The 70,544-nt window shown below is 42.9% G+C and overlaps 2 protein-coding genes and 1 non-coding gene across 5 annotated transcripts; 1 reads left to right on the forward strand and 2 right to left on the reverse strand.

Annotated features, from left to right (window-relative positions):
- Positions 1–333: 333 nt before the first annotated feature.
- Positions 334–28,002, reverse strand: MIA3 (MIA SH3 domain ER export factor 3). Its single transcript, XM_014877428.2, has 28 exons — positions 27,797–28,002; positions 27,020–27,153; positions 21,687–21,773; positions 17,169–20,103; positions 15,945–16,247; positions 14,286–14,347; positions 13,051–13,182; positions 11,788–11,809; positions 9,687–9,775; positions 9,458–9,535; positions 9,238–9,348; positions 8,360–8,431; positions 8,049–8,153; positions 7,154–7,276; positions 6,935–7,052; positions 6,199–6,254; positions 6,028–6,118; positions 5,780–5,918; positions 4,104–4,205; positions 3,943–4,003; positions 3,789–3,824; positions 3,630–3,697; positions 3,276–3,373; positions 3,030–3,161; positions 2,751–2,819; positions 2,549–2,625; positions 1,532–1,697; positions 334–1,174 (listed from the first exon to the last, which is right to left on the reverse strand). The coding sequence occupies exons 1-28, from the start codon at positions 27,972–27,974 to the stop codon at positions 918–920; spliced, it is 5,901 nt and encodes a 1,966-aa protein (XP_014732914.2). The 5' UTR covers positions 27,975–28,002; the 3' UTR covers positions 334–917.
- A 3,376-nt stretch (positions 28,003–31,378) lies between these two features.
- Positions 31,379–42,408, forward strand: TAF1A (TATA-box binding protein associated factor, RNA polymerase I subunit A). Of its 3 annotated transcripts, none has more exons than XM_014877487.2 (10): positions 31,379–31,663; positions 33,099–33,268; positions 34,108–34,221; positions 35,242–35,440; positions 36,139–36,269; positions 37,116–37,274; positions 38,366–38,432; positions 39,556–39,676; positions 40,754–40,914; positions 42,080–42,408. In XM_014877487.2, exons 1-10 carry the CDS (start codon positions 31,534–31,536, stop codon positions 42,220–42,222), a joined length of 1,395 nt encoding a protein of 464 aa, XP_014732973.2. In that variant the 5' UTR covers positions 31,379–31,533; the 3' UTR covers positions 42,223–42,408. The 3 variants fall into 3 exon arrangements, with proteins under 3 accessions (XP_014732973.2, XP_088017274.1, XP_088017275.1); XM_088161148.1 differs by lacking the exon at positions 31,379–31,663 and adding an exon at positions 31,665–32,101; XM_088161149.1 differs by lacking the exon at positions 31,379–31,663 and adding an exon at positions 31,683–32,439.
- A 17,737-nt stretch (positions 42,409–60,145) lies between these two features.
- TRNAT-UGU (transfer RNA threonine (anticodon UGU)) lies at positions 60,146–60,218 on the reverse strand. The gene has a single exon. It is a non-coding gene; the product is annotated as a tRNA-Thr (tRNA).
- Between the last annotated feature and the right edge of the window lie 10,326 nt (positions 60,219–70,544).

Genomic DNA, 70,544 nt, shown 5'->3' on the forward strand with positions numbered 1-70,544 from the left:
AACTTCACTTGATGCTGCGAGGTGCTCTTGAAAGCAAAAAGCAATTAGGGAAGTTCTGAGTTTTTCTAGTGGAGAGGCGCTGTGGAAACACAGGTCAACCCCACAATTTCATCAGGGTTTCCAGCTCTGGAAGCTGTATTCCCCATGGTCCTCATTACATGAAGCAAATCTATTGTGTCAGAGTAGATCAGTATGAGGGTAACATGATCATTACCCTGCAACAGCATTAATTTGGCCTTGATTCAATTCTTGTTCTCAGAACTGTAGCATTCTCTGTCACATTACTGAACCAAAGTCCTTTCTGAACAAAACATGGCACTGAAACAAAAAGTCTTTGGGGTTTAGCAAAAGGAATTTTGCTTTTTATTATAACTTTCCTTTGAATACAGTGTCATTTGTGCTTCTGATCTTTGACCAGACATCTTTTAAAAAAACCCCAGAATCTCAAGAGTCCTCATGTAAACCCCTGGCCTACAGTAACTGCAGCTCAAAGATGTGATGGAGAAGGCAGGTTGGATAGCATTTTACTTAAAAAATTATTTCCACAGGAAATGATTTGATTTACATTTTTAAAGAAATTAGTTCATTTGCCAACTGGTTACAAAGGCTACATTGAATTAAAACTCTCCACACAGGTACTTCCTTCCTATTGCACTTTTAGAGTAGGTTCAAGTCCATCACAGAAAGGTTCTTGCAGCCCAAGTGGATGGATGAGTCTGTGATCATAAATGCACATAAGATGTCTGTAGCAACTGGATAAAAATTAATCCTGCAAAAGCTGAGATATACTGAAATGAGACCAATGTCTTCAAACCAAGAGCCGTTTCCTAGAGTTGTGCACATGGGAGCCGGGTCCATGGAGCTGCAGGCAGGGATCCTGTGCTGGGGCTGTGCGTAGTCCTTGGGGCCGGCTGCCCTCAGTCCCTGGGTGCCGGCGGAGGCAAGTCTCTGTTGGGAGGAGGAGCATAGTCCCTGGGAGCCTGCGGGGGTGGCAGGGGTAGCCGAGGACCTGGAGGGCCAGGAGGGCCGAGGGGGTGGAAGGGAGGATGCCCACGTGCGTAGCCTCTGGGATCGGGGGGAGGCAGGAGTGGGCCAGGAGGCAAATCTCTCATTCCTAAACGTGGACTAGGTAAGAAATCTCTTCCAGCTGGAGGAGGCAAGGGAGGACCACAACCTAGAAGGAAAGGAAATAGTGGAGTTAAATGAAATCCTGCGTTAACCTAAACAGAGAAGCTCCCGATTAGTTCCTCAGTTTGTCATTTTCTAGAGCAGCTCTGGAGTGGATCACTGTCACATGCAGGACTTCAAAGCCCATGAATTATTCTAAGGACTTTGGCCGCTGGTTTCCATTTTAAACAAGGAAAAATACCTTGGCATTAAGGAGGCTTGAAAAAACCCACCCAGTCCAAGCTTATTGAGCCAGCTAAAGCCCACGTGCCACAAGGAAGCCATGTGCAAAGGAAAAGCAGATCTGGATTCTGCAGTCAGACTCCAAGAAGTGAAGTGTCAGCACAGGGCACTGCAGCCGTACCTTGGGGCCCAGGGAGAGGCCGAGGCCCGAAGTTCCCCCGCAGAGGAGGTGCTGCTGGTCCTGGTGGTCCATAGCGAATGGGTGGTGGCAGCGGGGGCCCCAGCACTGGGGAGTTCATCAGAGGCGTCCCAGGGAAAGGAGAGGGGCCTTTGGCACCAGCATTACCCTGGGCAAGATGAGATTACATTTCAGTGAGTTACTGCAGCAGACAAGCACTAACACTGCTCAACAACCTGACCGCTCACCCAGAGGCAAACAGGTAAAAGGAGGGGAGAGGGGAAGAAAGAAAAATAACCCCAACATGCTCCAAGCCCCATTAGCCAGGCAGAAAACATGAAAACAAGGACAGCTACTGCACCATCATCATCCTTTCTCCCAGAACACTGCTGGCACTACCCAGGAATGAGTGGTTAGTGAAACAAGTTCCTTTAGATGAAGCTGTACTAAATAAAAGTTCAAGCCTTGTTGAGGCATCCTTGGTGGACATTCCTTTGGTGAAGGACCTGGAACTTTGAATTACACATGGAATTGTGCTTAAACACCACAAGTAAGTCAGCTGCTTAGGATTATAGTTGCAGTCACTCCAAAGTGTTTGCCCACAGTCCTTAACAAGAAACATCTTATTTCCACAATCCCACAAAAACCAGAGAGCAACTGCTCATCATTAGAGAAGCCCCTTGAGACAGAGGGACGAGCCCTTGGTTAGTTCCACAGTGCAGTTGTTATTCAGCAGTTCAGAACACCAAGCCTGTTACTCCTCTCCATCAAAGCAGCATCACCATGTCCAGCCTTGGAATACTCACTGCAGCTTCCATGGAGGAAGGTGAATCTGTAGTTACACTGGGGGCTTCAGACTCTTTGGGAGAGGGTTGCTTTTGGGGTTTTTTTTGGGCAGCAAATAGGGATAGCAACAGGATACAAACAAGACAGAATACGATACAGTTAAAGAAGCAGGAGGAAGTACAGTGAATCATGTATTAGAAAGGTTTCCTGAAGGTTGGGGCATTCTCAACTCACCACTCCATCCATTGCTGTGGAAGGGGAGGAGGTTCTTGGCTCACTGCTGATCAGGGATGCCACAGCAGGCCCAATATCTAAAAAGAGAGCCATGAATAAGTGTCCTACCATGCTTAGGGCAGGGAAGGTGGGCTTGAAATTGCCTTTTTGAAACGAAGGAATAACGACTAAGTTGCATTTGGTTGCAGACCACACAACTTACCAGGAACAGACATCCTTCCAGGTAGCTCTGGAGGCCTTCGTGGGGCAGGGGGGCCATCCACCATTGTACCTTAAGGGAAACAAGAACCCCAGAACAAGAACCCTAAATAACATAAGCCTGAGCTATTTTTATTAATAAGACCCTACCACCAACCACTCATTAGTGTATTAATAAAGCAGGTATCAATATCAACATTCCTAGGACCAGTATCTGACCTTAGTGGTTCTGGGTGTGTAGCCTAAGAGGGAACTGTCAAAAAAGGGGAGTTCCACTGCTTACCAAATTCACCCCTCATGCCTTCCCTTCGAGGAGCAGAGAGGGGCCGGGCAGGGACATCAATCATCTGCGTGGGGGATGGATTTCCTCCACTCACAGGTGATGGGCCAGAAGAGCCATCTCTGCTTAAGGGCCCTGTGCCAAAGAATTAAAACCACTTGGTTTACTTTTCTACAATTCAGCACAGCCCTGAATGTATGATGTACTGACTCCAAGACCAAAGGTTTTGGGAAAACCAGCAGAATTTACCTCGTCGTGGTGGGATCTGGCGGTCAGGTCTGCCAGGAGTTGGCTTTACAATGACTGGTCTTTGAAGCATGATGATTTTTTGGTTTACTTCTATTAATCTGATTTTGAAAAATAGAGGTCTCTCATCATTATTCAAAAATACAAGTGAGTTGTATCTATTATAATGTCACAAGGCAAACTGCATTGTAAAATGTTACAGCTTTTAGTAAGAAATGTTATTTTAACCATCAAAAAAGTTGAACAGTAGTTAAAATTAGTAATTAAAAAATGCACTGCACATTCTGAGCTTCTTCTTCCCCAGGCAACTCCCAGCACGTTCAAAGAGCAATAAGAGAGGGTCTGTTCTGTACTTACTTCTGTCTCAGGTTGGCTGCTTCTCTTTTCTCTTCAGCCAGAGCTCTCTCGGCTGAGCGGGCAATGAGCTGGTGGGGAAAATTTCATCAACTGCATTAATGGCAACAATGTGACATCAAATGCAAACTGTTGACATCAGGAAAGGATGAACATTCTTACCCAGTTGTCATGTGCCTTTTTCTCATGAGCAGCAATCTGAGAAGGAAAGAAGCCATTTAGTTCTTATTCAACTACCAGTATTTCCAATAACTCACCACAGAGCACTGGAATGATGCAATAAAAGATGACAATAACCAGCAACCAAGAAATTTACCTGGTTTTTGTAAGATCTCTCTGTTTTTTGCAATTCTTCTTCCATATCTTGGATCCTTTGCCTGTATAAAAAGAAAAAGAGGGGAAGGAGAGATGTTTGAATAAATTTTCCTCAGTAGCTGAAATAAAAGGAAAATAATAATCTTCAGAAATTCAAGTTACTTGTAAACTTTCACTTCATTGATGGCCAGCACGGCTTTTTCATCTGCAGCACACAATTTCTGCTCCTTCTCCTGACGCTCATACTCTTCCTGGGTTAGTTTTCTGCATAGGGAAAAAAACAGCACCATATAGTCCAGCATTCTACATCTATTACAACTCACAATCAAGGTATTCCCCTGCCAACCACAGCAATATCAAAATCTACAATAATGTGTGTGATCACAGAGAGAAAAAAGATTTTTTTAGAAAGAGAGACAGAAATCCTATCTCTTGAAACCAAGAGACAAACCCTTTGGGTATAAAACCTTAAAATTATGGAGTTGACTGGCAAGTTCTGTCAGCTTCTGAAGATCTGTCAGAATCTATCAGCTGCACACAGTTCATCCCTTCAGATCCTGTCGTTTTCCTAGCAATGCCACAGACTGAAATCCAGATTTACAAAGGTACAAACAAGGAAATCCACTGGACTGATGCCAACCACAGGAAATGAAGAAATTAATGTGTTGTGAAAAGAGGCAAATTTAGGGCCCAGGTGACAAACTCCTTCAATAGTCATTAACCACGTGGGAAGCTTTTTCCAAGTATTCTCCATACCAATTCACTGTACAAGCAATTTCCACAGTCTTTTTCATTATTTTTTGGATATTTTTCTGGAAGTATTTAAGAGGTCTATAGTGTGTTCCAACTTACAAGAGCTATCCCACAGAACTGGAACCTTTTAAGTAATAGCAAGTAAACTACTGCTAATAACCAGTTCAACAGAATCCATTTCCTTGGCTAAAACTCAAAGCAGTTTTCCAGAAAAAAAAACCTGCAAGAAGTTCTTCATTCTAATCAAGAGATACTAACAGCCAGTGTAATCTCCTGTATGATTTGGAAGCAACAGAAATTCTTCATAGAGGTCAAGATGAAGTTTTCCCTGAAGGGCGGGCTACCCTCTACCTCTCCAAGTTTATTACACATGGATCCATGGAAGTTACAAGGTCAGGCAGTTTCACTACAGCCTCATTTCCAACCCTGTGCTTCCCACACACTTTCAACACACTTAAAACTTAGGAACTTTAACTGCTACTCCCTCACAATTTCAGCTTTCCTACAGAATTTAGCTGAAAATGTCCCTAGAATCCTAGTCTCAAATTTTCCCCACAAAACTGAGATGATATTAAAGATATTTCAGGAAGTAAGTAAAGGAATCAGGAATGAACACATACAGAGCAGATCTTCACCACTGACAATTCATTCCTCTCAGCTGCCGTCACCAACCCAGCCTTCATTTAGTCCTTTGAGAATGCAAGAAGCTCACAAGGCTGAAGTACTAAAGTTTCCACATTACAAACACATCACTGAACAGAAGCCCGAGTAACACAAACAAGTCTTAACAGCCCCTGTGCTCTCCTTGACAATTCTGGATGATGTAGCAGAGCAATCAGAGAATTTGCAGACCAACCCCTCTCTAGAAGTTTAAAAGTTGAAGGCAATATGGTGTGTGCACATTGACAGTCTTTTTAGAATCTCTAGAATAGGGGCAAAAATAAAGAAAGGACACCAGCTTCAGCTGTATTGAAAGAGTAGAGTATCACTCATTCCAACCACAACTTCCAAATTCTTTGATCCTTCTGAGTGAAAAGCATTTGACAGTGCCCATGATACAGCAGACAGAGTAAGGAAACGCTTACTTCTGGAGTGCCATCTCCTTCTGCTGGTACAGCTCACCAAGTATCTCCACTTTCTGCTGAAGAGTTTTGCATTCATTTTCCAGTTGAGTTTTGGCTGACTGCAGTGAAGAGGAATCGTGTTCCAATGTTTTTATCTTCTCTGTTGGAGAAGCAGTTGCAGTAAGAACCATTATGGTCACTTACACGCTCTGTTTCTTTTTAATCCACCAATAGCACTTCATCCTAAGCAGTTATTTTGCTAAGCCTACCTTCCAGCTCGTGTCTTGCTGTTACTTCATCATTCAGTTTGGATTGCAGGAGATTTCTGTCTTCTTCAACTATGGATAACATTGTTTTGACCTGAAAAGAGGAGCAGAGAGTTTATGATCATAGGCATAGCAGTAATAGGATTGCATTTATTAGATACTTGTGCAACATACCCTGGAGACATCCATCATCTGCTTAATCTGAGTCTTCATCTTCTCACTCTCAACATCTAAAAGAGAAAAATATCTTTGTTTTCCCTGGTTTTTAATCATGAACAAGTCTGCAGACAACTGTTAAAAGTAACACTCCCTACACTTTAATCCCTACATCCTTACATGGTCAAAAACAAAACAAAACAAAACAAAAAAATAAAATAAAAAAAAAATCAAGAAGTGGGAATTTCCAGCCCACATATACTTTAAGTAGAAAAAAGGGGAAAAAAGGGAATTAAAAGGGATTTCAAAACCAGAGATGCAGCAAATACATGTGCAACATCACAAATGACAAACTGCCTGAATAGCTTTGAAAACATCTATTTTGGGCTTTCAAATTTAAAAAATGTGATTACCTAAATTAATTCTTTATCTGGAGGCAAGCAGAAAGCTCATTAAAAATTAATATAAAAAATAAATGTACCAGAACAACAAAACCGAGACTCTCAGCTTTTGGAGTGCTCTTAATTACCAACCTTTATACACAGTCTTTATAACCATGTCACTACACTCGTGGTTTACCTATAAGGTAATCTAAAGGCAATTATTGACCTTGTAGCCAGTTCCTCCCTTGAGTAAGGGATATTTTGTGTTTGAGGATTCAAGCTGGCAGCTCTGTATGCATGGATTCCCCTTGTTTCCTCTCGAACATGCCACGAGCACAGCATCATTTGATCCTCAGGTGGGATCACTGTACCTGGCAACTCTCCATTGGCCAGATCATCTCCTGGGCTCCACTCATGCCCTCTGTCATCCTTCTTGGCCTCTGAATCCATGTCCAGCTGCTTCAGTTGCATAATGCAATTGGTTAAAACCTAGTAAAGAAATCAAAGGTTCAATTGCCCTGCATTTTGTGAAGTATGAGAGTATTTTATGATGCATAATATTGAAAGCAAGCTGGTTATAGAGAACCTACTTCAATTTCATTTTCTTTGTAGGCAAGTGTCTCTTCTATGTCCTTCTGAGACTTCTGATAGAGTTGAATCTGCTCACAGAGCTCAGAATGCCTCTCACTCCAACCTTCAGCTTCTTTTAGCAGCTGTATGAAGCACCAAGGTAAGATGATTACTTGCTGTGTTTTTAGTGCATGTTGCATGCAACTAAAGTCTATTTTACTGCCAGCTCTGCTGATAACGGATCACCATGGGTCACAGATAAAGGGTAAACTTCAGATATCAGGCTCATTGCTGTTCCCCTGGCAGAACTGGATGCTGGGAATCTTTCTGGAACTTATTATTAGGTGGCTTTACAAAAGGACATTTTCTCAGCTAACATCCCAACTGCTCACACACCTCAATATTAGGAATTAATTGCAGTCCAGAGGTAATCAAAACACATTCCTTAAAAAGCCACATACTTCACATATGAAGAAAGAAAAGAGATATTTACCATTATTTGGAAAATAACTGTCCCAATATTAAAGTGCTAAAACTCCTCCCCCTTATCTTTGCCACTTGGGATCAGGGCTAAAGGAAGTAATGGTGAAGAATTGCCAGAAAATATTTCAGAAAGCAATCTCTCTATCATGCCTTGACCACCACCTCAGCACAGACTTTCTGTGACTTTGCTGACAAAAACTGCATTAGAGAACTGGCAAAGCTTTCATACCAGAGATGTGGCTCAGCTGCACAAACAGCCTGTGCAAGCAGGCACAAAGCATTTAAATTTTATCATTGTAATAGAAAATGTGGAATTCTGCCATATTAACAAAACAGAGACATGCTGAAGCTACACTCAAAAAAAACCTCTCAGGAATAAAGGCCAGATTTTTTGTCTGAAAGACAAGGTTGCCTGGCCTGAGCATAACTTACCTGCTCCTTGCTCTTTTTCAATCTAGCATTCTCTTCCTGCACATGATGAAGCTCAGATTTCACCCTTTCTTCACTCAGTTTAGCTTCATTAAGAGCTATCTGCACCTACACACGAAACAAAAAGGAACAGGAAGACAAAGTCAAACTACAGTGGAGCAACAGCTACAGAAAACCCAGTTAAATGGAAAATAAAAAGGCATATATGCACAAACAACCTGCAACCTGCCAAGCCAGCATTTTCTATTCCATAGATAAGAATTTTCCTAGTACAAAACCGAGTGACTGTTGAGGGGGTGTAAATAATGCTTTACCTCTGAAAGCTCTGCAGAATGCATAGTGATAGCTTCCTGAAGCTTCTCCAAGGACTTCTGGGTTTCGGAGAGCTAAAAAAAAGATGAGCAGTGACTTAGTGTTATCTTGGCACAAACCTCAGCCTGAGTAATTATTTAACCTCTGTCTTCTGGAAGCATAAAAACAAAGTCAAAACACAACAAACTTCCATTTCAAGCATCCATTTGCTGGCAGCAACATAGCACTACCTTATCAACAAGGTAAGGAACAGAAACATTCAGCACATTCAAATCAACTTCTACCCCTGACTCTGCCTGTCTGTGGCCAGGAAGTTTCCTATACACCTGTGCAGTCCACAATGAGAGGAACTGCTATCATTAGCAGCAACCTTTGACCAAAACAAGGCCAAAGAGCTTCTTGATAACAGAAAAATCAGGTTTTAAAAACAAGAAAGAGAAAACAAATAGCTCTGGACAACAAGAAAGAGAGGCAGCTCAGAGAACTTCACACCTACTGTAGAATGAAATGCTGCTCTGAGTACAGTAAAATGTCTCTTCCCAACCTGAAACTTTCAGCTTATATTGCCAAGGAACTTCCTGGCTCTAGCAAGGAAATATTAGAGTAGCCCATGACTTGAATGTATCTGTTTGTGTGCGAAAGCACATAACCACACAAGTCCATCAAGATCTTAAAAAAACCCCAAACCCTACAAAACTCCCCCAAGACCTCAAACAAAATAAATCAACAGACTAATCTTTTGATCTTGGGATAAACCTAACATTTCATTTAATCTTTCTTTTTGAGGTGGCTCACCCCTATCAAACCCATCCGTTCATGACCAGCTTTTAGGGCACATCAAGCTAAGGACAATGTAAGGCACAAGTGTAATTGTTCTAACCTTGTTCTGTTTCTTCTCATTCTTTTTTCTCTCTGTTTCAAGCATGGTGTGCAGATTTTTCACTTTGTTATCTAGCTGTTGATTTGCTTCTTCCAATTCTTTGACAGTGTCCTTCAAAAAAAAAAAAAAACAAACAAAAAAAGGTGTAAAAGACCAACTTAAAGCAAACTACTTTTATTTGTATTGCTGCTTTCAGTAGAGTCAGTTAACTTTCTCTTACCTTAAGCCCTGCAGTTTCATCTGAGAGAATGTCTTTTTGTTCTTGGGCCTCTTTCACAGATTCCTTTGCTTCCTTTATCTATGCACAGAAACAACCACACAGAACTGAGGAAATTATCAACATAATATTCAGTACGAATAGAAAATAAAAATATATTAGATGTTGCATTGACTGTATCATTAAAGCAATAACAGAAAGTTAGGAAACAAAGGGCAACTTAGAACAATACCTTTTGATCATATTCTGACAACTTTTCTAAGATTTCTGTTTTTTCTTGCAGAAGATTTTTAATCTTTTCAGCAAGTTGTTTTTCAGTCACTAGGAAGAAAAAGAAAGCTTGCAGTAACTGTATTTCATATACTGGGCAAAAAAATCAGCTATCATTACTACCACTTCAAAGAACATTTTCAGGTAATAACTAAAGCATAAACCAGGAGAGTGTTAATTCCTTGGCAATCAGCCCTTTCTGCATCTCCAGCTTTCACTTGAAGTTAGGACTGAACACAAGACAGAAAAGCTGACACAAAGCACAAAGCTCTTGCACCCACTTCCCAGAAGTTTCTCTGAGAACCCAGAGCAGAGCGAGGTGCTGGTTACAGCTGAGGTGTGCTCAGGGGAAGAGGTGACAGTGAGGATCTCAGAGCAGTCTCAGACACCCAGGGAGATGCCACACCTTTCCTAACAACCACCTTTCTGCCCTATTGAAGCTCAATGTTTCATCAGCAAAGGTAAGAGGACGAAAGCTATGAAAGATCTACAGGGTACAGAACAGACAGTCAGCTGGGAGACAGCACCAGTAGCTCTTAAGGAGCTGCTCTGCTTACACCTTAAAAGGGCTCAAGTGACTCAAAAGTGACCAAGCAGCAGCCTTCAGGTATGCATTTGCTTCTCACCCTAAACAAGCCACCAGCCAACCCTTAGGATTCAATGAAAATCATTAACGCACTTCAATTATTTTACTGCAAATTATTTAAAAACCACCTAATTGTTGTTCTTTTTCAAGTCCAAAGCCACCTTGCTCTGGATCTGACTGCCCCAAGTGCCATTTATCTCACAGCAAATCCTGCAGCACAACAAGGAGTACTGGTTGTTCCAACTGCATCCCACAGAGTGCAATGGCAACTGCTACTCCTGCTTTCCCTCCCACACGAGGGCTCCCGGGACAGTGCATCCCAGGCCTTTCCCACTCTGGGCAGAGGAGAGACAGCAAGTGGCTGCCAAGGTTCAAGACAGCTCTCAGCAGTTTAAGGGAAGCAGCAATCCCTGCATTAGCTTGGCCTCCCAATTTTACTACTGTCATGAAGAGAGAACAATAAATTTTTATCCGTGGGACGCCAAATGTAAGCTAGGTTTTAAAGCATTTTTGTCACTGTTAATATTTCTCTGTTTTGGATAAAGACTTTAATAACAGTGTGGCCTGTATCACGCTTGAAGAAAATCTATTTGTTCTGCTCTTTAGTAGTTTCTATGCAGCATCAAAGAGAAGAGTATTTGAGTGGTGGAATTAAATCCATGATCCCCGGCTTTTAGGGGGGGTCTGCTAAGTAATTTCTACACCACCAATACCAATATTATTCCTGCACTACAGAAATCACCTCAGAAACCAAAGATGGGCTTTTTCAGCTCAGTAATTCTGCATTAATTGTGTAGAAGGAAACTGCAGTATAACCACAATGAAAACAGAGAGGAATGACTGGTAAGTAAAAATGTGAGGGAGGAAGAGACAAAGTTCCTATTAAGACAATTCTTCCATATTTGCATTTTTTACTCAATTATGAATTCCAGCAATCACCCTACTTCAATTTTTTTTCCCATTCAGTACACTTTTAATTTTATAAACCTGAAGCCAGAGAAAAACTCTTGCAAAAAGTGATGTGCTAGCCACAGTAACACCTGCATATTTAGATCTAGATTGAGAGTGTTTCTTTGCAGCCAGTTTCAGGCTCCCCTCAGTCCAAAAAACAAAAGGAACCAGCTCCTGCTTTTTGAGAGAAACAGCAAGCAAAAGCAGAACCACTGCTGGTCAAAAAACCAAAATAAACTCTGCCCCATGAACCAGTGATTCACATTTAGGTTGAATGAAGTGGAGCTTTTCCTTGCCCTTTATTTTACAGGTGCAAGCTGCATTGTTTCTCCCGATCAAAGCATTATCAAAAGTAAATTTAACCCTCAGATATAACTAAGTATTATCTATTGGCCAAGCTTACACTGGGCATTCTCCTTGAAAAAGAGTGAAGATGAATACTTGGTCCTCTGAAACAACTTTTAACAACTTCAAAATTTTTACATGCCTACGCATCAACTACACTGAAAAGTAAAGGGAAACTCACCTTGATATATTCTACTCTTTACCTACAGAAGAGAACAAACAAACAAAAAGATTAGCCATAAAAAGTGGTAAGTGAAAAATGTTATTAATATTCCCTATTGAAAAAAGTGATCACTTCCATGCAGGTTGAAGCAGCATATGGAAAACACATCTATCACTGCCAATGAGTGTTGAGTAACACCACAAACAAGCTTAAGCTGTTTTCTAATAAAAGCTCCCAGGCTAAAGCCGTGTCCAAGAGCCTTAGTAAACCTCTGTTTACTCACTCACTAAAGGGATACCAATAACTGCCCACAGCCAATTTGCACAGAAAACGAAGACATTTTGTATCAAACCACAGCCACAAACTTGAAAAAACAAAAAAAACCCTTGCAATCACCAAAAAACCCCTTTCATCCCAGTTCTGCGCCCTCTAAAGCGGTATGTTTATGTGACAGGTGCTTGTTTCGAAATTAACACCATAAAAGACTTTCAGAAGCTTTTTTATGCTGTTCTATTAACAACTGTTTTTTGCATTTGAAACTGACCCAGCGTATTCAATATCAAAACTAAGCAAGGGAAAAAAAAAAGATCAGTATTGTTACAGAAAACACATAGTTTTAGTTTATTTTTGTCAGGAAACATGAAGTATTCTACAAATTTCCGGAGCATATCCTGACTAAATTGGACAGCTGTAAGATAAATTTGCTTATTTGATTCTCATCTCTCAGCTCCCAAGGAAAAGCACTGCTATAGTTGAGAGCTGTGATAGACTTTTTGTTGGACAGAATATTATCCATGTAGGAATGGAGACAAATGGAAGAGGCCCTCCAATGAGAATGAATATCATGTTTTTTGAATATCATGTTTTTGGGTTTCTAAATGCAGTACCTGCAAGCAGCTGGACAACATGAAGTGGGGATGATTAACTGTTTATCTTGGATATAACCAGCAACAGGCTCGAGCACATGGAAGGCTTCTCATTTCAAAGATATGCTGACCCTTTCCTCAGCCTTCTTTATTTACATCATACTCCTCTATTTTGCTTTTGAAATTATCTCTTACTAAGCAAGCTTCAATTACCAGCTTATAGAAAATGCTTCTTAGCACTTACTTAGCTGTCCAGTCCAGCATTTAGCTCCCATTAATGCTCTAAACAGAAAAAGTAAAAACACTAAAGACTACGTATTGCTTTGACCCCAGTACTGCTGAAACAGTTTAACCATACAAAGGACCACTCAGTCAGTGAAACATCAGCAGGCTTGCAAGCAGGAAGTATACTCACTGAAAGGCAGGTTCTCCAGAAAAATACAGCAAGTGTGACAATTCCCACTAAGGCAGTTATAATAACAGGCTCCCATGGAAGTCCATGGAAATCAGGCCCAGGACGCATTTCCTCAGGCAGCGTGGCGACCAACTGCAAACCGACAGCAGTGACAGCTATGAGTGTGTTTTCATTAAACAGCGGGGTAAAACAAGCAGCCTGACAGGTGCCTTTATTCCTCCCATAAACCCAGAGAACCATCTAGAGGTTTGTTGCAGTTTTTTCTGCAAACTGAAAACCGAAAATGAAGAAACCACAGAGCAGCCTGGTGCTCACATTTCCATGCAAAACTCCCGAGTATCAGGAGGACACCTGACAGTGGCAGTCTGCTGGCAAAGAAGAGCCACACCAAAATGAGTACACACTGATGAGCACAATTTGCGTTACACAGCACTGGTAGTTATCTGTCCTGTTTCCAAATAAAAACTATAAGGATGGAAAAGTATAGAAAAAGACTCTCAGTTTTACATTTGGATGTCTATACCAATCCAGTGCAAGTGGCTCAGCTCTTCTCCCAGCTGTTGCCCGTGTCAGAGGGTCATATGCCACGAGTCTCCTCCTCCACCTGGAGGTCAGAGAGCACCTGGGGAAGGTGCGAACGCCTGGTACGGGCTAAGGGGCTGATAGTGACATGGCGCTCAGGGAACAAACTGTGCGAGCCAAACGGCACAGCCGTTGCCTTCTCCCTTCCTTTCCTCCTACTTACCCTCTCTCTCCCTGCCTTCTCCACAGCCGGCAGAGCGGGGAGCAGGAAGGCGGGCGCGCACCTGCCCCTGCAGAGCCCGGCCGGGGGGCGAGCTCTCCCCGCCATCCGGGGAGGCCGGCAGCGATCCCTGCCGCCGGCGGCCGCCTCCGCTCCCGCGGGATTGCCCCACATTGCGGGCCGGGGGCGCGGAACGCCGGGTGATCCCCTCAGGGACCCGCCTCGCTCGGGGGAGGTGTGTCACCGCCCGGGCCGGGCCGCCGCAGCCCCTCCGCCGCTCCGCCCGCCGCCGTTACGCTGCCCTCACCTGCGACAGCTTCCGCCGCGCCGAGGGCTCCTCCACCGGCCACCCGCTGCCGCTCGCGGGATCCATGGCGGCCCGGCAGCGCCAGGCACACGTCAGCCCTCCCTCCTTCCCTGCCTCCCTCCCTCCCTCCTTCCCTCAGGGCCCGCCCGCCGCGCGCGTCACACGGCGCGCGCCGCCGCCACTCACCCGCCGCAGCAGCTCCCGCGCCTCGCCCGCGGCCCCCCGCCAGGGGGCGCCAGCACCGGCACCTGCGGGGCGAGAGGGGAGCGGCGTGAGGGCACGGAGCGGCCCGGGAGCCGCCTCGGGCACCGCCGCCGCACGGCCCCCGCAGCTCCGCGCACTGGGAAAGAACAGACAGCCCTCGGCAAGTGCGCTGATACTCCACGGGCGGCGTTAGCAGGGGTGCCGCAGGAAGGGACACGGCTGTGCGGCGGCACGGTGCCGGGCCTGCCTCAGACAGAGCACACCCAGCTCCTCCATCAGCGCGCTCTCTTCAATTCCTAACCGCGAATCCCTCCGATTAGCTCCCAGCACTGCTCACAGAACCACAGAATATTCTAAGTTAGATGGGACCCACAAGGGCTGTCAAGTGCAACTCCTGGCCCTGCGCAGGACATCCCCAAGAATGACACCACGTCAAACACTCTGAACTCTTTCAGTACTCTGTAAGTATGGCAAAAGCTTTAAACCATCTCCAGCTCTACCCTGCCCTCTCCTCTTGCTGCTTCTGCTGCCACACGTCCAGGCCAGCAGATTCCACAGCCACCTGCCCAGCCTGTTGTTACACAGCTGCGACCAGCCATTCCACCATGTTACTTCCCAACACTTCTACCAGCCCTCCTGAGAATTCCTGGCAAGCAGCATTTAACTGCCTTTAAGGAAGGAATGGAAGATAGTCTGAAATACAGCTGAACATCTGACTGCTTAACCAGTAAGTTATCCACTAGCCATTTGAAATTCCTTAGTTTTCTTGGCATTCAACTTAAGAGTTTCCGTCAGATCTTAGAAGCTGCTCAAAAGCAAGGAGCGTCTCTCTTTGCCCTGGAGATAGTACCAGCACCTCAGCAGTGTACAAAAGCTAACAAAGATGTGCCTGAATTTTTCCTAAATGCTCAGTGGAGACAGAATTATTAAGCATAATCAGAAGCGAAAGCAGAACAGTAAAGCTGAGAGTAGCACTGAGAACACAGTCAAAGGTTGTTTCATGCCAAAACAGAGCTGGGAAAGATGACAGTAACAGGATCCCTCCTTGGCATAATGATGAGATGGCACTCTAGCTCCAGAGGGCTAAGACCTCAGCCAGAGGGAGCCAAACATTTCTCCTATTCCAACACACAGAGAAGTTACTGAGCTGCCTGAGGGGGGAAGCTACACACCACCTTTCCTGGAAAGTAATATGGCCCAGAGACATGGGCTAAAAAGAGAAAGAAGAGAGGGCACACAATTCTAGAGGCAGTCCTGTCTATAAAAGGTGACCTTCAGGCTCTCAATCCCTGCAAAGAGGCAGAAACCTGGGCTGATGGTATGCTTCCAGGTTTTTCTGCTTTCTCCACTACACCCTGAGACACAATCCACAAGCCCAAGCCCAGAGCTCTATCTCTGACACTCACAAGAGAACTTTCCTTTTTCCTTCATTGCAAAACCATAGTAGAAACTCTGCTGTGCTAAGTTAGCAACACAGTACTGCCACTAGAGGGACTGTCACCGATCAGGGAAAGCCATGAGGATTACAGCACCATAAAATGAAAGTGTCAGTGAAAACTCCTGCTATTTACCTAAAAATACATTAAACCATGCATGTCTTCAAGAGCAAAAGAACAAAATGAGCCGATTCCAAATGGTTACCTTCAGCAATGTGTTCACTGGCACTCTCTCCTGATTCAACTGACTCAGAGGAAGTATCTTCCAGGAGTGATCCTCTTTCACTATCATACCCTTCTTCAGCTTCCCAGCTGTCTGAGAAGTTGGCTTCCTCATGCTCAGGTGGAACATTGACAGCCCTGTCCTCCTCCTCCTCCTCCTCTTCCTCCTCAATAGGCTGCTCGGGCCTTTTATCTTCAATGAGCTGCTGGAATTCCTGATTGCCCTCGTCAATGGTATTCGGGTTTCTGGTGAGAGCACTGTCATATTCAGCCTCTTTTGCAGCATCTGTGACAGACAAGGAGGTATGAATTAAGCACTGAGCTAATGTGTATTTCTTACTCACAGCTACCTTCAGTGAAATGCTGCATGTAACAAAGCTTTCTTGACACCTTTTAAATATTTCCATACCTTTTAAATATTTTTGCCTTCAGGATATTCTCAATCAACTTTCAGTAACATCTAATCAAATGTCTGTATGAAATTCATGCAAGATATCAACCACTGACCTTTCCGTGAAACACTTCAAGGTGAAATATTTGCATCATTTGTGACCTTATCAGAAATCACATTACTGTAAGAGGAGCCTGGCTAAAAGTGTATCTTAACATTTTTGCACACTAATTAGAAAACCCAGCAAGTTTGCCGAAGACTCTACATCTGGTTCTTGCCCAATCAAAAGATCTGTTTGTTCACTATTTCTACTTATATGCTCTTTTATGAATGTGGGCAAAAATATGATTATAAAGATACCTGAGATTTTAGGTGCCTGGATTTGGTAGCTGGACTTTGCATTAATCACCAGATCTCTCATAATCAAGTGATAATTAGTTCAGAAAAAAATACTGCTCTAAATCCTACAGAAAATTCAGCGTATATGTGAATCCCTGTTTATTAGGAGGTACAGACAAGTCCTGAGTGGCTCCTTATGACCATATCCATGCATGGATCTCCCTTATCTTACAGAGAACTTGGTCCATAACAACATGCACGCTGAACTCAGTATCTTCCCTTAGGATTTGTCCCTGAGCCACTCTCATCACAATGCTAAAGACATGCATTAAAAATAAGCAAAATGCCAGGTTATTGCATAAGGCCTCTTTCAGTTCTACTCCCTCACTCTCTTCTTAAAGCTTCTCTATGTTGGTGTTGCTTGGGACAGGGTTTTACTTCCATTTCACTTATTTATTAATTGGTTTAACATCCTACCTTGAAAGTGCAGCTGGTCGTCTTCCTGTTCTGGAGGAGAAGCAAGTGGGACACTCTCACCAGCAGATGAATATTTACTCCTTAATGAATATATTAGTTCTTGAATATCATCCATCAATGCACTCTCCTCATCATACAAATCCATCTCCTTCACCACCTCCTCCTTATTTTCTGCCACCCTGGAATCCAGAACTTTTCCTACAACATCCATAATTCTCGATTCTGAAATCTCCAGTATCTCGTCCAGAGCTTTCTCCGTATCTTCGTTATTCTGGCTCGCCTTCTGAGCGAGCTCCATCTCCACTGTCATGTCATGGAACATGGCTTCAATCCTAACCACGTGCTGGAGCCCAAGGTACTTCTGTAGGCGTGTCACGCGCTTTTCATCAAGGAAATCTCTTATGATTGAGAGCTGCTTCACAGACTCACTGAACTCTGCTACCGTGTCACTGTCAGAGCTGTCAGCAGGGCTGGGGACATGTGCAGACTGCTGGTGGTCATTTCTCGTTTGCTCTAAATTTTGCACCTCCTTTGAGTCTTTCTGTGAAATATCCTCTGGGAGATGATCTTTCCTTTGGTCAAAGTCATTGCTGTCTTCTGTGTGAGGAGACTGGGAATTATGTTCTTCCACAGCTGACTGCTCCTCAGGTTCAGAAGACTCCTCATTGGCCTCTGTGGCATGTTGCATCTCCTCCAATTTAGCATCTTTTCTCACTGATACGTCAACTTCTTTGTTCCCAGTCTCGCTTGCATTTTGCATGCTGATTGTTTTCTCCTCCTTAGAGAACGAGTTTGTTTCCTCTCCTGTATTGTAAGTAGAATTTGGGATTCCTGAAACCACTTCACTTGGTCCTTCTAATTCAGGATTTGTATTTTCACCACCTAGTGTATTACCCTGGACATTTGCAGCCCTTGCTTGTGACAGCTTTGCACTTGCTGCATTCTCATCTTCCAGTAGCTCATCGTCTGCTTGTTTTAGGTCAGGGTCATCTTCAGCTTCTGGCTCCTCAGATTGCAATTCTGCTCTTTGTGTTGTTTCTTTAGCCAAATCTTTGCCAAGATTTCTGTCTGATCCTGCATCCTCAGAATGAGCAGTTCCTTGCTGAGTAAGATTATCTGTATTAGTGTTCTGTGTGGTGCTTCTTGATTTTTCTTCAGGGAAACTTTTCTCAGTGCTGTCTTTAAAAGCTGGCATCTTGCCAGGATTTCTTGAAAGTTTTTCATTCACATCTGCCTCTGTATACTCAGTCTCATTTTCCCATGGCCTAGGTTGCTCAACAGCTCCACTATAGCTTGAGTCTTCTTCCCCTGCAGAGGTTTCTTTCATGTTTCCCTTTTTTATTTCCAGTTCTTTGTTAGAAAAGGCAGGATTTTTATTTTCATTATAAATTTTAACTTCTTGTTTTAAATCTTCATGTCTGAGAAATTCTTTCTCCACAGCGGGCATTCCATGCTCCACTTTCTGTCTTAAGAGGTCAGAATCTCCTAGGTCACCTTGAGATGCACTTTCTACCTCTTCCACTGGTTTGGCTGGAACATCAACTGGAGGCTTGTTCTCAGCTTCTCCCTTCTCCATTGTTTTCTCCCACGATCTTTTATGCTTTAAATCACTTTCCAAGGACTCCTCTGAGGTATTGTCCTCCAACTCTTTCTCACTTTTTTCTATTGGAGCAAGTGGAACTCTTTCAGGACTTTTGTTGATATCATCATCAGATGGTTCTGAAGCATCTTCCTTGTTTTTAAGAAATGCTTTGGACTCCAGAGCATTGCCTGGACTAGGCAAAGTGTGAGGATCAGGCACAGCTGTACCTTTCAGTGTCGCAGAATGTGACTCTGTTCCATCAGTGAGCTGCTCTTCCAACTGTTCTGTTTTGTTGGCTTTTTCTTCTGAACCTAGGTCACCTGTACCCACAGGTTCCTTTCCTAGGGGTTCTTTGGAGAGATCCTCAGGCTGAGTTGCTGCTGGTGCTTCTCTTTTACTAATTAGCACCACCTCATCCTGTTTCTCTTTTGTTTGTTTAGATTCAGACCCATCTACATTTACACTGTCACCCAACTTCTTGCTCTTACTGAAGGCATCCTTAAGAATTAACACATCTGAATTGTGTTCCTCCCTATTGGCTCTTTGGTTATTTAGCTTTGTAGCACCCTTTGCATCTTCATCAGGGTCATGATTTTGGGACTCAGTGTCATAGTTTCCATCATCTTCTAAATCCACAGGGGATGTAATTTCGTCCTCTGCCGTAAAAGACAGCAAAGGGATTTTTGCAGACTGATCTGCATACTCTGGCTCCTCCTCTTCATTGTGAGGATTAATGCCCAAATCTTCATTTAAATCATCTTCCAGTGATGTGACAAGGTGAGTCACTTCATCATCTGATACAACAGCATCAGCAGTTGAGCCAAATTTTGTTTTTAAGTTCACAGAGAGCTCTCTGTTTAAAAGTGTATAGGCATTGACTTCTTCATTCTCTTGGTCAAGTTGGCTGGTTTCACCCTGAGGAATACTAGTGTTTTTGGTATTTTCACTCTCTAGCCCTTTTAATTTCCCATGTAGCATTCCTTTCAAGTGCTCATGTGCAATTTGATCTCCCTGAGAGTTTTCTTTGTGACTACTGACACTGGAGTCTCCCCCAGTATTTTCAGTTCCTTCTGTAAGAGAATTGTCAACTTTGTCTGTCAAGACAAGGTTTTCCTTTTCTTCTTCAGCACTTAGCTCAAGATTGTCTGTCTCCAAAGCACCAAGGGACTTTCCTCTATCAGTCTGTTCAGCTTCCTTATCCTTCTCAATTCCTTCAGCTGGTTTTGTCCCTGGACCACTCGATTCAGTTTCCCCTTCATTTGCTATTGTCTCTTGCAATGACTTCAGAAGTTCATCCACATTATAATTATCAAAGTCATCCCTTCCTCCATCAAAGCAAACAAAGTCTGTTTCCTGAAATGAAAAACAATATGCAGTCAAAAAAAACCACTTTCTTTCAAACAGTGATGAGACCAAAAACATTTGCCTACTTAAAGAGAGATGCAGCAACAAAGTAAATTAAGTTAATCACACAGAATTAACCCCTTGAGTCCTTAACCAAAACTCTCTTTGAAATCAGTGGAGGTTTTGCTCAAGGACTCATAAAAAATCTAAATAAAAAGGTTTTGCAGGAACAAAGTGTAAGGCAGCAATGGAGCTGGCAGTATTACACTGCACTCATCACCATATGTCCTGAATGAAGAACAAGGCTTTCTGTGCTTTTTGCCAGAGAACAGAAGAAAGCAAACGTTGCTGAGCTTGTGTATCACAACCTCTGTTAACTGGCATCCCCTTAAAAGGACCAAGTCCTCCAAGCAGGAGCTCCCTGTCATGCAATTTCTGAAAATTAAATAGAAGCAGTGCAAGACACTGAACACAATTTCACAGAACCATAGAATGGCCTTGGGTTGAAAGGAGTTTAAAGGTCATCTCGTTCCAGCCCTCTGCCATAAGCAGGGACAACTTCCACAAGACCAGGTTGCTCAAGGCCCCATCCAACCTGACTATGAACAATTCCAGGGATGGGGCATCCACAGCTTCTTTGAGCAACTTCTTTCCGTGCCTCCAAAGAATTTCTTCCGAATATCTAATCTAAACCTGCTCTCTTTCAGTTTGAAGTCATACCCCCTTGTCCTGTCACTACATGCTCTTGTAAAAAGTCCCTCTCCATCTTTCTTGTAGGCTCCCTTCAGGTACTGGAAGGCTGCAATTAGGTCTCTCTGGAGTCTTTTCCAGGCTAAACAATCCCACATCTCTCAGTCTTTCCTCGTAGGAAAGGTGCTCCATCCTTCGAATGACCTTGGTGGCCTCCTCTGGACTCATTCCAAGAGACTGACGTCCTCCCTGTGCTGTGACCCCAGAGCTGGATGCAGCAATGCAGGTGGGGTCTCAGCAGAGCAGAGGGACAGAATCCCCTCCCTTGCCCTGCTGGCCACACTGCTCTGGATGCAGCCCAGGATTGGCTGGGCTTTCTGTGCTGCCAGCATGCCTAAAGCTACAGCCTCGAAAAGGCTTTACTGACACTGCTCTGGAGCTGCTGCTATTAGTGCATGAAAGCCAGTTATGTGTGAAAGGGCTGCAGGACTAATTCTAGAATCAAAGGGCTGAGTGTACCCACTTTTGTTTGTTTCTGACAGTACTTTAAAATTGGAAAGCTTGGGAAAAGAAGCCATTTTGATTACACACCAGAAGGCCTAGGCACAAGCCACCTAACAGGACTTACAGAGCCTCAATCCAAACACATTTCTTCAGAAGAAAACCACAATGTTTGAGAAAAGAAAGGTCAATGCCCACATTTTGGGCTGATGCTTTCACACCCATCCACTTACATGTGCACCTCTGCATGTATGTAGCTGTTTACTAACAAAGAATTACTAAAAATCACTAGTATTCCCAATTTCTTCCTTCCTTGGGAATTCTTCTGAATGCCAAGGTAAGAAACAGTAAAACCCGAGCTGAAATAAAACAAACCGAAAACCAGAACAAGTAAGACTTACATCTGTTGGTAATTCTAGCTCCTCATTGGAATAGTTATGATTTATTTCAAGTAAATCCTTTGGAAAATATCCAAAATCACTTCCAACCTGCCAAAAAACAAACATAAACAAACAAAAAGCAGTAAAGAAGGTTTAGAAACAACATGACTATGTCAAAAATTGCAGATGCCAGTAGAAAATACGTTGAACTGACTCTCAAGTATTCTCAATGAAGTTTTAATACAGAAGAAAAAAAGAGCAGTGATGCCTTGCTTATGCAAGAGTTTTCACTGAGGTTTTATACTTACATTTCACAACAGCCTTGTGAAGTTGGTTTTACTGTTCATGTTTTAAGGCTTGACTTATAAAAAATTATTAGGAGAGTAGGAAATAAAGCCCAGGCCTTCAGGCTCATGTGCTTTAACTGCTATTGTGCAGGCACCAGAGGCACCATACACACCTTAAGGATTTTCTCAAGCAGCAAGCAGAAGAAGATCTTTGACTAGTAAGATTTACATCCACACACAATATTATAGCCCAAAATATGCTCACTTTTTAACTTATGAAAAAAAAATTCTTAAAGCAGATTGTAGGGAAATGCAAATTGTACTTGATGTACTAATCATTTTAAAACCGATGTGGAAAATATACTCCCCTCTGCAAATGCATTGTTGCTCTTCATTGCCTGACACAAGCAAAAATCAGTCATAGAATGGTGATTTTCACTGTGCTAAGGCAAGGCAAACAGTGGAAGACAAGAATCTCTTATTACTCACCAGATAAGATCTACACAGAGTAATGCTCTCACTTGAGAGTTCTGACAACAGCTGTCAAGAAGCCAATATTAATAGCATGCAATCACTACACTGATTAGATAATTCAGGTAATTAGAGTCTGGTGGAAACACCTAGAAAGGTACACAATTTCTAGACAACCAAAATATCTGGGAGAAACAAATAAAGTTGGTCATTTCCTCAATCATTTGTTACAGGAAAAAGATGACAATTGCCAGTTATCTTGAAGAGTTCTTGAGAACACTCAGCTAAAGTTCAAATTAAAAAAGACACTGGGTATGGGATATTAGGGATACACAGATATATTGTTACACTAATAGCACTGAAACAGGTTAACCTTGCCTGAAGCTTTCTGGATTTACAATAGCATAAAAAAACCAAAGAAGAAATTAGTATCTAGCAAATAATATGTAGGAATAATTTGTAGAGGTGTTTGTTTTGATATGCAAGCAAAGTAAGAACTGATACATTATAGTACTTCCTTTTTGAACAGCTTCTAATTCAGATCTTACCTTCCATAGTTGATATCTCTGAAGTTAGTTATACATGTATTAAGAAACTCCAAACTGTTCCCTCTCCGCCTTTTGTAAACACATATGCTCTCTTACTGAAAACAGATCATGTATGCATGTTTATTATTGGGAATTACCAACGGGAATGGGAAATTCATTTAGACAAGTCAAATCAAAAGCTTGTCTTTGCATGGTACACTAGAGTTGAAATATAAATTGGTTTATTTCTCTCTCTAAACTTGTACTCCAGTTTTTTATGATCTTTCTGAAAACAAAAGTTGGAGCTTCAAAGTCTCCTTACAGACTAATCCCCATAACAACTATTATAATCAGGCATCACAATTTGAAACTCCCTTATTGCAATCCAAGCTGCTGACCATACAAGTCCTCTGCAGTGACCCAGTTTGCCACTTCTGTGGTTTATAAGCCATATGGGATCCGCCTGCTCAAAATTTCATCTGCTTCTCTCCTTACAAGTCCTCTCTTGTAAGGGGAAAAAAACGCCTCATTGTGCAAATAAAGGAAACATTCATTCTCTACAGACACGACAGAGGAAAGGCACTATCAATGCCAATATCCACTCTCTTCCCAGCTAAAAAGTTGTGCATGGACAAAACACGTGGCTGTACGTGCAGCATCTGGCCCCCCTGGTGTCCAAGTGCAACAGGCAGCTGCTGCAGATTCACTGACCACGAAGACACACTCTCACACCATCTATCAGAAAACAGACAGCTGGGGAAGATGATGTTCAAATCTTTTTTATCTGAAAGTCCACATCCCTAAAGCACAGACATCATAGGTAACTAAAACTTCAGAACACAGGGCAAAGAGGAGCTGGTTTGCACCTGCTGAGTTTTCCCAGTGTTAAGAAAACACAGTATTGCCCTGACCCTCTGGGTCCTCCAGAAATGCTGTCTTCCTGTTTTACTTAATTTTATCCACCTTTCCTTCTTTTTTACTAACCTATGTACAAGGCTGGAAAACAAACAAACAAAAACAAAACAAAAAACAACAACAAAAGCCACAATCTGCAATCAAGTCCATTTCTAGTAATATGAGGCCAGAAATTGTTTTCTCAACCTTGAATCAAAAGTATTAAGTCCATCCCTTTGCCATAAGATAAAATAACAATCTTAACGTGTCTTTGACAAAAAGTTTTGTGAAAAAGCAGCAGGTTTTTTACTTGGAATGACCTGAAGTACTTTTGGAGTTCAGGACCCTGTAAAGTGAGGGCAGAGTGCAGGAAAAATGCACAGGAGTCTACAACAACTTGATGGTGTAAGCAACACAAGATTGATGCTGAAGAGGAGACTGATTTACACCAGGACACTGTGCACAGGACAATGAGAGCACCTGGTATGCTCTATCTTTTTGGCTTTGGGGGAAAAAAAGCATTTTCCTGCAACTGATGTAGTAATTAAATTCGTAACATAAAATGACTATTAAATAATGGTCATAGAGTATTTTCCAAACATTTGGCTTTGCTTTGCTATTGAGGTTTAGAGAGCTCTGCTAGAAACTACAGACCATATAATATACAGAATATATATTACAGCTGGGTTCCAGAATTTTTTCACATGCAAAATACCCAGTGAACACAGTGTATGCTCTATAAGCAATTTAGTATTCAAGACTAGCATCACAAAATAAAGGAGCTATTTTGTCAAAATACAATATGTTTGCTGGCACAAGGAAAAAAAAAAAATCAACAATGGCTTGAAAAGGGTGGAGTGAATTAGAAAAGCAAAGGCAAATAAAGCCCAGTCCCAGCTGCTAGAGATTTTTCAGCCTTGGTGAAAGGCTGCTTTTCTTATCAGATCATCTCCCTTCAGGTCAGAAATACTATTGTATTTCTCATGGCTCCTTCAAATTGATTTTGGAATTAGAATCTGCATTTACAACTTGTTTGAAATAAGCTCCAGGCTTCATTAGTTGAAGCTTCTCATACATATATCCCCCTGACCTCTGCTCACACCTGACAATCAGAACTACAGTTAGTCCTTGATTTCATAGCTCCTATTCTGCCCTAATAAACCCTTTCCAAAAAAAAAAACAAACTTTGGGGAATGGAAAAAGGCAGTAGGGCACACAAAACCCACATGAAGTCACACAATGAGATCCCAAAAGGGCCATTGGAGAAGGTAACATGCCTTCCATTGGAATTCTTTTGATGGCAGACCTCACTGGGTATCCTGGTTTTAATTAGCAAGCAGCAGCTTTCCCCTGGCTCCAAGACTTCACACAGCAGGCACGGCTGGCCTGCATAAATCAAGCTGCCCAGCCAAACCTGGCATGGGAAATCTGGATGCCCAGCCAAATCTGACACAGGAAGTCACGCTGCAGGAGAGAGACCCCAGAGCTATCTGTGAGTCAGGGACAGGGACAGGGGCAGCCATGCCAGTGCCCTACTCAAAATGCAAAGGCAGGCACCTCTGGCCCTGCTGCAAGCAGCTCCCGTGCTGGTTGTTGCAGTGTTATGATTAATGCAGCAGCAGTCAATCAAAGAGGGATGAAAGAAATAAAGGTTATAGCCACCAACCAAAAGGAATCAGTCTGGCAGCACTGCCCTAAAAAGGAGGACTGAAAATCATGTAATACAGCTGAAAACTGACAACAAATAAAATGGAGCTGTGCAATTCTTTCCGACCTGCCAACTGCAGCTTTTACTTTTTAAACTCAAAGCAAACATCCTTTTAACTTAGAGACACGCCTAACTGTTGCATGAGCTGCCTATCAGTGAATAATTAAACTGAATATTAACTCAGCAATTACCTTAACCTGCTGTCTGATCTTGCAGCCTACATTATACCTTGTTAGAAGACACAAAATTGGCCCCACGCTGCTACTCCGCATCTCGAGAACTGGCAGCCCTGGAAACCTGTACCACCAGCTAATTACCCAGATTATTTATGGTACAGTACATGTCAGAAGGGAATTACCAGCGTGATAGAATTATTAACTCTTCTTGAGCCACATGCTGCAGTTTTTCTATTTCTATTTTTCTATTCTCTAGTTATCTTCTGTATCATTCTAATTGGATTCAGCTCCTATTAAGAGCTTGGCTGTCCACGCCCAGCCTGAAGTGGTTACAGAAAGTGATACATCCTGATTTTCACTAAACCACTGGTACCACAGTCAACACCCAGGTGCGGTTTCAAGCACCCTAGACCACTGTCAAAATTGTTTATCCTTTTTAGAAGACCAGAGTAAGAAAGGAGATTGAAGTAAACAATTGGACACTAAAAAGGATGTAGGGGAAACATGGGAAGGAAGCAACAGGAACTAGGTCTAAGCAACCTCTGGATTGCGAACATTTTCAAGGGAAGCCCACAAAAACTGCTCTTCCTCTGTGGTATCTCAGTTCTGTCTCTGACAGGCAAATAAGGTGCTTATGAAAGTTGAGAGGGGCTTTCTACAAAGTAACTGCAAGTATGGGAATGTTCCTTCCCCACTAACACAAGCCTCTCATATCGTCCAAAGATGCTAACTTAGACAAGGCCACTACTCTGCAACCTGCTAAAGCACAGCTGAGAGAGGCAGGCCTTTTAGAAATCAAATTTAACTTTAATAATTTCTAGTTTTACCACTTATTTTTCCTCCAACCCTGCATGCAGCTTAGATATAAAGGGGAAGAAGGCAAATGAATATTAGGACGAGAAACACAATTAAAACATGCACATGCAGCGATCTTTAGCAGGATTACAGAGTGCAGGATGAGACCACGTCATGGGAAAACACAGGCAAAGGCTTAAGCCTCCCTAAGTGGGAAGGGAGCTTCTAGGTAGGCCTATAGCTACCACCACTGCAATAAGAGGTTTTCAACACAAAGGCAGTTTTCTAACAGTTTTTAAACGTATTAGTGTTGCCTATTTTTCACAGCATTCAGGTTTGATCAAACCTTATCCCATTTCCCATAGCCTCATGACAAAGCAGCATTCACTGTGTTATTTAGCTGTGTTCAAAACTCCAAGCATTCTCTTACAAGACAAAAGGAATGAAAATAGATGACCAAGAAGAGCAAACAGAAGAAATGCTTTACAGTACTTACACTTCCAGCCCAAAGCTCAGTTGATTCTCCTATTAGTTTATAATACACATATACCGCTTCTCCCTTCTTAAAATTCACAAAGCGACAATCCGGACCTTTAAAATCCCGCATGGCCTTCCCTCGGCACATCAACACTGTCCAAAGAAAGCAAAGAGAAGAGTATGACTTCAATGATAATTTACATGAAAAGTGTCTTTGCTAACTGGCAGTAAACAAGACCTCCTAGCATGCACCGCTTTGCTATTTTCCAGATTGAGCCAAGAGATAAGAACTAAATTGAAAGCATAACTAAGAGATTTTTAGCTATAATTAACACAAACAAACATGCCAGGTTATAGATAAAAAATAGCAATAATAAAAAGCAAGTTATAGGTAAAAAAGAAAAGCAAACGTTCTAGTCAAGACAAGGGTTTGACACAGCACTGGAGAACTACACTTCAGGAGTGCACTATGAAGCTAATTATGAATGTTAGATCAGAAAGACGACATCTGTGTCCCAGCGAATCGGTCCTGAAATTATCCCAGGGAGCGGGTTTATCACGAGAGGGCTTTGCGGAGCCGGGGGGGGTAAGAGAACCAAACACGGGGCTGCGGGGATCTGAAAACTTGGCCGCAGAGAGAGGGACGGCGCGCGTGGGCGTCGCGTTCCCGTTTTCCCCGATTCTCCCCAGTTCCCGCGCCAGAGCCGGCGGAAGGAGAGGGCTTTGGGAAGAGCCTCCGGGAGGCATCCTGGCCCACAGCCCCCTTGCCGGGGCCGTGCCCGCCGCCCCCACTCACTGCTGCACTCGAAGTCGGCGCAGCGCTTGCGCTCGGCGAAGCGGCGGCCCAGGTCGGGCGCGGCGGCGGCGGCGCCGGGGGCGCAGCGCGGGCCCGGCGGCGGCGGCAGCAGCAGCAGCAGGGCGAGCAGGACGAGCAGCAGCCGGGGGTCCGGCGGCGCGGCTGCGGCCGTGGCCATGTCGGCGGGCGCCGCGGAGGGAGGGAAGGAGCCGGGCGGGGAAGGAGGGAGCAGACACGTCAGCAGCGCCGGCGGGAGGGCGATGTGGCGGGGGAGGGACAAGCCCGGCCCCGCCGCCGCTGCGGGAGGAGGGCAGCGCACGGACCCTCCCTCCTGCCCTCACTGCCGGCGACATCCCCATCCCCATCCCGAGGAGGCTGCACCTCTTGCCCAGCGGGAGCCTGGCTACTTTTCCCGGTTCGGAGGCCAGAAAAGAAGGAAGGTCCTGCCCCTTATTTGTGCTGGTTTCTCTAGCTGAGGACCGCTGGATTTACAAGAACCTACAGAGAGGGTGTAGGTGCCGCCCTGTAAGGACACGACAGATCCGATCACGCACTTGGCTACTCTCCCTCTTGCCCCACAGAGCAGTTCCTATCTCTGCTGGAGAGGAGCAGCTGCCACTTCCCCGGTGACCTCCGAAAGTCTGAGGTCACAGCTGCGGTGCAGCGGGCGGAGGAGCTCATTCAGCCGTGATCCCGCTGGGGAAAGTGCTGGGTTTCCCAGCGAGCAGCCGAAAGCGCAGGATTCCCCCACAGGCTTACCCTCACCCTTCTGTAGCCGCAGCTTCCACTTGCTGGTACATTTTAACTATTGAGTATTTGCAAGCCGAAAGATGTGCTACTCACAAGTGTGCCTGCACTTACCATTGCCTTTTCTTCACATCCTTCACCTTAATATTGCCTTAGAGATCGAAAATGGAAAAATGACAGCAGAAGCCACAATGCAGATGAACAAAATTTCTCTTTTCCAGATCCATGTTATTTGTTCAGCACAGTAGTCTGAGTAGACGAAGAGAATAAAAGATGCAGCTAAGAAAGGATAGGCGACATAAGAAAATCCTCTTGCTGGTGAATCAAATGACCAAATTTTTCTTTTTTTTTTCTGCTTTCCAGAGCAAATTCTGAAGCTGCTCCCAAAATGAATAGGCACTCACAGAGCTGATAGTCAAGGTGAATAATTTTTCTTGTGCTTGTCAAAGCAGCTGAGGGTTTTATTCAAGAGCATTTTAAGAGCCCTTTTAAATGCTACACCTCAAGAGTTGGCAATCATTGTTGCTAATTGCATGTGTTCCTCTTGCATCCTCATGCCTATTGATTTTAGCTCCAGACTCTCATTTCCAGTCTCATTGAACAAGGGCTGAGATCCAGGCTTTGTTACTGCTGTGTAATCTCTGGAAAATATGTGTTTCATTTCAGCCCCCAGTTTAATATTTTAATCACACTATGAGAAAGTACCAAGGTAGAAACAGGTGTTGGTACCTCTGTGCCCAGCATCCCATGACACACTGGCATTTCTTACAGTTCGGTGTAAGGACACACATGCTACAGGAATGCAATGATTCATTCACCCAGTGCTCATGTATGTTCTCTAGGCCTAGTGCAGTATAGCAGCTGTAGCTCTCCTGCAATTTTGTTGACATTTTTGTGTTTCACATCTTCGAAAATGAGGTGATACCTATTTGCCATCACTGATATTGACTGATTAAAAGCTCTAAGAAAGCTTAACTCAGAAAATCTGTAAGTTTTTCACAATTTACAATATGGAAGTAAATACATTCAAATCACATTTTATGATAACTGTATGAGTAACAGATAAGCATTCTTTCCCCAACATTAATATTTCCTGTTGTGTAATGCCCACATTATTACATCCAATTTCTTGTGAAGGAAGAGCTGTTTGGTTATTTTCCATCAGTACAAATTATCAAGCTTATCTTTATTAATGACCAAGATAAAAGGTAATGGTGTCTGTGGTTGTAAAGACAAGGGCAAGAAAGGGAGATGTGAAGAAAAATAAGATCACATATTTCTTTTATAAGTCACTGCCTTTATTGTGCAATGGGCAGCTAGCAGTTGATACATATACACAAGTTTACCACTGCAATTGTCAAGTATTTCCTACAATTTCTAGTATTTCAGGGTAATAATGTAGCTAGTATTAACATACCCAGCTTTCCTCAACGTGTGAAAGAAAAATATTTCACTTAGTTCAATTAAGATATTTCAGGCAAAATTTCCTTCCAGTCTTCAACCCCAATCTTGGTAGCATGTATTCAGCTATGAGTGTAGTCCCTCACTGTACATGAGGGACTACATTACATCTAACATTCAACTACTCTTAAAAAGCAGTTCTCCTATCTCTTCTGCACTAAAATATCTACTAAAGTAGCTGATACCCATTAACAAGATCAGTTGGCTAAGTTTACCTGAGGATCAGGAAACACTCACTTATGTATGACACAGGAAAACAAAAATAACCAGCCAAAAGTAAATGTCCTTGCAAGCAAACGTGAGAACTTTTACCAAAAAAGGGGGATAAGTTGGATTCTGAAATTAGAATATTGAGCTAACAGAAGATCAGGAGTGTTGTAGGAAGTGACATCAAACTTGGGGAACACCAGTGATCAGTGAGGCACTCACACAAGGTACAAATTAAAAAGGACAGTCAAAGAAGACGGCACTGATAAATATGTGGTGCTATGTAACGGTTTATTGTCATCAGTCAAGTAAATTATCCATTAATAACAATACTTATAAACTGAAATGGTGGGCTTTATTGGAAGAACACAGGATTAAAAATAAAGAAAAAGCAAAGGGAGACTTCTGTAACCCCCACATTGATTTATTAAACACCTTATGAAGGTATGATATTGATGTTTAAGTGTTTAAATGCTGCAAACAACTGTTCTGCCTTGCACTATTCCCAACACTGGTTATCGATCACAGCTGAACCAGGACACCGCATCACACGAACATTTAATCGGAGCCAGTTTATTATTTACTCACCCTCCCATGCCAGGGCAGTTCTGAAAAAGAAAAAAAAAAAAAAAACAAAACAAACTCTGTGAGACCTTACACGGTAAACTGGACTTTACACACATCAAAACAGTCCAGGGCAAGCTCGGTTCCAAAATGGTTTAAAGAAAAGCTCCAGCACGAATTTGTATAAACCAGATGCTGCAGCTAACGTATATGGATTCCCAAAATCCAGCAGGAACGCAGGCAACATTACTGCTCTGCAATGCATAGGATTTTGATTCGGAATCTTTTCCTTCTCTAGAACGTTATGAGTTAAAAAGGAACAGGAAAGTAGCAAAACAGCTAATAGAAAGAGTGACAGGAAGAGCTCGCTAATTTGCTTTTAGAGTAAAAGCACATTAGCCACAGTTGTAGTCATGCTGTGATTGTGGTATATACGCCTCTCTGCCACACCGCTGCTTCACCCTTGGCCGGCATCCCTCATTTCCCCGCTCCCACAAGCAGAGGGAAACGGGGAAAGGCAGCGGAGGGAGCGAGCCCCGCTCCCCTCATGGCGGCCGCGCATGCGCAGGCGCCGCTCCCGCCCCGCGCTCCCCGGGACGCGGCGCCTGCCGGGATCTCCCGCCCCCGGTTCCTGCGGCCTGAGGGGCGGCCCGGCCGCTGCCCGCCCGGTTCCGGCCGAGCCTCCACCTTCGGCCCGGCCGGCGCCTGCCGCCCCCTGAGCTGCGGGGTCAGGTCGGAGCCCGGCTGCCCGCGGCGCCATGGACTGCTTCCTGGAAGAGGAGGACGAGGAGGCGCCGGCGGTGGTGGGGAAGAAGAGGAGGAGGAGCTCTGGCTCCCAGGCGGCCCTGCAGCCGCCCCTGCGCCTGCCCTTCCTGCCGCAGCAGCCGGGTAAGGGCGGAGCGTTTGTGCGTTCTCTCTGTGAACTCCTTCGTGCTGCCATGGGAATGGTGGCAGAGTTCAGCTTCTGTCCGCCAAATCGTCTGCTAGCGCCGGGAAAGAGGATCGAAATAACCGCAGTTATTTTATGAGCCGGCCATGTCCCCTTGCGGGCTGGAGGGCCCGTGGTATTACTGGGAAGAGCATTACCAGCAGGTGAAAGGAGGTGATCCTGCCCCTCTGCTCAGCCCTGGTGAGGCACATCTGCAGTGCTGTGTCCCGTTCTGGGCTCCTCGAGACATGGAGCTCCTGGAGAGAGTCCAGCGGAGGGCACCAAGGATGGTTCGGAGTCTGGAGCATCTCTTACGAGGAGAGACTGAGGGAGCTGTGCCTCTTTTGTCTGGAAAAGACTGAAAGGGGATTTCATTAATTTATGCAAATATTTCCAAGGCAGATTGCAAGGGGGTGATGCCAGACTTTTCAGTGGTATCCAGCAACAAGACGTGGTGCAGTGGCCATAAACTAAAGTACAAGAAGTTTCACCTCAGCATGAGGGAGATCTTTACACTGAGGGTGGTAGAGCACTGGAACAGCTGCCTAGGGAGTTGGAGAGTCTCTGGAGACTTTCAAATCCCACCTGAACGCGTTCCTGTGTCACCTGCTCCAGGTGACCCTGCCTCAGCAAGGGGTTGGACTGGTGATCTCCAGAGGTCCCTTCCAACCCTGATGGTTCTGTGATTACCTGACTTAGCCATTGTTTGAGTTATTTCTTTGCCTACAGCATCCAGGTAGGAGGTGTCTCGGTGAGCTTTTCATGTGCCTTGCAGGTGGCTTTTTATGGATGAGCATTGTTGTAGGGTCATGCAGCCGTGGGCTTTAAACAGACTTCATGGGAATGAAATTTCGTGCTGGTTTCAGTATAAATTGAACTATTATTGATGTAAAAAGGCTAAGTGGCCTCTTTGCAGCCTTGTACTCAAATGAGAATAATTCTCTATCTTTGTGGGAATTGCTTAGCCTTTGGTACTGGAATAGTTTGTTCGTTTGTGTGCATGCAAATCTGCAGCGCTGAGATGACTTATAAGTGAAGAGAGTAGTCCTCAAATGACAAAATGTACTGTGAAGTTACCAAAGCACCATAGCTCCGTGATTCTAGTAGGGCAGTAGTGTGACATAATTGGCTATTCACTGCTTCAAATGAATGGAGATTTCAAGCACAGCTGCTTATGGAAAATGCCATTTCATATCACATTTCCAGCTTTTCCCATAGTCTTGCTTCCCTGTGGACTAGCAGGTGTGTTTATCTTCAAAACCACAGAGCTTAAGATGACTCTCTGTAGTGTCTCCATAGAAGAATGCTGAGATGGAGAGCCTGTGGCTATATGAGTAAGGGCTGTGACAGCTGTGGGCTCAGTTCATTTTTTGTTTTGTTTGTTTTTTTGTTTAGTATCTTCCAATGAACACAAGTTAAACTTCAAGAAAAGCAAGGAAGCATGTTTAAGTTACATCCAGGATGCCTTGCTCCAAAAGCAGTGGAAAAGGGCTGCAGAGTTCCTGACCTGCTATATGGAGTCACTAGAGAAGGACTATTCCAGAGAACACATTGGTCCATCAGAGGTAAGCCCCTGTTCCTTACCTGGGTTCTTTTGCAGTTGAAAAAGCAAGCAATTTGCAAAGCAGGATCCATATACTTCAGGAACCAACGTTTGTCTTAATTAGCTAATCACAGGTATGATTTTTTTTTTTTAATAGATCCTTGACACTACAGAAGAAAACTTGGCTTGGTATAAGTTCACTCCATCAGTAGTGTGTCTATGGAAAATCAAAGTAGTCTTCTAAAATGGAAAAACAGTAAACGTGTTTGGTTCTGGCATGCCATCAGTCAGGATCTGTTTGCAAAGTGGTGGCTTATTTAGGTTGTTACCAGCTCTTCCAGTGGCTGCAAAACTCCTTGCAGGTGTTGAGATGGAAGCAGGTGGAAGGAAAAAGATCAGAGCTTTTAAATAAATGGAGTACTTGAATATGGCTAGCTTGCAGACCTTGGAAACAAGTACATGCAGTTGGGGAGCTACATCAAATTGGCAATAATCTTTGCTTCAAATTGGCGGTAATCTTTGCTATTAAGTTCAAAGAGTTGTGTATGCCTGGTGTCTTAGTGAGGTCATTTCAAAGAAGAACATAATTTTTCAGTGTCATGCAGTTTTCATAAGCTCCTCTGGAGTGCTGCATTTATAATGAGCAATTCTGAAGCACCCACTGAATGACTCTAGAAGTCCTACTGGATGAGTAGGTAGGCTGCTATAGCAGTAGATAATGCTTTGTAGCATTTTTTATTTGCAGTTCAAATGTACATTTTTAATGTCCTGCAGTAACTTTAAGTTTAGTAAGACTATATATATGGTATCTGCTGCCATTTTTGTACTAAGGTTGGTTTTTTTCTTTCTCTCCATTAATAGATGATTTGGAGAGTAGGAACTGAAATTTTATGGCATCATTCTCAAAGCAGCATGAAAGAGTTCAACTGTTTCATGGAACAGATGAAAACTTTAGGAGTAAAAAGGTACTTGAAGGTGAGTGTACTTAAAGCAGCCCTGATGATTTTTCACGTTGACCTGAACACTTACTTGAGTATTAATTTCCAAATCTCTTATGAAATGTATTACTGACATTAGTGTCAAAAAACCTCAAACCCAACATTTGAATTACCAATTGTATGAGATTTGAAGGTCATTTTATACCTAATCTTATCTCATTTGATCTGTATGTTTTGATCACAGATGCATGTTCTCAGTCCTTAGAAGCACTTTAAAACCCTTTAATTAAGCTTTAAGTTTGAATTTGAAACAGTCAAATTCATTTCCATGCATGTCCCAATGACATGCAAATACAGGTAATTACCTGCCAAGTTTTATTTCCAGTCTTTAATTTCACCACTGTGCTCCTGACTAAACATTTGTACTTAAATTTTGCCTCATTACCCTCTCACTTTTTGAGTAGCTAATCTGATTACAAAACTGTATGTTGTGCATACCTGTGTCACACAGCTGTAGAGGTTTTTTTATGTTATTTTTTCCTGTAGTGGCTCATTCAAACCGATATTGTTTGGTTTCCTTGGCTGTTTCTCACTTGGGATAGTGCTTCTGTCTTTTATTCTATTGTTAAAGATCCTCAAAGGAAGTTCCATACAGGGGTTTTCTGGAGCTGAAAGTTTAGGCTTTTATCTTACGATGCCAAATCAACATGGTAGGGTGGTAGGACATCCCTCTTTCAGGTGCTCTGAAAAATATAGCCCAGCTGGGTTTCCTCAGGTCATTTTTAGATCTTCTGAAATAGCTACAGCACTTGTTAAAGACAAGCAGGTTTTTGAGACAACACAAATAATTTAAATTCTTCAGTACCTGTGTTGGCAGTATTTTTTTATGCATCAGTAATGCATAAATAAAGTTCTCGTAATAAATAATAAATTATGAATAATTAATAAAGAATAAATGTTCTCTTTCTCTGCACATGTGTGTAGAACTTTGCTGTACTGCTGAGAATCTCTGCATTTGAGTGTGAAATGCTGTGGTTTTGGACTGTTTGGGTTGCAGGTCTGCTTGGAGCATGTCTTTCATCTCCTCTGTAATGGGCAAATAGATGAAGCCTACCAGAACCTGTCCCTGGCAGAGAGCTGGAGGTTTGGAGAGCAAACAGCCATTCAGGATAAGGAAATGAAACTGATTCAGGCTTACAGAGGACTCTTGGACTACTATAACTGGTCTAAGCAGAAGAACATCCTGTTAGAGAATGGTAAGTGGTTTTTGGATTGAGCTGTAGTTCCAGCTGCTCATGCAGATGCCACGGTTTGCAATGACACCTTTTCCTTTACTAAACTTCAGTGTGTGATGGTGTGGCTGGTACAGAATTCTGTGTCAGCAATGATGGTGATGCCAAAATAGCACTTTCTGAGGTGCCCTGACATGCTGTTCTGAAACTCTCTCCTCATGTTCAGCCAGCATCACCTAAAATAATGATCAGAGGAATGCATTTCCTTAAAGCTTCATAGGTGTGCAAGTGCTTGATTGTTGCTGGAATGTTGAGTGATAGCAAAGCCCTCAACACTTGTGTTTGAATTTCAGTTTCCTTAAAATGTGGAAGTTGCTACATGTGTCACATCTGGTTCTATACATACCCACTGGCAGTGTTTCTTCACTTACACTAGATCTGTTTCTCTAAAAACCAGATGTTGAATTTGGATTATGGACCTTGTACTAGTAGTATCTTCTCTTGGAGTCCTACTCATTGTGGTCCATAAGTTGAAATTATGATAAATTTGAATGAGGAACAGTGGAAATTTCTTGTTTCAATACTGAGGAGTCTTTTCCTAAAAGCTTTCTGACTGGAGGTCCTTGCTTAGCAAAATGTGATCATCCCTTAGGTGCAGTAGTTCAGAATCCCTGTTCTTGGCATAGTTAATAACTTTATGACCTTGCTTTGTGTTTTGGTAGGTGAGGATGGATTTTCAGACTTGGCTGTTGAGCAGGAAATGCACGGTTACTTTCGGAAGGCAGCAGTGAACTTGAAGGAGATTATTAAAATTCCTGGAGTCTGGGATGTCTTTGTGAAATGCTATGTGGATGTAAGGGTGTATTTTACAGATGGCTTCTTTTTGTGATTCCCTTTCGAATTTCTATTAAGATGCCCATATGCAGATTATTCTCTGTGTGTGCAAGTGAAAACAAAGTATTTCAGAAGTAATACATTTGTATGTGCATGTCACTGGCTTAGAGCACAGTATACTCCTGGTAGAGCTGCAGAGCCCTGAGCAGAGTACAAAAAGAACTTTTTATCTGTGCACTGTCAAGAAAAAGAAATAGACATCTTACATGTTTTGTTTCTTGTGATGCTGCAGAAATTGAAGCATTGCTGCTTTAATTTACATTCCTGAGAACACTTTCTCTGATTTTTGGCAGAGCAGTGTTTTCTCTGGATACAGGAAATGCTAGAGGTGCCAAATATGCAGCCCCTCTGTGTTTTGGTTTGGGTGTTTAAAATACCTGCTTAGGATTTGTAATTAAGAATTAATAATTTTAAAGAGATCTTTTACTTATTGCAAACACTGATAAGCTCTGACTTCTCTAAGCACATCTTAAGAATTTTCCTTGGTGCTGGCACCTGCCAAGTTGTGTCTTCAGAGATATGGCAGGTGCCTTCAGCATCTCTTTCCAGTGAGCAGGGATGGTAATCCTTTGGCAATTAAGTAGCTGTTAAGGCATTTTCTCCCAGAGTAGCTTCTGTGTGTGAACTCTTGTCTCTCTGTGCTGAGAGTAGCCAGTAAAATTAAGACAGGTGGGTATCTAATTTTCTAATATGCTGCACTCTTAGATAGAGACTGTGCAATTGGATGACTCTGTGGCAGTCCAAAACTAGTTGTAAGAGTTTGGTTGCCTGTATCTGACAAACTAATGACAGACTTAACTTCCAGTTGTTGGAGTTCTATGGAGACCACAACGAGGCCCAACAAGTGTTAAATGAATATGCCTACAACTCCAAGTTCCCTGCTAACCCCAATGCTCACGTCTACCTCTATCAGTTCCTTAAGAGGCAAGGTGAATCAAAGAAATCCCTCATATCTGCTCTGAAGGTAGGTATCCCTTAGGAGATACAGTCTGTATCAGTCATGTGGTGGTGTGACAGCTTGCTTGAGCTCTGTAACGTTATTTATCCTACTGTATTCTTTGTGGGAAGTAGAGGGTTAGAGGGAAGTTAGTGGGAAGGAGCAGAATCCTTTACTGTCCTTGAATTCCAGTTCTTGTTTTGCCTTTAACTGGTACATCATATCACTTAAAGTCAGCAAGGAAGCTCAGAGAACACATTCAAATAGTTCCAGAAGTCTGTATCAGCAGTCTTATGCATAGCATGCATTGATTTCTCTTACAGTTTGATCTTCATAATATTGTACAAATCATTAAGTGCCTGCTCTTTCACATATTGATCCTGTTTAGCAATTAGTTTCTTAGCTTGTTTTCAATGAGCTGTGCATTAAAGCTAAAAGTTAATGTCTGCTGGTTGTTGGCAGACAAGACCTTGTTGGGTTAAGGTTTTGTAAGATTTTAAATTATTGCTTTCCTTGCCCTTGGTACTGCTTGCAAACCATGTTTTGCCACTTGATGGCACTAATGTGCTTTTTTTAGTGCAAGTGTTGTTTAAAAGCAGGTTTATAAGGCTGTTTTGTTTGGTTTAGACTTTGAAACTGTAGCAGATTGGTGTGAAATTCTCCTCAGTGCATTTTAGCAGTGGCTTTAGACATTAGTCACTTACAAAACGGAGATAAGTCATAGAAGTGGTTTGATAAGTATAGAAATTGATCCAATGCACAGAGCAGTGGACAGGGGACGTAGAACTGTCCTAGGGAGAAAATGGCATTGCATTCAAAAAAGGGGACACTGGATACGGATTTGTGCTGCTCCTTCAGAATGTTGCACTTGCCACATGCAGTGTTTGTCAATAGCCATCGAGGTATTTCGTCCATGGTGTCACAGAGCAGTGTCACAGATGTGCAAAATGGATCTAGAGATCCATTCTTTATATCAAGGCACCGAAGTACCAGATTGCTTAATTTCCTGAACTAAAAGCAGCCAAAGCACTGAAGTTGTGCTTTTCTTGGTCAGGTAGAAGTCTTCAAAAGCTTTCACATTAGAATAACCTATCTGGGTTTTGTCTTTTATTTTTCAGATCTTGCATGATATTGTTCCTTCTCATGAACTAATGATAGATTTTAATACCATGCTTCAAAAATCAAGTAAGTCTTTATCTTTGTTCATTTCATTTGTGCTAATTTCAGAAAACGGGTCTGGATTATCCTACAGTCTTCTTTCTGCTTTTGAAAGTAGTTTTGTTTCTTAAGAAATAATCCCAAAAAAACAACTTAAATCCCAATTTTCCAATCACCATAACCTCTTAGTTGGATGTATGAGCAGTCATTTACAAATTTGTGTAAAAAAATGACTTTGTCATTTTAAAGGCTGAGCAAAGCAAACTGTTGTAAGGCACAGACACGATCTCAAAAATAACTTAATTTTTTTTAGGCACCCTACTCTGAATTCCAAGGTCTTCAATCCATTTTTGGGATCTCTGTTTTTTTGGGTTGTTTGTTTTCAGGTTTTTTTTTTTCTTGGAATAGATCTATTCTTTAGTTCGTTATTACTGATCAAAACAACAAAATTTTCCTTCTCTTTAAGGGAGCATTATCTTCAAGCTTTTTGAAAAGTCTTCCAATTTGAAGACTATTTTTTTTTCTATGGTGATCAATTGTATTCCAAGCTGTCTGTCTTCTTGTAGCTTGTATATCCCAGCAGGTCAACAGATGGGTGAAATGTACATGAATAAAGATTGTTCTGTCTTCTGATATGATGAGAGCTAATGGCTTTAAACTGATAGGGGGAGGTTTAGAAGAGATTTTGTGAAGAAATTCTTGATTGTCAGGGTGGTGTGACACTGGCACAAGTTACCCAGAGAAACTGTGGATGCCCCATCCCTGGAAGTGTTCAAGGCCAGGATGGATGGAGCTCTAAGCAACCTGGTCTAGTGGAAAGTGTCCTTGCCCATGGCAGGGGGTTGGAACTTGATGATTTTTAAGGTCTTCTCCAACCCAAACCATTCTACGATTCTTCTTTGGGAGGGGGAAAAATAGACCTTTTGTCCGAAACCTCCCTTTTTCAGTTTATGTGTGACATATTTGCCAACTTCTCATAACTAATGAGAACAATCTTGAGTTTTTAAAGATATTTATACCAATAAACATACCTTACATTGAAAGTAGCAGCATTTGTAGGGGCGGAATGGAGAACTGTATTTCACTTGTGCCTTACTAATGAGTTTATCCTGATCTGTGTAATTCGTTAATCAGCCTCATCTTTTTTCAGAGAAAAGAAAAAAACGTCGACTGGGCCTAGAAGTTATTTTTACAGCCTTGGATTATGCTGGCTGGAAAGAAAATGCAAAAGCATGGAGCTGTTTGGCAAGACAGGTGAAACAAATTGTAATGTAAGTAGCTGTGATGCAGTGTGTTGAAACAAACGTGTCAATTCTGCACCTTTGGGCAGCCGACACAGTGACCCTCTGCACTAACTTTGCCTTCATTTTTGCTTTTCATACACCACTTCAGGGTACCTTGAAATATACTGGACATCTTGGTCACTGTATGGGAATGTCACTTCCCTGTTGCAGATAGTTTTATAGAATCCTAGAATGGCTTGGGTAGGAAGGGACCTTAAAGATCATCTTGTTCCAGCCCCCCTGCCATGGGCTGGGACACCCCACACTAGATCAGTGTAGTGGGCTGACCACGGCTGGATGCCAGGCACCCACCAAAGCTGCTCTGTCCCTCCCCTCTGCAACTGGATGAGGGGATCAAGTATGACATAGTGCTCATGGGTTGAGAGAGGGACAGGGAGAGACCACTCATCAAGTACTATATTGGGCAAAATAGACACAGGGCCTCACCATCAGAGTGAAGAATTTCTTCCTAATATCTAATCTAAACCTGTTATTTGCCAGTTTAAAGCCATTCCTCCTTGTCCTTCTCTATCTACCCTTGCAAAAACTCTCTCTTTATGTTTCTTTTAGGTTCCCTTGAGGGGCTGGAAGGAGTTTGTGTTGCTGAAATGCTTGGTTTAAGAGCATTATTGCCTAACAGTAGTAACTGTTTGGGATAAGTTAGTCTTTGAGTATGCCTGGAGTACACAAACCTTTCCTAAGGACAAAGCAACCCCTTCATACTACTCATTTGTTGACAAACCTGGAGAAACTTCCATATTACTGTTGACAAACTGGCACACAAGTGAAAGGCTTGCTTCATTTCACACCATAACCTGTGTTATTGCCAAGGCTTAATAAGATTGCTAGAGTTCACTTCCAGCCTCACAAGTGTTCCCAGGGATTAAAAAAAAAAATTATTAGTTTTATATAAAAATGCCTGTATGAGTGTTTTGGTGTAAAGTCAGTGTGCCTATGTTGGCAATTTAGGAGATTTGTATCAAGCTGATTATAACATTCACTGTCTCCTAATAATCTTTCCATTGCAATTTAACCTTTTCTATAACTTGTTTAACCTTTTTCCAGCTCTGAGAAGCATCTTGACTGGATCAAGCAAGAGTGGAACTCCAGGAAGGACTGGTGGCCAGCCTTCCATTTTAGCCATTACTTGGCAAAAAGGAATTGGCAGGAAAATAAAAGCCTTTCATATGAAAAAGCTCTGGTCGCTGGAATCCTACTGGGAAAGGGTATAATTTTTTTTTTCTTTTCACTACATAGAACAGAAATCATGTATAATTCTAGCCCTAATGACATGGAATGCAGCTGATCTACTGCTTAGAAGAAATGCAGTTAGTTTCTTTCTTTCTTCTAAAAAAGATTGTTGTCTTTGGAGCTGAACGGGAAAGGTATTTAAATTAGTTTGATATTTAACAATGAGGCAACTGGTCTTATCATGGTTTAGAATTCTGTTTTATCTGGCCTTGTTGAGCAGCCACAATCTATTTGTCTTGTTTGACCTTCAAACCATAACTCCAGAAATGCACAACACCCTCCTATGGGAATATTGTGAGGACTGCAGGCAGTTTGCTTGCTGGATGCCAGTCTAGGCAGTGTCTCAGCAATGCTGGGGGTCAGCTGTCATTAAGGACTATGGGGATGTTGTAATGCAGGAAAGAGGAGGCAGGGTCTTGAATGAAAACCATCAGCAGTTTGGTAAGAAGGTGAAGATCATACCTCTTCAGTAGCATTATTTGAAATGCTGCCAGAACCAAGAGGAGGATCAGGCCAAGAATCAGCTGCTGAGTTGAGAATAGGAATATGGTGTGGAAACAATGGCTTATACACTGCTTTGGACTTCTGGTTGATAGGCAACTTGTTTATTGTCAGCTTTTCTGTAACTTTTTCTTCTGCACTTCATGGAACAGTTTCTCATATTGGAAACTCTTTGGGTATTTTTTGTTTTGCTTTCAGTAGTATCAGATAGCTCCCTTTTATTTCCAGATGGCTAATAAAATCATTACAGTTCAGATTTTCTTGAATGAAGTTTCAGTACTTGTGTCAATGTGAGCCTCTATTTTCCTTATCCAGCATAATAAAGTAATGTATGATATCAGTGCTGCTTTACACTCTTGAAATTTTACCTTCTGATCTAATTTTCAGAGCAAAAATGAAAGAGAATAAAGTATTTTGCAAGATAACAAGCATTTAAATAGGTGTAGAATGTTTGCTGGGCTAAGTGAGCATAGATTATTTAATGCTGCAGTTGTGTCTGTAATGAGCATGTCTTGGATTTTCATATCTTTAATTACTGAAAAATTTCTTAGCTGTTTGCATATTATTGAAACAATTAAAGCATTTTGTATTTGCTTGTATCATGGTATAACTTAGTGTTGGGTTTTTTTCTTTCCTTAGATTGCAAATACTTCAAATATGTATCACATCAAGGCTGCAAAGCTCAGCTGAAGAGGTTTCGGATGCTGAAGAAGTTTGTGAACAGACACAATCTTGTCTACCTGAGAATATCTGGTCTTCCAGATTCCTCTGTTCAGCCTTGATAAGGTGGTGTCCTTAAGGTTCTTGGTGTATTTTTTCCTCTCTGTAAAACTAACTTCTATGTTGGCTACTCCAAGACTTCTAGACAGACCCTATTGACTCAGTATTAGAGTTTTTTAAAAATATATTTATGTAAAAACACTTTGGTTTGTATTTATTTTATAATAAAATTAGTATAAATCAACGGATAATTATCAACTGATAATATCGAAGAATTTCTGTAATGTTACTCTCATATTTGTGTGAAATGCAAACAGTGTTGATTGCAAATACATCTTGAAAGAGCAGAGGCACAGAAATACTGAGAAATTCTCTACCTGCTGCAAGACACTTTTTTTTTTTTGCAGTCATGCCCATGAGTTGAAATATGCAGCATTGCTGTGTTTGGAAGGCAAACGTTGATGTGTTATCACAGACCAGAATTCTGGTTTGCTTGAAAACAGCAACAAAATGGTTTCCAAATACTACTTCTGTTTTAATGCCAGATCTGTAGAATTCTGGTGGGTGAAGTGCTTGAACCTCCCTCTGGGATTGAAATAAAGATGTCTTTAGCAGCAGAGTAGTTTATGGGTAGGTACAGCTGTGCTTTTAAAAACTCAGTGTTTATCTGGGACTTTGGTCTGGGTTCATGTGGGTCTTGTGAGAAGTGCCTTAAGACAATGTGTCTTAAGCATTAAGTGAAATACTTGCTGTAACTATTTTTGTTAAAGGCAATTATTCATCATTCCCAACCCTAGTGCTCATTTACTTCTGACTCCCTGAGAGTGCTGCTGCCTCCCTGTGTAATAGTCAGGGGGTTGTGTTGGAGACCTTCAACTGGGTTTGGACTATTTCAATTTAGATTGTGAAGTTCCAAATGTTCTTCCCCAGCATCCCATAAGGATTCCCCCAGCCCTGGGAAGCAACCCCTCCTTGGGTGAGAGAGGTGATGCAGACTTGCTCCCCGTGTCCATAGCACTGGGGTTCATGCCCAGACATGGGCCTAAAGCTGTCGTGGGACAGTCCTGGCAGGAAAACAGGTGTCCCTTCCCTTCCAGACACATGGTGTCCCTTCTCTGGAGTCTTGAATTTGGCTTCTTGCCTGCCAATGTCCCCCTCTGCTCCCCTGGACTTGCAAAGATGGACTCTGATGGGCTGGTGACTCTCCTGTGATGACCCTGGAAGCATCCCAGCAGGGTGGTACTTGGGCTTCCCCCTTCCATTGTGGCCTGTGTTCCTTTGTGGGTATGCATAGGAGCTTTTATAATTTAAATTTAGGAATTTTTATAATTTAAATATACCCAAGTATAAAAGATGCCTTGGTTCTTGGTGAGAGCACCATGTAATTTCCTTTTGTGCCCTCAGTTTACTGTGGGAGATGGGTGTGCCAGCTGAAATTATTGAGGAAGAAATGTGAAACAAAGCGTCAGCAGTTGGGGTGGAGATAAGGAGAGTGAGAGGATAAAGAGCTTGATGCCTGAAAAATCTGCTAATCGATTGCGGTGCTTCCAGCTTTCTCCTGTGACTTCTGGAAGCAGGATTGCTGTGGGGGATCGTGTCCTCTCCAGGTGCTAGAACTATCATACTGGAATCAGCAAGTATAAGAGCATAATCACACCTTTTGTGTAACTGTCCCAAGCATTGCTCTTCCATGTCCTGGAAGAAACTTGCTGTTCCCTGCCACCACAGTACTTGCATCTGAGACAAACTAGCAGATCACAAATCCGGAATGAAATTTCTGTGCAAATCACTCTGTGCTTACTGTGTTTTCAAGCCTGTGTGTTGTACTTTGAGTGTGGTAACTCTTAGTGGATTGGAATGTGTGGGAAATAGAAAAGGTACAAGACTTAGAAAGCTGTGGGAAAGCAAATCTTAGAGTGAAAAAATGCAAGAAGGCATTTCTTCTCTTCAAATTCTTTGTCTTTGAATTCTGTGCTCTAGATTTGGTTTTCCTATCAATTTTCTTCCCCATCCTGTGGACAAAGCTTCTGTGAGGATTTTTTTTTATTATGCATGAAAGAAATAGTTCCCTTTCCACGTGTCTGTGATCAAAGTTATCTTTGTCCTGCTTATGGAAGAGCAAATTTAGGGAAGAGTCATTCTCCAGCACAGGCTGAGTGCAATGTGTAGAAACACCTGCATCCCTAGCTGATGGGAAGGGCTTGCTCAAGCATTTTTCACCAAAGGGAAAGTGTACAAAGGTCTCATGCATTTTAAATCAGTTTAATGTCAAATGGGATCAAACCCACAGAAATCAATTGGCTTAAGTACAGGATGACCACAGAATAGTACAGTCAACTTGAGGTTGTGCTGGTGCCTTCAGTGAATTTTTCCTCCTTTGCTCCTTCTGAATTTTAACCTGGAATGTATACCTGAATTTGTGGGTAACATCACTATCTCTGAAGTCACTTTTTCCTATGGTTAATTGCTGCCTTAACTTGATTGTATTTTATGACCCCTGTTCAGTCTTTATGAAATCACACCCAAGTTTGGTGCATTTCAAAAGCTGAGAAAAATGGTACTTAGGAACTGAAAATTGTTCACTTGTGTCATGTAAAGATTATCAAGTTCTGTGTATAGGTATCACATCTCATGTTTTTATTATTCATATTTTTGTGTGAAGGATTTCTCAGCCGATTTAACCTAAAATGTAGGGATTAGATTTGTGAGTGCCTCTAGGGGCAGGAGAAATGTCCAGCAGGGAGGGTCCAGCCTTGTGACATACCAAAGCCTGGAGGGTGTCTCTGCTGCCAAGTAATAAACTTCAGAGGGAAAGGAAGAGGGAATGTAAGCAAACCTCAGGGAATGTTGAGCTCTGGGACTGACGATTGATAGAACAGAGAAGATGAATGAACCATGCTACAAAAAATTTCTATACAGGATTTCTATACATCTGGCCTCAGGAAACCTATTCTGAAGGAAGTGAATGCTTGGTTACAGGCTGAAAAGAGCAGCAGCAGCTCTGGAGTTTCTTTTCCTTGCCCACGTGTGTGTTTGCCTCTCCTTGTTGTGCCTGACAGGCACTCTGCTGGGACATCCTCAATGTTTGGATTATGGGCCACCTTTCCAGCCCCCTTTGCCCTTTGAATTCTGCTCTGCCTATGAAAAACTTTGGCTGCTGTGACCAGGAGAGAGACAACAGCATTGCAGCAAAATACTGGAACATCATGGATTAAATGGATCCCCAGGGGTATGAACTGTGTGGAACGCACATCAAAGATATCCTGTGTCAGGTAGGGAGGAAAAACAGTATCTGTATCCTCCACTTCGTGTTGGTTTGTGGTTCTGACAGCTGTGCTGCTGTGAAAGGACGTGTAGAAGCAGGGGAAGAGTGGGCTGGCAAGGGAATGGAACTTAATCCTCAGGCATTTTGCAAAGTGCTTTGTGTAAGGTGCATCACTGGAATCTGGGAATATATAATGACATTTGCTAGCAATGAGGGTTTATGGAAATACTGCCCGGTGAGGATGATGATTTTCCCATAATGAAGGAGAGAATTAGAGATCAGTATTTACCCTTTGCTTGCAGTTGCAAGGTGTTGGATTACAAATTCTACAGAATCAAATGATAGAAGAATTACAGGCAGAGTGTTTGGATTTCTGGACTGCAGGGAGGATATTTTTTTGTTTCTGTTCCTGCTGAGGATGCTCCAAATGCTGTTCTTGTCAAAGTAAAACAAAATTTCACAAGAAGTGGTTTCACACAGCTGCTCCAAGGTCCCGAGCCTGCAGTCACAGTGCTTTCATCAGTGCTTTCTCCCCACTGCCCACCTGGCTCATGGAAAGTGTGCAGGGAGGAAAGACCAAAGGCACTTTTCTGCCTGAGCTCTTCTGCATCCCTACAATCAGCAGGCAGGATCCGCCTGCCTTTTTAGCAACTGTTAGTTATGCATGTACTCACTGCATGCCAAAACACAAAGCAGCCAAAAGACACACTCGGTCTTTCCAAAACCATACAGAACTCTTGTAGTTAATATTTCCTGAGCTATAAAATGTTATCTGTGTACCAAAAAGTTTCCATTCTTTTTGGATGCTGGCAGGATTCTGGCATCTCCTTGGGGTGGGGGATACACTTTTTCAGAAACAGGGCTGAAAAAAGTGGCAGCTGAGTTCTCTGTCATTTTACAGTTGGTAAAACAGCAAAATATGTGTTATAGATTCTAGCAGAAAAACTGATGTTGATGTTGTAAGGGTTTTTCTACATGATTCAGGTAGAAAAAACACTATAAAATTACTATTGTTTCTTTGATTCCTCATTCTGCAGGGCATAGTGTAACTTTGCATTTGTTTTAAGTGTATTTTGTAGGAAACCCCAAACCACCCATGTATTTTTTACAGATTTTCAAAGTTTTAAGCTATTACTCTTTTCCTGTTTTTTGAGTGAGATTGCTGTTGAATTTTTAAGGAGGAATTGTGACTGTGATACGTGTTGCTCTCCCTGGTCAAGTTGGTAACAACCACGGAAATGAGATTGGATTCTCTGGCAGATATTATTTGTCTGCTGAATTAGTGAAAAGAGCAAAGATCTACCAAATGGTTTTGCTTTAGTGAAGTCACTTTACTGGGTCAAATTGCTGCTGAACTCATCTGGAGGGGATGGAATTCCATTCTGCCACCTCCACAGCATTCTCATACTTTAGAACAAAACATATTTTAAGAAAGTGGTGTAGGTGCTTATTGATAAACCTGAATAGTAGCTGCTCTAATTTAGCAAAGACAGCATTATTTCACATTTTTGGGGGAGATCAGAGCAGTAGCCACGTGTGGTAACAAAGCAGTCAGGTGTTCTTCAGTGCCAACACCCAATAAAAGCCAGACAACTTTCTGGTGTAGTAATGAGGGGGTTGCTGAGCATTATCCAGGGGAAGCCGGGTTTGGCAACTGCAAAAGTTTCACTGGCCCTGCAGAGACCAAGGAGGAGGCCATGGAATTCACCTTGCCTTGGCAGTGCAGCTCTGTGTTTCTTAATGGTCAGGAGATTAATCAGGGATGTGTTCTGGATCATGGATTTACTGCTGTCACTCTCAACCAGATACCTTTATCTCAAAAACTAACAGGTCAGGAGAGGCATGTAAAGCAATCTCTGCTGGTAGAGCTCAGTCTACATCTGGGCAAGATCTGGGTCTATTTTAGCTACCCACTCTTGTTCTAAACATTTAGAGGTTTAGAGTCTGACCCTCAGCTGAGTTATTCTAGGATTTAGCTTAAAAACTGTGTATGAAACTCTGAAAACTAATATTCTTAAAGAGGTGTAGTGCAAGTTGCATGGCTAGAAAATTTCCCTGGATGCAAACCTTGCTATGTGTGCTAGAGCAGCTGCTTGGCTGGTGGCTGACAGGATGCTTCCCTATTCAGAAAACTACTACAGAAGGGGCTTAAAAATATTAAAAAGGCCAATTAAGCCTCGTTCAAGCTGATTGAAAGCCATTGGATGGGAGCTAGTGCAGGAAGAACACCAGTTTTTTTAAAAGCAGTTTTAATCTGAGGCCTGATTTGATTGCTGAAGGCATACTCTTTGAGAAAGTGACAAAACAGAAGTATCAATGTGATCTTAACAATCTCTGGTTTGTTGGTTTTATAAGGTGATGAGATTAATTCTTCTGCGTGGTTGAGTGCAGACAATGAGCAGTGACTGCAAGGCCACCTAATCCTGGGAATTTCTGTAGACCCTGAGGAACAGCCTCCCTCTTGTGTGCCTTGCTGGGTCCATGTGCTGCAGGTGTTGTTTTGCCAGGGAAACACTGTGTGGGAAGTCCCATGGCTGGAAAAGCATGGCAGCTGCCCAGGGATGCTGCTCCACTTTTAGGAGGGTGAACTGTAGGAGACATTTCTGCTGCAGCTTAGTAGAACAGAGCTGAGGAAGCTCAGAGGCACTGAGAATATGCCATGTTTCAGAGGAAGTTGTTTTTTTCTCTTTTTCCTTTCTCAGATTTCTGGTCCAGGAGCTGGACTCTGTTCACACTTATTTGAGTGAAGTTAAAAGTATTTTCAAAGGTGTTAATGGAGTAATCACCTCAGAAGAGGACTGAGAACAAAAAGACAAGGGCACCCAGCTGAAGCTTTGACTTTTGGGGATGGCACTCAGGGCCTGGTGGTGCCCTTCCTCATTCTGGGAAGGCCTTAAACATGGGAAGAATGGTTTGGTTCTGCCAGCTGGGACTGGGGTCAGACTGTAAGGACAGGCCTGGGGGACTTGGCTCACCTTTGCAAGGCTGGAGATTTTTGATTTGGAAGAGGGAGAGGTTCCTTACAGATGTGATGTGGAAGCAACAGAAGCCAGGTCATTCTGTGCTGCTTTCAAATGGTAGCAATGAAAAGTGAGAAACCTCCTACACCATCCAAAAGCTGCAAGGCTTTATTCCTTATAAGTCATACCTGTTCTTAGTATAGCCAAAAGCCTCTGGGTGTTGATGTGAGCAGAGAGAACAACTTGCTTGTGAAGTTTGGAATCGGGGTCTGTAGTCTTCATATTAAATATCCTGGAAAGGCTGCTACTTGCACAAAAAAAAAACCCAACTCAACACTTGTATAACTGCCCAGATTTTAAAATTAATTCTGTTTAATGAAGCAAACTTGTTTAATGAGGCAGGAAAGTTATTAATGTAGCAGTTCTTTCCTGGACTTAGCCTCCTCCATCTGTGTCAAATAAAAGATCTGGATAGATTGTTTTGGGCTGCTGGTGTGAAAACCAGTAAAATAGTATTTCTGCAGAATGTAGCCTCTCGCTTTAACTTCTGCAACTTTGTGCTGATTAAAATAGGGGTAGGATTCTAATGGAAACATTTTATGGAAGTTCTGGCCCAGAATGTTCACAAGATGAGGTTAAATTTAGATACAAATTCAAACACAATGCTTGATTTTTCAGAATTTACCCAACATTTTACATTGGGTAAACACAGGTTTATGTTTACATAAACACTTAAAGGTATTTGAAGGAACATAATTTTAGATCTGTAATACAAAATGTTGCCCACAGTATGTTTTTCATGATGATTGCAGATAGAGTCTATGTTATCTACAGGAATTGCATGAGATGGTATTTACTTACTTGAATCAGTTTCAAATCTCCCCTACAGTCTCCTTCAGTAATACTGTGCATGTATTAGATTAATTTAGCCTGTATATTTAATCAGTGGACATCTTTAGCACTGACAGTTTCTTCTGGCAGCATTTCACCTGCTTTTTTTAACCTGGCTCCTATTGCCTCCATCTGATACTCCCTCATTTTCCTTCTGGGGGAAAGTGAGCCCTCTCCATCTTCTCAATGTCACTTGTGATATGTCCAGAGCTCTGTCAGGTTGTTCCCCTGCTCTGATCACCTCCCCCCAGGACTGCTCAGTCTCACCTTATGAGTGGAGAATCCACAGCCTCCACACTTGTACTGCTGTTGGGAAGAATTTACATGCAGCTGACTATGCTTTGATAAAGGAAACTACTACTGATCTCTAAGTCCATTTTGGCCATATTCTGAGTGATTTTTCTACTTCTTCATTTCATAGGTGACTCTTTATGTTGTCTACATTGCTAATTTTTCATTTTATTAACCTGCTTGTTCCCCTTAAGGTGTCTCAGCTTCTCCTGGATGAGTGTCCATAGTTTCCTTTACTTTCTAGGAATGTTCTCCATATGCTGCATATCTCTATGATGCAGATGGAGGAGCCATTCCTGGATATTCAGAGCATAGTGCTGGCTACCCTGTGGCTGGGGGATGAGAGGGCTTCCTGGGGATGGCTTTCCACCCCAAGCACAAGGACAACGGGAAGATTTATATCTGTTACTCATATATGGCTAAGAACTGAGTGGAAAAGAGCATCAGTGAATTGAAGGTTTTGGCATCTGATGCCAACAAAGCTGATCCAAGCTCTGACAGGTAAAGTTCTTGTTGAATGCTGCTGTATGCCATGATGAGAAATCATTTATCTCTGTCCAACCCCCAATGTCAACACAAGCTGGGGATTGAGAGCAGCCCTGCCAAGAGAGACTTGGGGGTGCTGGTGGGTGGGAGGCTGGACATGATCCAGCAATGTGAGCTTGCAGCTGAGAAAGCCAAAGAATTGTGGCCAGCAGGTCAAGGGAAGGGATTCTGCCCCTCTGCTCCACTTTCAGGAGGTCCCACCTGCAGTGCTGTGTCCAGCTTGGGGTCCCCAGCACAGGACACAGACCTGTTGGAGAGTCCAGAGGAGGCCACCAAGATGATCAGAGGGACAAAGCACCTCTCCTATGAAGACAGGCTGGGAGAATTGGGAGTGTTCAATCTAGGAAAGAGAAGGTTTTGGGGTGGTGACCTGCTTGCAGCCTTTCAGAACCTGAAGGGAACCTACAAGAAAGATGGACAGAGACCATTTACAAGAGCATGCAGTGACAGGACAAGGGGGAAAGTTTTAGATTAGGTATTACGAAGAGGATGGTGAGATACTGGCACAGGTTGCCCAGAGAAGTTGTGGATGCCCCATCTCAGGAAGTTTTCAAGGCCAGGATAGATGGAGCTCTGAGCAACCTGGTCTAGTGGAAGGTGGCCCTGCCTATGGCAGGAGGGTTGGAACTGGATGGTCTTTAAGGTCCCTTTCCAACCCAAGCCAGTCTATGATCCTATGATTCTTTCCACCGGCAGAACCTTCACATTCCCAGTCACCCTGGTTCAGGTGTGTGACTGCTATGAAACTACCAGAGTCAGGTTGGCTCAAGGCCACACAGAAAACCAAATTGAATTGAAGACTCAGGAATAAGGTTGTTTTCTCTCTCAATCTTGTACTCGTCTTCCAAAGAGCAGTAACAGCCTTAAATCTATAATGGAATTAATATCTGCCCAAAGAAGTTTGTACAGGATGCTTCACTGTAGTACTATACACTCATTTTATCTGTCATGTGTGCACCTGCCCTGTTCCCTTCTAAGAAAAAATCTAGTTCTTACTTTTTTTTTTTTTTAATTCTTTTTAAGGAATCTCCGGGATCTTGAGGAACCAGCTGCAAATCATAACGGTGGGCAGGTGCTCTTTGGTGTGGATGGTTATTTGTATATATTCACAGGGGACTGAGGGAAAGCTAGAGACCCTTTTGGAAAATTTGGGAATGCTCAGAACAAGTAAGCAGGAGGATAGGTGAAAGCTTTGAACTTGTTCACCAAGATACAAGGTTTGGAAAGGAGAAAATGTGAAAGAATAGCGTAAGAGTGCTTCCTGAAAATGATTGTGCATCTGCAAGTCTGTCCAAAGCAGTATTTCAAAAATGAAAACCTGACATGTTGAAAGCCAAGTTGTTTAGAGAAAAGAGAGTTTTCTGGCTTAAGCGGGTTGCAAGACATACCAGCCACTGGTTTATTTCTTTTAGGCAGATAACTTTTCCGTTGGAAATGAAGGAGAAGGGAATTTTTGTGTTTTCAGATGGCTTTTATGCTGTGGTTTCTTTTTCTGCCTTCTCTTTAGGAACACTTTTTTGGGGAAAGTGTTGAGGATTGATGTGGATAGAAGAAGCTCTGGTGGAAAGTCTTACAGCATCCCTCCTGATAATCCATTTGTGTTTGATCCCAAAGCCCACCCGGAGCTTTATGCCTATGGGGTCAGGAATATGTGGCTCTGTGCAGTGGACAGAGGGGACTCTGTCACACAAAAGAGAAGAGGGAGGATGTCCTGTGGGGATGTTGGACAGAACAGGTTTGAGGAAATTGACCTCATTGTGAAAGGAGCGGTTTGAATGCTGTGACACAGCTTTGCAACAATTCTTCCTTGGGTAAAGAATGTTTTCTTGTAGACAAATTATATATGTATATTTAATGGACTATAACACTGTTTTTCCAGTGAAGCTAAGTAATCCAGTGTTGTATATTAAATTGAGTTTGTTTGCTTCATAAGAGCAGAAATCCCTTCTCCCCAGCCCTACTGTGTTGGTATGAAATAATGCTCTGTTTATCCAGGGAATTCCCTGCCACACACTGCACCGGCCAAAATGTTTAAATTCAAAGCCTGTGTCTTTTGTGGACAGTTTTCCCAGTGAAGCCAGGAAGGCAATGGATTTGATTTAAGTAGAAAGTGATAGTGTGTTTTCTTCAGAAGCTCTGAGCCATGACTGTGGCTAAGGACAGAGGACCAGGTTGCTGCTGAGACCCTGAAACAAACCCTATGGCAGATGCAGTATGTCCTGGCCAGCAAAGTGCTGCAGCAGAATGCCCAAAAGCTGTGCTCTGGGTCTGACTGTGGGTGTGATAGACAAAAGTCTCTTGCTGCCTTTAAAAACACTGAAATTGGTGGTCTTTGTAAAGCTCTTGGCAAAGCATGGTCAAAGAACTGGGTATTTTTAGAATGTTCATTAAGCTGTTGGGTTATGACACCTGGTCTCAAGGTCATGCAGATGTTCCTGGAACATTTGGATGAGCAGACAAGTGCAGAGTATGTGCTATTAATGCAGGGAAAAAAACTGAGGACAAGAATAAAATTCTGTGGAATCTGATAATTCAATATGAGAAAGGGCTGGATTCAATTGTAACATTGCCAGAGGCAGAGTCTTTATTTTACAAGTCTCATGACATAAAATGGCAAGAGCACACTCATTTATGTTCTGTGTTGTGCCAGTGAACCCACGAAGATGTTGAGCTCACTTGCAATTTTGATCTTTTTCCCTTCTCTAAAAATACTGGAATTGGTAAAGATGATCCCTGCTAAAATAATTGGTACAGTCACAAGTAACACTTGCTGCAGGCTGATGCCCTCCTGAATTGCTTCTTGATGCAGAGAAATCTTGGTTTTGTGTGCTATGGAAGCTCATCATGACTAAGCCTTGATAAGCAACTGCACAGAGAGATCCTTAAAGCCTTGGGTCTGCTCTGTCCCAGAGTAAGCTGCTGAATTACCACTGAAATTTTGCTAAGCACTTTGTTAAACTGTATTGGTCCTTCTAGTAACTTTTGTATTTGCCAGTGTCATTGAGCAACTGCTTTTTGATGCTCTCTGAAAGTAAATTTTCTCACTTTGTATTTCTGTGTGTTTGACAGATGACATTCTGCCAATATTTGCATATGGCCACAGTGTAGGCAAGTCAGTTACTGGAGGCTTTGTCTACAGGGGATGTGATTCACCCAGCTTGAATGGCCTTTATATTTTTGGTGATTTCATGAGTGGGTGAGACTGATTGTTTCCTCTGCAGTTCCCATTCTGTACTCACATTTGCCTTGTCTGGGCAAATAAGTATATTGGAGCATCCCAAAACCTTTTGGGCTGGAGTAAATGAGAAACTTGGATATAGACTAAGTTCTGTGTTTGACTATTACAACAACATTTTTGTTGGAATCTAAACTTCCTCCATTTCAGAATCCTAAGGATAAGTTTGCTTTTGTTCAGGTCTGTTTCTCCAAAATCCGCCAACAGTCACAGTCTTCACTGACTGTTTTTTTGTTTCAGTAATGCATGATTTTGACAGGAACAAATTTTGATGATGGAGACATAAAACACAGGGTTTTATTTTTCACCTAGTCGACTTATGGCTTTACAGGAAGATGAAAAGACAAATAAGTGGAAGAAGCAGGATATCTGCATTGGCAGCACAAGAGTTTGTGCTTTCCCTGGAATTATCAGTTCCTACAGCAAATTCATCATCTCATTTGCTGTGGATGAAGCAGTAAGATATCATGCTGGCCACACCTTCAATGGAAACTGTAGCCTGTTCTCTACTGTAGGAAAATGTGGAAAATTCTGTGGCTCCTGAGGTGTGCCTGGAGAGCAGGCAGTGCAGGGAGGTTTGTGGCTGGCTCAGCATGGCAGCTGGGGTTGGTCCTGGCTCAGGGAGGCCTCCTGCCCTGTGAGGCTGTTGCAGATCAGGTTGATGGAGAACTCAGGAGACAGAACCTCATGTGAAACATTCCTTCTGTTGTTGTTTTTTTGTGCTCTTTCACTAATCAAAAGACCATATCAATGCACTTCACTTTTTCATTGTACCACCTTATCTTCACTTGAGTTCTTAGAGCTTCTCTGAATTTCTTCTGCTTCCTTAGTATAAATTCCTCAGTCTTATTCACAACATCACCTCACACTGTGGATCATAGACCAGGACTGTATTTGGGGATCACGAAAGCCACTCATTTACAAATTTAGTGTAAAGGCCTCAGCACATGGAACACTACTAAGGTCACAAGGACCAGATCTCTCACCAAGGTGGAAGTACCAATGAACACTTTGCTTTTCTACAGCCTCCCGACAGAGCTGTGTAATACAAAAAGCAGTTGCCAGGTTTTGGAGAGCACAGGTGTGCTTTAGTACTTCACCATTCAGCAGAGAAGAGGTTTGCTTGCCATGAAAAGATCCTACATTGTCTGTCTAGCATATGCTTTCAGAGCTCCATGGAGATGCAGGCTTTGGTGTGAAACATGTACAATTTTTAACTGTTCTAACATGTGAAGTAAATTAATTTTAAATGACTCTTTTCCTGGTCGGCCTTTTAGAGACCAACATGGTGTTATGTAGTTCAAAAGACAACAACAGCTTTGCCTCTTGCTAGATACTCTCATTAGATACTCTCATTTCCCTTCTTCCTCGATATTGTTCTAGTGGGTGCTGAAGGGAAGGCACAAGGAGCATTTGTCTTCCACAGCTACCAGACAGAAATGAGAAGTTTCTGTGTCCCACAGATTAGCCAATGTAGCACTTGCTGAATTATTTTCCTTTTTGGTATGACTCTGAAATGGAAAATATATTTCTTGTGTGGTCTTCCCCTCTATTTGTAGTTTCTGGCTGCTTCTTTGGTACAAACAAGTTTTTAAAAATATATATTTATATACAGAGGAAAGCAACCTTTTGGAGAGCCAGAGAGGTGAGGTAGTGAAGGTGCTGCTTGGGCTTTTTGCCTGAATGAGAGCTGCTGGTTCTGTATGGAACTCTGCTGCAGCCAGGAGGTCATTTGGTGTTTCTGGGAGCTCACCTGCACAGGGCAGGGTGAGAACAAAGCCATTTCTTGGACATAAAGCATGGCTGAGGGGGTCACTGAAGGGGTTTCCTTTTCTGACCACATGAATTACTGAAAAGACAGGAAAGAGGGAAATGGAGAACTTGGGATCCAATTTGGGCACATGAATCGAAGACCAGTTTTCTTTTTTCACTTCCATTTAGGGGAACTGTATTTTATGTCCACTTCTTATCCCAGTGCCTATGCACCACTGGGATCACTCTGCAAGCTCATTGGTCGTGCAAGGTTTAAAGATGGATTTCCATACCAAATTCTTCTATAATCACCATACATTATCCAGCTAGCACAGTAAAAGAATACCAAGTACTTCTGATACGCTGCAAATGTCACTGACATCTGCATCCAGTCCTTGGGTTTTGTTTACACACTGTACCTCTGGTGCAACTTTACTCAGTTTGAGTGAACTTCTCACTCATCATATCTGTGCACAGAGAAATAGGAAATAGAGTTCAAACTCCTTGAAGATCTGGGAGAGTTAAGGATTAAAAGAAAGTTTCCTTGTTTGCATATCTGGATTACAGCAAAGCAATGTTTTAAAAATTACAGTCCATATCCTTTAGGGTCATTACATCAAATGTTTATGATGCATTTTAATAGAAATAAAAAATAAATGGCACTCCACAGTTTTCTTCACAAAGATGAGAGAAACCTGGTGCTCAAATAGTAACTGGAGCCTCAACCTGAGTTTTTCCAAGCAAAATGTTTTTCCCCATTAAGCAGTTATCCCTGCTAAAGTCTGTTTTTACAACAATAAGCACACTTATGTAATTTTTTTGCCTCCCTAGCTTTCAGATTTTGCTAAAAAACATTAAATGAGTTTCAAATCACTCTGTAAAGTAGATGCAGCACAAATGTGGTTGTGCTGTTGCAGGGACCGTGGACACGAGCAAAATGAAGAAAACAAGTTATGTTTTTTTGAGAAGTTAAATCCAAAGCTAGGTAGTTAACTCAAGCTGTGTACCAAGGTGATGGGAGCAGAACTTGATTCTTTTACTGCTGCAGTAGATTTTTGCCTTTAACAGCTTATCATCTGTAAGGAGCTGCATTAACTGTGGCTGACCAAAAAGAAAGAAAAAATTGAGCTTGCATAAACGTCAAGAGCTTGAGCAGACTGTTTAGCAAAACAAATCTTTGTTGTCTCTATGCCACTTCTTAATGTGCCATGAAGACTCCGTGCTTTTGAAGCTTTGTGTCCATTGCTTCTAGAGCAGGACGAGGAGCTTACTCCCTTGGCTCTGAGGAATGTTTTCCTGCATTTCCCGGTTCCCCTTGTTTGCCTTAGCCCGGATGGGGCTGTGTCAGCTCTGCCCTGCTCTGTTTGCACTTTGCAGGAGTGCCCAGGCTGTGCAGAGCTCCTCGGTAACTTTGGTCTCTTCCCGGACCTTTCTCCTTTGCATTTTCCTGCTGTTTATAGGATTTTTCCTGAGGATAGCTGGCTTCTCTGCTGGGCACAGCCCCAGGCAGTGAATCCAGCATTCCCTGTGTCCTGCCCGCACGGCAGAAGTGCACTGGCAAGGACAGCAAGCCACACAAACTCCTGCTTCCAAAACATTGCCAGGGCCACTGTCATGTGCCTGATGGCAACTCAGACTTCCCGAGGAACCTGCCAGGTAAATTGATGGCAGCAGTGCCGTTTGTCCCCACTTCGGCTTGCCTCTCCAGCAGTACTCTTGGAGACAGCAGGGTGGCACCAAACTCCTTCTGTCCTGAACAGAGAGAAAACGAGTTAGAACGCAATTTTAAAATCAGAGAGGAGAGAAATCCAGAGGAAAAAAACCCACAAAAAATCCCCACAAGCAATGCCTGCAAGCCTGCTTTAGAAACCTTTTTCAAAAAATTGAAACGGTGTAGATAAAGCGCTTGGCTCTTGCCACCGTCTGAAGGAGAATGCTAATCACAAGAAAATGTGATGCCTTAGGTCATGCTTTGCTTTGCTTGGTGCTGTCAAGCATGTCAAATTGGAAGAACCTGTTCTTATTTGTCCTACAGCAGTTCCCTTGGTGGGTAACAGAGAACACAGGTGTGTTGTGCTCCTTTGTACCTCTCTTCCTGTCACCTAACATGCAGCATCTTTACCTCAGGGAAAATGTGTTTGGTTGGTTTTTGCTTTGGTGCTTTTGTATTGTGGGAAGTTGTTGGGGAACAGCAGGAGAGGAACACAGACACGTTTCTTTGCAGTTGTGGCTCCCTCCCTCTGTGCCTGTTTGTTTCCTTTCTCACCCCTCTTGCTGCAGCACTTTTGTATCCAAACAACATCCTGGTGAAGGTCACATTCACCAGCTGCTGTTGGGACAGGGATTTTATAGCTTGTCAGCCCTGTGTCAGCCTCTTGAATTCCACCTGTGCTGCACTCCAGGTGCCTAAAGTGCTTTCATGCCTCTTTCACCAGAGGCAAATGAGAACAGGGAATTGTTGTGTGCCTATAGAATAAATAAACTTACTAACAGTCTCTCAGATGTCTGCATCTGGCTTTGTTTTCCAAGGAGAGCTCCACCAGGGAAGTGTAAATACAACCTATTCCAGAGAAAACAAAGAGCAAACAGAGATACCCTTTGTTCCACGTGCAAGTAAGTTGTCAGGCTTTGATTTTAATGAGAAGCAAAACATATACATAAACTTACAGGCATGGGATTGAAACCTTCAGCAGCCTTAACAACTAAAGCGCTGAGCAGGAGCAATCCTGAAGTTTGGTCATGACATTTAATGTGTGCTTCTGCTGTCTACTTGGTGCTGTGCCTTTGCTTAACCCTAGTCCCCGATTCTTTTTTCCCCCCTAAGTTTTGCTAAGTAATAGTGTAAATGGGCATCACAAGGGAACTGATGACTTTGGTTCAGGCATTGGATGAGTTCTGGGGAATTCTGATGGCCTGTCCCCTGGCTCTGAATCAAATAATCCCTTCTCTGTACATCTAGGCAGAGTCAATCTTTCTTTTTCCAAGCTGTGTTCTGTCTTAAAGTCCTGGGCAGCTGGGGCAGGAGTTACATCTTGAGTCGAAACTGGTGTTTAGCAAGTTGATATTATCTTGTCTGGGATTTCTTATTATGAACAATTCATACTGTTAAGTCTGCTAAAGAAGTGTGCAAGGTTTCATCACATTCTGTCTGGAAGTTTTTCTTAAATACATTCATAATTTCTAAAATCAATCATTTTATTTCCAAGAAAAACACGAGTCTTTTGATGGAAGAAAAGAGTTTTATAGCGTGCATTTCTTCTTTCATAATTTCAGCTGTTTTTCTTGACTCTAGCTCTAATAAGTGTTTCTACCAGTCATATCTCTGAATTAGCCTTTTGCCTCAAAGCAGGAATGCTGAACCATGTTAATTACTTTCCTCAGAGACTGTCCTTGAGCTGATATATGAAGCTTCAACAACCATGCCTCCAAAAACATCTTCTACCCTCACTGCAGCCACCCCAAGAGTTTTTTCTAAGAAAGCAAAAAAGACCCTATCCACCAAAATAAAAGCACCAACAGTCAAAACAGCTCCATCTGGTAAAGAGAGACAGAGTCAAAGCTGAGGCTATACCTCGAAAGAGAAAAAAGATTGGACACAAGTCCAGAACTGCACCAGCACCACCTTTGCCAAAAAATAGGAGCTCTCACCAAGGAGTTTCTTCCAAAGAAAGCAGCACTAGCTAAGGGAAAAGTGGAGGAGGAAGAAGCAGCTTTTGAAGCTCAGTGCTATCCCAGAAAAAGCAAGTAGCCTATAAAATGGTGAAACAAAAGTGTTGAATAACGACAAAATAAAAGAGATTCTGGCCAACGTGTTGTGGAGTGCTCCCAGGTGTGCCCTTATTAATGGCAATGTTAGCAGTCTCTACACATGTTCTATTAAACATATTAAACTGTAACAGCACTGGCTTTCAAATGCTGTTGTGATGTCCTTTTCTGATATAGGTGCTTATGAGAGCCTGTGGTGGACATTCTCTGGTAAGATTTGGCTGTGTATGACTGGCTAATAAATCCAAGTGCCTTTAAATGTCAGAACTTTAATCTTCTATTGAAGAATATGGACCAGACACGTCAATTACCTCACCTTTTATTTTTTTCCTTTTTCTTTTTTTTTTAATAGTCCTTTAGCTGAAATGCAGGGAAAAAAGTGTATTTCAAGACCAGTTGTCTTTTAGACAATGAAATTAGATTTTATTTCTTGAAGGAGGACCTCTAAGATGCTCAGAAGCTTGAAGCATATCTCCTATGAGAAAATTTGGGTTGTTCATCTTGGAAAAGAGAAGGCTCCATGGAAATCTTCTAGCAGCCTTCTAGTCCCTGAAGGAGGCCTGCAAGAAAGATGGAAATAGATTTTTTACAAGGGTAGGCAGTGACAGGACAAGAAGGAATGGCAGAGGGGAGGTTTAGATTAAATATTAGGAAGAAATTCTTCACTGTGAGGGCAGTGAGGCACTGGCACAGGTTGCCCAGGGAAGTTGTGGATGTGCCATCCTTGGAGGTGTTCAAAGCCGGGATGGATGGATGGGGCTCTCAGCAGCCTGCTCCAGGGGAAGGTGATGAGCTCTAAAGTCCCTTCCAGCCCAAGTTATTCTATGAATATTTTTTCAAGCTACGGATCACCTGCAGCTTCCATAAGGTCCAGTAAAGGCTGGAAATGTCCAGCAAATCTGAAACACCAACAGGATCAAAGCACCAGAAGCCAAGAACCACCCCGAAAGCCCCGCGTTAAGCTGAGCCATGGCCGGAGACATCCTGCGACTCCACATCCCACGAGGTGGAAGCGGCGCCGTAACAACCCCGATGCTGAGATCCAGGGAAATGATTTATTTGGGAAGCGGAGGCGGGACCGCCCTTGCTCTCCTGTCCCGGAGGCGTCCGAGCCCATGACGTGCCTGCAGCTCCGGCGCTGCGCTCGTCTCCCACCGCCGCCCTCTGGAGGCGCCGGGCCGGGATGCAAAAGGCAGCGACCCCCGCCGCCCGCTCTGCCCGGAACCCCCCGGCTTGGACAAGGGAGAAACAATAATAAAAACCAGCAGGAAAAGCTCTGCAGGCCCCAGCGAGGATCGAACTCGCGACCCCTGGTTTACAAGACCAGTGCTCTAACCACTGAGCTATGGAGCCACCTATCAGTTCCAGCCCTGCCGAGGGCTCCTGTCCCTGCGCGGCGCGGCCGCTCCGGCGCTGCCGCGGGATCCGTGCCCTCCGCCCGGGCCGTGCCCGTCCCCGGCAAGCCCCGGGACAGCCCCTGGGGCTCAGCTGGGCCTCTGCAGGCCCTCCATGGGAACAGAAAGCTGTCCTTAGCAGGGGAGGGGATCCAGCTCCCGGGCCACCCCCGCGGCGCTGCCTGAGGATGATGGGGGGGGGAATCCCCGCCTTTATGAGGGGGCGGGCGCACCTGCCGCGCACTGAGGGGCTTGGAAGGGCCTTGGAGAGGAGAGTTTCGGTGGCACAGCGGAATGTCGCTCCCAGGAGCGATTCCCGCTCTTGCTGGGCATCCCCCACGGTGTGAGGGAGGGAGCAGCCGCTGCCTGAGCCAAGGTTTTGGGAGGTAAGGCTGCACAGCACCCCGCTTTGTGCGGAGTGAGGCACTGTGAGCAGCTGACAGCTCCGTGCTCTAATTCTCCTCAGCCTTCGTGAAATCACTGTTGCACGAAAACTGGTTTAACTCTCGCAGATAAACCACGTGTCTCGTTTGGCTGGGCTGTGAACCCAACAGCAAGACGGGCAGTGTGGAGCCTTCATTTATTGGTTTTTACTGTGGAACTTTGAAGGCATTTAAGGATTTTCTCCTTTTCTTCGCATAAAAGAACCAGTGTGTCACATGCTCCATGAAAGCTTAGGTGAAGGTGGGAAGGTGAGCTGTGCAGAGGAAGCAGGGAGACACGGCTGTGGAGTAATAAATCTGAGCAGCTCTGCTGTACACCAGAGTCATGCTCTAGAAAAGCAGACATGATTTGCTGGGTGCCAGCCTCAAGCTGCGTGTGACCAAAAAGTAAAGCTCCTTGAAATAAGAATAGACAGAAAAAGCTGCATTAAGGAGCTAAAGACCTTTCATCCATCCCACAGTCCACAAATCATGAACTAGGTCAACTTCCTCTTTCTTTTTTTTTTTTTTTTCCTTTAATTTTATTTCACCTTCTCATTAAATGGATATGATCTCTGTGGACAAACTAGATCAGTTCTGCTGAACTCTGTCTTGTTGTTTATGTAAGACACTAAAATTACTTTGAAATATCTGCTTTTGACCTCTAACGTGGCAGCTGATAAATTCATGAAGTTTTACATTTGTTTGGACGCTTTTTTTCCCCTTTCCTTTGAAGATAGTTACTCTTTAGAGGGCCTACAGCTCTTCCAAAGAGGGCTAAAATGTCTTTAGTGAGTGTTCTGCTAAGCCTCAGGGAACTGAAATATAAGCATAGATTGTTTTATAACCTTCAAGTAGGCAAGAGCAGAACTTTCTTACACTTTTCATACTGTAAGACAAGCCTACCTTCATCAGCCTAACACAGCTGAGCAGCAGGGTGAGATGTATTCTGAGAGCAGAACAGTGTTGAACCAAGTTTTCTGTGATAACATGGCTACCTGCCACTATGGGGCTTTTAAACTTAGGTGCAAATCTGTAACTGTTGTGGTTGCCCTGCTTCCAGATGCCTTTTGCTGCCTGCTGAGAGCTCCCTGTGAGGTGGGCTGCACTTCAAGGTCTGTGTCAGAGAGTATTTCTTAGTCAGACAGCCTGGGTGGGATTCAGGAGGTGTGGTGGTGGTACCATGCTATCAGTAAGCCCCTTGACTTCTCTTTGTAATGAAAATGAGGAAATGAGACACTTCTGGGATGTAATTCATCTCACCTGAAGGTAAACATCTGAGTCATGGTCTAGAGGTGCCTGTTCCTCAAGCTGGCTGTGAAGGGAGTGGATGCAGCCCTCACAGCAACTTCCCCAGCCTCTGCTATAAATGGTAATTTAGTGGAAATACCACAGCAGGTTACTTCTTCCGATTTTTAAAATCTCATTCTAGCTCATGTTTTGTATCCAATGTTTCAAAGACAAGTGAATCATTCCTGTGGATTATGAAGAACAATGATTTTTCTAAGGATTGATTGGGTCAAAACTGTAGCACCACATCTACAGAAGACTCTATGATTCTTTCTGCAGCTAGACCCACACAGATGTGAGAATTAAGCATTTAGGAATAAAATGCCTGCCTAGTCTGCCGTTCATGACTGTTGAAAGCCACTAGGTGGAACCTAAGGACTGCATCAAAAGATTAGTAAAATTCTTTTAACAGACTTCAAATGCTGAAAAGAGTGATTTTTTACTGCACGGGGTTTTAAGGAAGATCTGTAGGACCACTGATCTTTAAAGGTGTGCCAGACATCTAAAGATGCACATTTATATATGCTGTTTAAAGTTTCTTCTCTAGGCCCAGACTGAGCATCAAGCTAGAAAACAGGGTGGTTAGTGTAAGAATTGGTGTAGTCTTGCTCAGTCTGGACCAAAGCTGTCATTAAAAACCGATTTATTTATTCCTGATTAGGTCCCTCACTGTCCCTAACAGCCCCACCGGACAAGTCAGTGTTTAGCCCTGTGTGAAGCTGTGTCAGCCCACAGATGTCACCCGTGCTGCTGTGAGGTTTTGCCCGTCTTGTAAAAGACATTGAGCTAATCCCAAGCACATTCCATGATCTTACTGCCATATCTTGCATTCAGGGGAAACTAAAGGAATGACTCTTCAGACAGCTGGTCCAAGGAAATTCATGGAAATTCCTGGAAATTCTCTTACACCACTGTATTCTATTTTCCAAACTCCTTTTGCCTGGATTGCCACCCAGTTCCCTTCTGGATTCAGATTCACTGGTGTTTCACAGAGTTTGGTTGTTTGTGGCACAAAGCAGCTTTGGGCTACAATAGTATGAAATAAATAGCAGCCAGTGTTTCCTCTGCAGGCCTGATGTGTCTCCTAACAGGTTGTCAGGCTTGCCCACCTTTGTCCTCCACACATCTGACTCTGTGTCCTGAGGAAAGGTTGGTGCACCTGGGATTATCTCAGCAGACGTGCAGATCAGCAAAACTGGCACACTTGCCTTTCCTTGTTTACCTCTGGGAAAAAGGAATTGCAGCACAGCTTCAGTCTTCTTGTGAAATGGGACATTCTATGGGTTTTAATTGTTTGACAGGTTCAGCACTGTTGGCTTTCCTTCTTAAAGGAACTGTAGTAACCTAAAGGTGTCTGAGTTTAATGTAATTAATTTTAGTTAGGAAGTGCTGGTGGATTACTTTGTCTTGTGCAAATACAAGGGTGTTTTTTGAGAAAAATAGTACCAAAATCAGGGAAACTCTTCCTGCTGATTTTGGGTGGCTTTTGGAGGCAGTCCTTGGGGTATTTTAGGCATGTAATGATCTCAATATTTGGTTGAAGCCTGCCTTGCCTTCTGAATGTGAATCTTTCGAGTCCTGTTTGACTGAGATGTGCCTCAGGAAGTGCCATGTGGTTTTGCAGTTTTGACCCAATCAAGCCTTAGAAAAATCACTGTTTTTCACATTATACAGAAGTGATCCACTTGTTTTTTGAAACATTGGATACAAAGCATGAGTTAGAATGATTAAAAAAAAAAAACAGAAGAAATAACTTGCTGTGATATTTCCACTAACAATTATCATGTACAGCAGAGGCTGGGGAAGTTGCTGTAAAGGCTCTTTCCAGGTTTTAGCTTGTGCATTGCTTGCACCCCTACTCCAGAGCAGCCTGAGAGATCCTGATGTGCACCTTTCCTCTTCCCTGAAACTGCTTTCCATGGGAAGGAAGTTCAAACATGCAACAGATATGATGCCCTTTCAAAAGTAGTTTGGCAGGCTCAATACTCTTGTTTTGGACAAACATCCATGCAAAAAACCTTGCCTTTTTAACAGCATTTTCGTGTGGCTTTGAAGAGAAAAGGGATTGATATTTCTGTGGAAATTTAGTTTGTTTTGTTCCTCATAAAGGTGACAGAGCACACAAGGGAAATGTAAAGAGAATCAAAATCCCCTCATCTCTATTTACACATAGCTCTGTTCACGTAATGGGTGTCCATTCATGGGGTTCCTGTTGTGTCCATTGCTCATATTTGAGCATCACTAGTTTTCTGTGGAGAGGCATCACTATTCTCAAGCCTTATTCCAGAATAACACTTCTGTCTCTGCCTCATTGTGCTCTCCTGCTGTGTTTTTTCTTAATGCCAGGGATCCAAGCAGAAGAGATGTTGTCTTCAAATGCTTTATGATTTGATCTTCTTGAAACTAGAAAGGAGTAATTGAATTTTCTTTGCTTCAGGGTTAGTTCTCTGATCCAGACCAGATTTGAAGCTATTTATTATAACAGCTTCACACACCATATCCAGTGGCACTTAGCTGCCACACTGCACCCAGTGGTGGAGGTGACAAAGCCATCTGTTACAGGCAAAAGGGTCTGGAAAGTTTGATAGGAAGCAGCTTAAGATAAAATAAAAATATAAATAACTCAGCAAGCTAGTGAAAAAGCAATGTATATTTTATTCTAGTTCTAGAAAAAGGAAATCCTGTATTTGAAATAGAAAGATGCATAGTTTTTAGATTTAAAGGGGAGGAAAAAGGCAGGAAATAGCTGACCCAGAGCTGTGCATGTGTTGGTCAGTCTGTCACTAAATGTGTATTTATGTCTGACTATTATATACCCATGTAAACATGTTTGTGCTGTTGGGCAGAGTGTAAACAGTGTTCTCCCTCTCTGGAGATGACAGCCTGAAGGTCTCTGCTCAATTGCTGGTTTCCAAAAAGTGCAGTAATGTGAGGACCATCCCTGAGGCTGTAAATCCTCTCAGATTTGTCTAAAGTGACTTAGCAGATTTGAAGGTTACTGGGAGAGGGGTTGGCAACTGGTGTGGTTACATGAACCCCCTTTCCAGAGAAAACCAGGCTAAAAATGTACTGATCACATTTCCCAAAGAAGATTTGAAATTGTTTTGGAAAACAGATGATTCAGGAATGTGTGAGGCAGAGGAACCAGGAGATCCAGTATCCCCATCCTTACTCCAGTAGGGATTCTGCTACTTAACTCTGTGCCCTCCCTCACAGCCTCCCAAAGGGATGGGAAGATGTTTGTTGGTAGCACAAATGCAGAGTCTTATCATCAGTGTAAAACCAGACTCGGGCTATTCCAAGTGGGCTGTAATGGAACAAAATGTAGCAACAGGATGGCTCAAAATAAAACTTTTTGGGGTGGTTTCTCCCAAGGAGCTGTAAAGCTCTAGGTACTGAGTTCCTTTTGCAGCTCAGTGGGCAGTAGGGAAATGTGACTGTGTCCCAGCATGGTCAGCACTGCTGAGGATGGGAAGCTGTTGTCTCAGCCACGGCCTGTTTGCAAGGTTTGGGATATTTGGCTCCACTGAGGATGCAGCCACCCAGCCAAGACACAAATGTCTGCCCTGGGCTTCAGTTACTGGGAAAGGCAAAATAAAAGACCTGTCACAACTATATAGGCACCTTCCTCAAGTGCTCACATTCCCTTTCCTGTGAAACACATCTGAGTCCCAAAGGCAGACTGCCCCTATGCTAATCAAGGAAGAAATTTGGCTTTGTTCTGAAGCTCTCTTAAGGTAGATGGAGGAAAAATGCATGTATATATAATAAATATGACATAAACTGTGAAAAGCCAACTGTTGCTTAAGTGCAGGACATGATAACTGGAGCTGAGTGATTAGTGACCTCTGGAAAAAGCAGATGAGCTGAAAATATGGTTCTGTTCCCGATTTTGCCATATGGTTGCTGCTAGAGACACCAGTTTGTGGGTTAGAGTCACACATGTGTCTGTGTGTTATTCTCAGAATATCCTGCCCCATTTCCAGCTGCCTGGGAAGAGCTGTGCCCTGGGCTCCAGGCGTTCAGAGGGCTGCCCTCACCACCCTGCCATGGGCAGCTGGAGAAATGACTGAGACCAGGTGTTTAATCCCCCTGGTAGGGCTGGTGGCCCCTGGATACCAAATGGGAATGGGAATTTACAGCTTCCTTTCTCTGTTTTTTGGGTTAAGCTGGATGGACTTGCAGGTCCTGTCTCCACACAGGCCTGTCAGTGGTTCTGTGGACAAGATTTGTTGCTCAGCAGCTCTGCTTTTCTCTCCCAGGAAAACACATTCATCTTCCTGCTTACTGGGCTGGACCAACGTGTGCCACAGAACACACTGAATAGAAAAATGTGATTCTTCTCCCAGCTTTATCCTAGTAATTGGTAGGAGCCCCTCCTCCCAAGGCTGCTGCTGTGAAACTTTTCTGAACCACAATTTGGAAAGGTTTTGGAGGCCAGCTTTTGAGTGTTCAGATCCTCTTTGATGCTATTTCCAGTAGCCTCCCATTGAGTATGGAAAATCTCACCTCCTTGAGTTTTAGGCAGTGTTACTGTTTCAAAGTATGCTTTGACTGACAAAGTATTGTCAGTTTTTCAAAGTGATAACTGAGTGTTTCCAAATCCCTTCTTTGCTTCTGAAGGACCAAATCTTGTCTGCAGACCCTTGAACATCCTTTCTTCTGAGTAACCTTGGACCCACAGTTCAGCTTTGTGATTGGATTTGTGTCTCTTTTGCCATTTTTCCTGGTTTGGATTGGTTTGGAAATCCTGAGGGTACAGCCTTCCTGAGGGTAGTGTCTGTTTTCTTTGGCTTTCCCAAATTTAACACATCATGCAGTGCTGAAAATGAATGGGAAGAGAATGAATAAAATGTTTTCATTCTCGAGGATTTGGATTAAGCTTTGTGTAAAGCTGCTAGTTTGAGGTTTGTCTCTGCTAAATTAGCTCACTGTATAGTAGGGCACTTCTGTCTATCATTGAGGTCCCAGCTAGCCAGTGCAGGCTCAGGCAGGTGATCCCACATCCTTCAGTGCAGGCATCCAGTCTGCACCCTAATGGCTTTGACAAATCCCCTCAAGCAGAATTGTCAAGCTGACTACATGATCGAATGTGTCCAAAAGCGTTAAAAGCTCCACTGGGAATCTCAGAGGGGACTGATGTGATTAGATCACATCTGCATGGGGGGATAAACTTGTTCTGGAGTGTAATTCATAAACTGGAATGTTAGACTGCTGTAATCAAACTCCAAGGGAGCCTCTCCGTAGGGCATCAATGTCAGCAGCTGCTCTTCATACATGACAGGTCTGTTTCAAAGCTTACACGTGCCTGATCATCCTTCTCCTAACTAAACTTTAATTGCAGGATGCCTCAACCTGCCAGAGGGTAAAGAAGGGAGCTTAAGCATCTTAATTCACTTAGGTGACTGATCAATTAACGCTCCTAGAGTTAGGCTTGTCCTGATCTACTTTGCCATTATGTGAGTGTCCTACTTAGAGAGGATCCAGCTCTGGTGACCTTTCTACTGGTGCAACCCTACTGAAAAAAACTTAGTGAAAATTGCACTTAGCTTTTGCTTAATTGTGGCTGTTCTTTTGGTGGAAGCAATTCCAGCAGTGGGATAAATCAGGCCAGTGGTGGATTGTTGCTTTTCTGTAAAAAAACCCCAAAACCCAACTAATTAACTTTGCATTTAGTTTTACAGTTAAAGCAGAGTTGCTTCAAGGCTGAAGCTGCTAGTGCCCCTTAATATGCTTCAGGACATTATGCCTGATAAAATTCTTTTTCAGACAGTTCTGGAAAATAGAAATGTTCATCTCTTCAAGTAAACAAGAAGTGATCCATTCTTATTTATAGTAAATGAATAAGTACATACGAAGGATAAATACTAAAAAAAGACATGCTTTTAAAGACTGACTCAGCTATTGTAGTTTTATAGAACAAGTGAATGAATCTTGTTTGGATTCTTCCCAGAAAAAATACACACTTTTAGAGTCCCCAGGAGAATCAAAAAAGAAGCAGCAGAAATGCAGAAGCTCTGGTTTAATCTCCAGTCCACCAGCTACTTTTACACTAGTGTGGGGTGCATGTGGTCAGTCTTAAACCACTCTTATGGCTCACATACATGTTTAACATTTGGAATCCTTGGACATGTCTATGAAACTAGAATTGAGAGACTCACATAACATTTAGTGCTCAGAGCTGAGAAGGAAAGGCAAAGAAGTGTGGATTTGCTGGTACCCAGCCCCTTAGACATATCCTTGGGCTGAGAGTTCTCTGTAAAAAACAATTCTTGGTATATATTGTGGGATGTCTGGAAAATAGATAGTAATAAATACATCATTTTATGTGGAAGATGGATAATTCAGTGCCTAAGAACGTGAACTGGAGAATAAATCAATGCAAAGAGACTTTCTGTTCTTTGGTGTTCATTTCTCCTTTTTCTTTCCCTAGTGAATGTTCCTCAGCAGTCCCAGAAAAGGGATGTTTTTACAAATATCTTGCTGAAATACTCAGACCTTGCTGTGCTTCCTCGTGAGAATTGAGAGGTGCAGAGCGGAAGGTGCCTCGTCGCAGCTCATGTTTAAAGCAGCAAGTAGCAACTCAAGGTGATTTCAAGACTAAATTGTTGTTTGTAGCAGGACAAATGGTCACTTCTAAATCACTCTGACATGCTTAGTGAGAAGTAAAGCACAGTGCTGTCGCCTCTGAACTCCTGAATTTACTGTGATAATTGTACAACATGAATCTCAGTTTAAGCTAATCTCCAGTTGCCTCTTCCATTTTCATTTTACGCTTGCTTGCCCTGCAATGACCCCCTTTAGACTGCTAGTTCTATAAATCTTTGTCACAAAGGGTCACTGGGCTGGGGAAAAGAGAGAAAAATCTGTGAACAAAGAGAAGTCTAATATGCTTTCTCCACTAGATGCTGTGCCAGAGGTAGGCTTGCTTGTTCCAGCCTGATTTAGCTATGCAGATATCACTGCTAAATACATAAACTAAATACAGTCTAGTCAGTTTTGCAATTAGTTTGTTTACATAAGCACTTACAGGAGCAGTTTGGTTCAGCTAGAGCTGATCAATCAAACTTCAGCTGAAGAAACCTCAGAGAGACTCTTTCTTTCCATCTGACCTGCTGGGAGACAGATTCGAAAATACTGATAACACCAGTAGCTACTGGCTGCTGCTGTGTGTTTAATGTCCTTCATGCGTGTTTGGGCGAAACAGGGAGAGACTACTTTTTCCAGATTAGTTGTAATGCTGCTTCTTTTACAAATGTACCTTTGCCAAGAGAAAAAAAAAACAACTGAAGGCCTAATAAAATTGAAGATTATCTAGATGAAAATGTCAGGGTCTTGTGCCCTGACCACAGCATTGTTTAGCTGAATTAGCAGAACCTGAAAACCTTTGTCTCATACTTCTGACCTAGGGTTATTCCTTTAAATGCCTTCTCCGAGCTCATTTTCCCAGTTCCCATTTTAGAATCCCTCTAGTGGTGCAACTGAAGGAAGCTCAAAGCCTGTGTTCTCTTGAAGTGTTGCTTGGTGAAGGAGCCGGAGTGAGACTGATACTCATCCTGTGGATCAGCCAGGCTGGAGTGATGTGAAGATGTCCTTTCTGGTGCGTGGTACCCAAATAGAGCCTCAGAGGTGGGAGCAGAGTTTTCAAGAGTGTATGTTCCACATCCACCTCTTCAGTTTTACTTGTGCTGATGGGCACTGCCAGGAGCAAGGAGTCCTGGGTTTGTGGTATCACTCCTCATCAGTGGAAGGCAACAAGGCATTGTCCTTGAGGAAGCTTCTTCCTTAAGTGCTCCTTGCGCTTGGATGCAGCTGTCACACTTTGTGTGATCACTTGGTGTGACAGTGGCTGCCTTGCAGGTCCCTGTGGGTGTACTCTACTTTCTGGGTGCCCGTGTCAGGCACAGGTGAAGGTACTTTGTCCTCTTGACACCGTGACAGGTTGAGCTTCACAAGGTTTTTCTGGCTGATTGTGAGTTCAGCTGGCCCTCGTGTTGGAGACAGAGCTGTGGTACATCCAGTTGTTGTACTTTGTGGAGGATGAACAGTTTACATGAGTTGCATAGCAAGTCAGAGGAGAAGAGAAGGACATGGAGTTTCTTACTTCTAGGAGCAAGCTGTGTACCCATGGCACATGCTGTAAAGCTCAGATCCTGCCTTATACCATGCTGATCTATGCTAGATGACAGCCTGAGCCTACAACAATCTAAACCAATGATTTTAAATGACAATTTGAGCCATGTAATTCAGAACTGGACATTCTTTTGAGGTGCTTACATTTCAAACTGCTTTTGCTTAACATCCCTTTTGTCTGTCATAGTGGCTGCTGGACGGAAAAATCATTCAATTTGTGGGATGCTATTTAGTGAAAATAATTCTTTATGTCTGAATTTATAAACTGTGATCAGTGCCAATAAAGAAAGCTGTAGGTGATCCCATCAGCAAAATCTTCATCAAGTGCTCCCCTCTGGTTTTCATTTTTGCCTCAGAAGCAGGGAGAAGAAAGTGAGACCTTTTCAGAGCTCTAATCTGCAATTATCCAATGAAATGATGAGATTTTAATTACACACTGA

This window comes from Sturnus vulgaris, chromosome 3, assembly GCF_052056855.1.
Source record: "Sturnus vulgaris isolate bStuVul1 chromosome 3, bStuVul1.hap1, whole genome shotgun sequence".
Classification (NCBI taxonomy): domain Eukaryota; kingdom Metazoa; phylum Chordata; class Aves; order Passeriformes; family Sturnidae; genus Sturnus; species Sturnus vulgaris.

What these genes read in the sequence shown, in the direction of transcription:
- MIA3 (XM_014877428.2), bottom strand. Translation starts at nt 27,974, where the DNA reads ATGGCCACGGCCGCAGCCGCGCCGCCGGACCCCCGGCTGCTGCTCGTC. An exon ending in AGCTAGAATTACCAACAGAT is followed by an intron (nt 20,104 to 21,686) that starts GTAAGTCTTACT and finishes TTTTCATTTCAG; the next exon opens with GAAACAGACTTTGTTTGCTT. An exon ending in ATTCTGCAGAGCTTTCAGAG is followed by an intron (nt 8,154 to 8,359) that starts GTAAAGCATTAT and finishes TTTCGTGTGTAG; the next exon opens with GTGCAGATAGCTCTTAATGA.
- TAF1A (XM_014877487.2), top strand. Translation starts at nt 31,534, where the DNA reads ATGGACTGCTTCCTGGAAGAGGAGGACGAGGAGGCGCCGGCGGTGGTG. An exon ending in CTTCCTGCCGCAGCAGCCGG is followed by an intron (nt 31,664 to 33,098) that starts GTAAGGGCGGAG and finishes TTTTTTGTTTAG; the next exon opens with TATCTTCCAATGAACACAAG. An exon ending in CAGGTGAAACAAATTGTAAT is followed by an intron (nt 39,677 to 40,753) that starts GTAAGTAGCTGT and finishes ACCTTTTTCCAG; the next exon opens with CTCTGAGAAGCATCTTGACT.